Raw genomic sequence first — 55,740 nt, forward strand, 5'->3', positions numbered from 1 at the left:
TCCTTCTTTTGGAAAATATATATAGGTTTGGATGGTATTGCAGTGGAATTTATTAAAAAAGGGGGTGACTGTATTACTGACTGGTTGGTAAGGTTATTTAATGTATGTATGACTCATGGTGAGGTGCCTGAGGATTGGCGGAATGCGTGCATAGTGCCATTGTACAAAGGCAAAGGGGATAAGAGTGAGTGCTCAAATTACAGAGGTATAAGTTTGTTGAGTATTCCTGGTAAATTATATGGGAGGGTATTGATTGAGAGGGTGAAGGCATGTACAGAGCATCAGATTGGGGAAGAGCAGTGTGGTTTCAGAAGTGGTAGAGGATGTGTGGATCAGGTGTTTGCTTTGAAGAATGTATGTGAGAAATACTTAGAAAAGCAAATGGATTTGTATGTAGCATTTATGGATCTGGAGAAGGCATATGATAGAGTTGACAGAGATGCTCTGTGGAAGGTATTAAGAATATATGGTGTGGGAGGCAAGTTGTTAGAAGCAGTGAAAAGTTTTTATCGAGGATGTAAGGCATGTGTACGTGTAGGAAGAGAGGAAAGTGATTGGTTCTCAGTGAATGTAGGTTTGCGGCAGGGGTGTGTGATGTCTCCATGGTTGTTTAATTTGTTTATGGATGGGGTTGTTAGGGAGGTAAATACAAGAGTTTTGGAAAGAGGGGCAAGTATGAAGTCTGTTGGGGATGAGAGAGCTTGGGAAGTGAATCAGTTGTTGTTCGCTGATGATACAGCGCTGGTGGCTGATTCATGTGAGAAACTGCAGAAGCTGGTGACTGAGTTTGGTAAAGTGTGTGAAAGAAGAAAGTTAAGAGTAAATGTGAATAAGAGCAAGGTTATTAGGTACAGTAGGGTTGAGGGTCAAGTCAATTGGGAGGTAAGTTTCAATGGAGAAAAACTGGAGGAAGTAAAGTGTTTTAGATATCTGGAAGTGGATCTGGCAGCGGATGGAACCATGGAAGCGGAAGTGGATCACAGGGTGGGGGAGGGGGCGAAAATTCTGGGAGCCTTGAAGAATGTGTGGAAGTCGAGAGCATTATCTCGGAAAGCAAAAATGGGTATGTTTGAAGGAATAGTGGTTCCAACAATGTTGTATGGTTGCGAGGCGTGGGCTATGGATAGAGTTGTGCGCAGGAGGAAGGATGTGCTGGAAATGAGATGTTTGAGGACAATATGTGGTGTGAGGTGGTTTGATCGAGTAAGTAACGTAAGGGTAAGAGAGATGTGTGGAAATAAAAAGAACGTGGTTGAGAGAGCAGAAGAGGGTGTTTTGAAATGGTTTGGGCACATGGAGAGAATGAGTGAGGAAAGATTGACCAAGAGGATATATGTGTCGGAGGTGCAGGGAACGAGGAGAAGTGGGAGACAAAATTGGAGGTGGAAAGATGGAGTGAAAAAGATTTTGTGTGATCGGGACCTGAACATGCAGGAGGGTGAAAGGAGGGCAAGGAATAGAGTGAATTGGATCGATGTGGTATACCGGGGTTGACGTGCTGTCAGTGGGTTGAATCAGGGCATGTGAAGCGTCTGGGGTAAACCATGGAAAGCTGTGTAGGTATGTATATTTGCGTGTGTGGACGTATGTATATACATGTGTATGGGGGTGGGTTGGGCCATTTCTTTCGTCTGTTTCCTTGCGCTACCTCGCAAACGCGGGAGACAGCGGCAAAAAAAAAAAAAAAAAAAAAAAAAAAAATATATATATATATATATATATATATATATATATATATATATATATATATTTACTTATTTGCTCAATATGTGACAGTGGAATGCGAAAAATAACTATTTTGCAAGAACTGTCCCTAAATATTTGGAATAATCAAACAATTCACAGTGAAACACCGTTCGTAATTTGGTTTGAATTTTGGGCGATCTCAAGCAATTGATTACCATTTTGATCCTGGAAAACCGTTTATTTCTCTTTGCAAACGAATGTAATATATCTTTAGAGTACAATTTTGTTTACGAAATATATCATTTATCAGGTTTGGACTTCAGCACTTCACATATTTTTGTTGTGACAGAGACGGCGACATGTTAATTTATCATTTTATAAAGTCTAATGATTGTGCGAATGAAACATATACGCAAGCCCACGAAAGTAAAATCTATAACCATCTACAGAATCATAATCACATGAAATTATGGTAATAATGCTTAATCATCGGAGCGTCAAAGCTGAGCCATGGCAATGAAAGCATTCGCCATGATGAGGACGTACCCACCAGTCTAGTGGTGTCCTTGGGGTCGTGAGAGGGCACAATCCACCTCCCTTGGCAATGAATCTACGTGATTAATAAGAATAGATAGGAAGGACAGACAACGCAACCGTGGCTAAAGCATAATCAAGCGGACTTTAAGATCTTGCTTAGAAAGGTTCGAAAAAGTTATGAAATATACGTTAATACATAGTGCATAGAGCACGGTCCTTAAAGACGCATATGTCATAGATGCCGGTAACAAGAAGCAAGCGATAGATTTAATCACTGAAATATGTAAAGAAATTCACGTACTTTATTAAATATAATATGCGAATACAAAAATTGATTATTTGATATTGAAATCATATAAAACTTTTAAACCGAAAAATAATGTATTAAATCGTCAAATTATCCTACATCACTGTCCGTGCGGAGTGTTGCCATCACACCATAAACAGTGAACCATTTATAACATATGATCGTATCCTGCTATTTCCCTCTATAGACAACATTCTATTCCTCAGCCACAAACTGCGCAGCAAACTGTTAATGTTTGTAACGAGTTTTCATATCTCTGGACATGAAAACAATGGATAATCATAGATGCTGCCTTTATTGCACCTCAAGTCCTGAACTCACTAAGCGCTAAAACAGTACTTTTTCTGACCAAATTGTAAATTTTTGGTGTTATGCCGGTCATCAAACGGAGGCACGCTATTCCTATACTACAAGGAAAAAAGACGATTTACAGTGCTACTTTTCATCTAACCACTAGTCATCAGAAGTTTACTGACTCCTTGAATACATTCATTTTTTTTTATGTCCTTCAGCTGGTTCAGTACCATAGCAGAGGAGTCTGGCTTTCCAAGGGCCCGCTTGGGATAAACTCAACCCACTACGCCCAGTGCTTAGGTTGCTCACCACCGGCGGACCGCCCTAGAGCCCAGGGCTCGCATCTCCTGAGTTGTAGGGAAGTTTAATCTCAAACATCATAACAACGATCTTAAGGAAGAGGAAGGTTGGGGTCGGACGGAGAGAAGAGATGTTGGTTAAAGGTCCTTACTGCGTCCTGGCCCCTCCCCTTGTGTACACCAATGAGATTAATTGCCGCGAGGGTGCCAATTAAGGCCAGGGACATTTAGATAATGATTCCAGACGAAATGCATTAGTATCACTTACAATGGCAACGTCTTCTGTAGAGGTAGTTGGGGGAGGTGAATGAAAAAGTTAGGCTTAACGAATCAATGCACAGTTCAAAGTGAAGAAGCAAGAATCACTTTTATAAACATGGAAGTTCATGACTTACCTTGACACATGGCATGGGCTGAGGACACTCAGGACACAAACACACACACACACACACACAAAAGATGCCCACATGACCTGCCTGAGATTAGACCCCACTAACTCGTCAGCCTGTGACCGTATGTGAAACAATTTAGTTGGCAACTATATGCTCTGGAAGCAGTTCCGTTATTTATGGAAAATGGTTGTAGACTAATGAGAAGATCTTGCCAATGTCCCGTGGTTGTGCTTCAAAAGGGAGTAGGGGTTAGAGAGGTCCAGTGTGCTATTACAGGGAGTATAATATGCGTTGCTTGGGTCCTATGTTTGTACTGGGAGAGGAAGGAGTGGTTGCCGGGGTCGCGCGATTGTGCTTCAAGAGACAGAAAAAAAAAAAGTTGAGGTTCTATGGTATGCTGTGCCGCTACGGGCAGGAAGAGGCTTTATTGGCCCCATGGTTTTGCTGCAGTTACGATGACGCGTTGTAAGGAGGTTCCATGATTGTGTTGTAAGAGGAAGACGGCAGCAAGAAGCTGTGAGGGAATTACTGAGGTCTCATGGTGTTCCTGCAGGAGGAACAGGGCATGGCATTGTGGGTGTTGAGATGTGTGTAGCCGACCGAATGATGAACACAGTTGGTTCGTTATTTGGGCTTGAGACCTATCATCTGTTTAAAATTAAGAAGGCCATCACCTTTCTAGTTACAGTCACCATTCGAATAAGCTTGAACATGTGACTGTCCTTTAGATGCTCAAGATAATTTTCAAACTACATACACTAACATCCTGGCTTAGCCTAGTATAAGAATTATCAGGCCAGCTGACGTTGCACAATACACCCTCACGGGTGCACAGCACCAAGGCCTCCCACACAATCTGGAGTATGCACTTTAAACAACAGACATGGGTTCTGGAGCGACGCAGTAAGTGCGTAGCTACGTAGCGTTTGGAAAACACTAACTTTTTCTGAAGTTGTCTGATACGAGACGGGCAACCGAAAGTCCTAATCAAGGTACCTCATTGGCGTTATACATAGAGGAGGATGAACAGTTGGATTGACTGCGGACCGACCGCCTTTACTAGGCTTCGAACCTATGCAGTCTCGACCCCAGGCGGCTCATGAATGTTAAACGATACAAACAGACATCTTTAATGTCAGTGGCTATGCCACACCATCATACATCACATACATCAAAGATGCTGCCACACTCATAACGCCGAGCATGACGATTAAAAACACGTGACCTTCCCGACCTCTTAAATCCCGGAGACAAATCGGAAATGAGTTTGGCGGTTCCTCACATGAGTTACGCAACATCAAAGTAAGGTCAAGGCCACAGACCTTATCGACAGAAGCTCCGCCTGCTTTAGGTCTTCGCCGATCGATGGCGCCTCCCCTTACCGTCGGCCAGTCAGAGGACATGTTCCCGCTCCCTAGGCTTCTCCAGGAACTGGGTAGCTGTATAACTTCCAAGGGTCCCCCTTTGTGACCTGACCTTCGTATCCCTTATATAATACTAGAGCATAACCGACAGCAAACCAGTCAGGCAGACTTTGGCTCTAGGTACTCAATCTCACTAACTTGAAATCTGCCATGCCACCCTGACTTTCAAAGCTATTGTAAATTCTGCGTCAGTAGCAATCGTCCATGTGACTCGTGACTGTTCACTTCCTTACGATAATCCTACGCGTCCAGAAGCACCTTCCCCTGGGCTACATTCACCTCTTTGCATTACTCAGTAAAGCACTGTACAGTCGTTGTTACCCGTGTTTCCGTACTGCTTCTCTCTCTCTCTCTCTCTCTCTGAATAAATAAATAAATGAATAAATGAAGCATGATTCAAAACATCGCCAAATGTCATCTCATTCGTACGCGTACGTTGCCTGCATTATACTGCAGCAGTCTGGCGTTATGCTTGCTGTCGCTAGGATAGGTGACTAGTAGGGATTTCCCCATCTTTGGAATGTTCTGAATTTCCCCTAGCGAACGCCACAGGTACGAGAGTTTGGGTGTTATACGAATAACCATTGAGTGAATACCCCCTGGACTGATTGTATTATACAGTACATACCATTTTTTCATTTCAGTAAAACTGTACTGCTTTCCAGTGATGTAAGACACCCTTGAACTATTCATATATCACCTTTCAAATTCACGTTAACATCGATAATCCATAGACCAAAGTCTGATTAGCTATGTAACACTGAAATTTTGTCAACAGAGTGTACACCGTAATATTCGAAAGTTGATCTTTACTTAATCATCTCAGTTATTGGCTCCATTTCTTTGACCATCTAGATACACCTAGGCTATTTCAATTACCGTATTTCACTCTCTTCTGGCGTTAATTTAGACTGCTCGAGTTTCACGTGGTTTTTCCTAACTTTTTTTCTTATAAATCACAGTTTAAAAGAATTAACATTAACATGACAATTTGTTAACCTACAGATGTTAGAAAAGGATTTATTTTTCCTAATATGCATGTACTTAAACAATTCATAAACAACGTTATCTGATATGAACACAAGATTTCTTCGTTACTGTTTGGTGGTTTCGGGTTAAGTAAGACAGAGCGATTGACGGAATTATAAATAAGCTCGTCACGTCGCATTTAAACCAGCAGGAAAACTTGACAACTCCTTCCAGTGTTCACGATAACTTTAACTGTAGTGACCCCATGGTCACCTTACTGACGTCACCAATGACTAGGTGACAGCTGTGTCCTCTTCTGACCTAATACTCCTCGGAAGAATGTGTTTGGTGAGCCATCCTCACATGTGTACCTGCAGTACTAATCCCTCACACCTACACCCGATGTCGGCGGTAGCAGGTCAAAAGCTGCCTCTCTAATTATATAGATGACCTGACGCTTTCCATAAGAAGCGACGCTCATAAGGACTTAACCAAAAGTCCACTAGCATGGAGAAGGAAGGTCAGAGGCTTGCGACACTCGGCTTCAACGTCTCTAATTGCCTTTGGGAATAGCTGCCTCTCACTGACCTGACTTCATCGCCTTTTAGAAAGCCTGGTACCACTGCAGCAAACGAGTCAGGCAGATGGCTCACCACTATTCAACTAGTGTACCACTCCGATACCTGAAGTCTTGGCGATGTAATTCCAAACTCAAGCCGCCTTTAGGGCGTCACCGTTAGCAGAGGTTCCAAATGGACCCTAACGCTTCACCTCCCTGGCAGGTTTCATTGTGGTACCCCATCTCCTACATCCTCCTTTCAGCAGGGGTTGCGTGGGACACTGCCTCCGCCCGTCACGAGCAGCAGCTGTAACAACAAGGGACCTACGGCCACGCCCGCGGCACTCCTGCTGCATCCCTAGCGCCTCTTGAGAAGCCTCCTGCAACCCAACCGACAGTCGCCGCACACTCCAGGAGACTCCTGCTTCCCTAATTTAATTTGGTAGCCGCCGCACACTCCAGGAGCCGCAATACAAGCCACATCCATCTCGCACAGATATCCACATTGACTCGGCACCTCGCACTTCTCCCACGTACGCTTGCCTCATCTGACGCTTGCCATCACCAGCAACACAGGACCCCTGCCAAGCCTGTATTACTCGACCTACCTTACTTTACCACTTCTTCACCATAATCCTGTACCTCTAGTGGTCCATTGCCCTCTGTTATCTCACCTTGTATAACCTATCCAATAAAGCATTGTTGTTGTTGTTTGACGTGATCCCATGTCCTCTCTCATATATACCGCTCCAATGAAGTTAACCTAACCAGAACTCTTGCTAAAGAACATTCAGGCATGGTATTTGTTCCTCCAACGTTTCTTCCCATCAGTTGGGAAAAGTGTAATGCTGCAGTTTGTCAGGATGTTTTTCCATTTGAATACACCACCGAAAAAGACTATATAAGTAATTCATACATTCAGGAGATAATCTAAACAGACAGACTTAAACACCAAGGGACGGCCCTTCTTATGGTCCAAAGAGTAATGTCCCAACCGTTAGAAGGGTTTCCTAATGCCTGAATTTTCGTATTTTTCAAGGGCATACCTCGGACTCCGTTAGAACTCATGATGTTGGGGGAAAGTTTGAAGGGTGGAGAGGTCGCCAGTGAGCGTCGGTCAGTACTGTCAGTGTAATGTGGTAAACTATATCTCACGCAGACTATGAGGTCAGTGCCTCAGGCTCTTAACGTCAAGTGCCGGTTAAGACGTCATCCTCTCAAGGTTGGTGGGTACCGCGGAGAAGCAGTCTAGCAGCCGTAATTGTCTTCATTTACACATCTTACGCTCCGTGCCTAACCAGCAAGTCTACAGGACATTAAAGCATCAGTCGGGGCCCAGGTAATCACAAAGTAAATGCAAAAAGTTTTAAAGTTGTAAGCGCAGAGAACATTGAAACAGCACAACAAACCAACGCGCATATTTTCCCCCTGGGTACATAAGATGGTCCTCAAAGACCCAGACAGGCCGAGATTAGAAAAGAAAGTGGAAACAAAAAACCTACCTTACCAGGAGAGTACATACCCGGATTCTGTCACACTTACCACCCCAACCCGAGGTTATTTCTTTTTTTTACTTTGGCGGCTCCAGTCGCGATCAAATGTTCACAAGGCCGGGCCTTAATTGAAATACTGACATGTTAGTGAAAGGGATAATGAAGAGACAAGGGAATATCTACGAACGTACTTATATCCCTTTCTATGGGAGCATATATCCGGGATCAATTTGCTTACTAGAAATCTCAAAAGGGAATATATCCCCGAAACCTAATAGTACTCCCAGAGAAATAACATGCTCCAGCAACCCACAAACATCACTTCTCTGGGAAGTGTCTCCGAACCCACTAACTCTCCCATCCCCCTTTAAGAACGTCCCCGGAACCACAAACACCCATTATCTCTCCTCACCATCTAACAGGGAGATGACAGTTGGCTGTCAATGGAATAACATTGTAACACAAAACAAATTACAGTTAAACGTTATGAAGCCTTCAGGCAATGAATGAAAAGACAGTTACCTCTCAGGAAGAATAGCTAATAAAATTCAGACGTAGATAAAATTACGCGTAAAAAAAAGGTTATCCATCGAAGTGAGTCAGCTACGGTGTGTACAACGGTCAACTACCAACGGTCAGACACTCTGAACAACTATCAGTAAACAAGTTACCTTCAAAGAGCTGTCAGTATACGCAAAGCATGAATGGTCTTAGAAAGTACCTTGAATGAAGATTTTTTTTCGATTGATTATAACTTGATGTTGCTTGCCTTAGTGAATAGTGACCCTGCTAGTCGACAGACTTCAAAACAATAAACCATTCAACCAAGAGGGAGACAATCAGTTATCAAAATTAAGACAGAAAACCGTCAAATACATTCAAGTTAACTTCCAGTTTCTGTAAATCTCGTATGAAATGATGTAACTTTTTATCCCAGAGCATAAGGTGAAAAACATTTGAGTAGACTTTTGTTAACCTGCAAAGAATACCAACGATAATAATGTCGAGTACCCTGATGATCGATATTAAGAATGATCATACTGCGGATTAGAATAAATAAATACACAAAAAATGCATAGTCTACATTGTCTTTTACACATGTATTAATGAAGAAAAGACAACATTGGATATAAATCGGTTACTAGCACGATTTGCTTGTGACTTTTGACAGTAGAAAAACATGAGTTTCTAATTACTCTAAAAGAAGTCCTTCTATTACACGCAGAAATAACCAGTAAGTTATCAGTAAATTTTACCATCCAGCATCTCTTGTAACCAGAAGCCTATCATAAATATCATCAACGGTCAAGTTACCAGAAACAGACGAAGAAAGGACTCATTTGCTCTCGTCCGCTCAGTAGCTTTCAATTGTAATGCACCGAAACCAGAGACCATTATTCACAGCTAACTCCCACAGACCTTTTCCTGGTTTTCTCCGACCACTTCATGTGCCTTGGTTCAACCCACTAAGAACAAGTCATCCCCTACGTACTACATAGCTCAAATTCGCTCTATCTCATCCATGCCTCTCATCCCACTACATGTTAAGGTCCAAGTAATTCTGGGCCTCTTTACTCATCCTCTCCTAATGTCCAAACAGTCAGGACACCCTCTGTCAGTCCAATGACATTTTTTGTACTCGTTTGCTATTTCCTGTTTTAGTGAGGTAGTACCAGGAATAGACAAAGAACGGCCTTATTCACTCACATTCATTCTCTCGCTGTTATGTGAATGCACTAAAACCATAGCACCCTATCCACCACAACTAGGTCCGACAGAAATTTCTGTGGTTTCCCCTATCTGCTTCAAATACCCTGATTCAGTCCATTAAGAGTATGGCACCCCCTGTATACCTCATTGCTCCATCTCACTATCCCATGCATGCCTTTCACCATCTCTCCTACTCACATATGTATACTTGTGTACATCTCTCTTTTTAAACCGGTCTTTTTTCTGTACACAGCTCCACAAGCTCTTCACCATTTCCAATCATAACACAGAATACCCCATGTGCACAAATTACATGCTCAACTGCCACATTACTTACCTTTGCATTTAAATCACCCATCACTAATACCTGGTCTTGGGTATCAAAGCTGCTGACACACTCATCCAGCTATTCCTAAAACACTTGCCCTCATGATCTTTCTTCTCATGGCCAGGTGCATAAGCATTAATAATTAATCATCGATCTCTCTCCATCTACTTATAGTTTTACCCACATCAATCTAGAATTTACTTTCTTACACTCTATCATACACTACCACAACTCCTGCTTTACCTCTTGTTCTCTCACCAAACCCTGACTTTACTCCCAAGACTATTCTTCCCCTTTACTCTTGAGCTTCTTTTCAATTAGAGCCAGAACATCCGGGTTTCTTTCCTCAAACTTACTACCTCTCTCTCTCTCTATCTCCTCTTTTCTCATCTTGGTTACATCCACACACATTCAGACACCCCAGTCTGAGCCTTCAAGGAGGATGAGCACTCCCTGCTTGACTCCTTCTTCTGTTTCCTCATAAAGAAAGTGAAATACAGGAAAGGAAAGGGGGGTGGGGTTAGCCCTCCCACTTGCACCCCCTTTAATCATCTACACCGCACGGGAAATATGGAGGTAGAAAGAGTGAGTGTAATGAACTTCAGACTAATGAGTAAAAACGAGTGTGAATTATGAGAGGTGGGTTACTCAGTGCTCGGGCACATAGTGACGAAAGGAGTGAGGAAGGTAATGCGCCTTCAGTTCTGATGTGAGAAACCGACTATTATTGATGGGTTATTTGAATTCAAATGGGTTATGTAGCAGTTGAGGATATGTATAACTGAGGTGGTTTAGATACCCCTAGTGAATGACAATTGTGCACATCTTGCGGACTCATTTACTTAAAAAGGACTAGAGATTAGAATAGCTGGTATAATGAAAGATATACACAAGTATGTATGGGTGAGTGGATTAGATGGCATGTGGGCATTACTAACTGATAGCATACTAAAGAGAAACTCATGGATGGAATGTGCCGAGAGAGGTAGCTGGTGGGATATGTGGCCACTACTCGGTGGAGTGAGGGTGAAGATTTGTAGTGGTTTTAGGAAAAGAGGAAATGACATTGGTGGGAAAAGGGTGGAGAGAGAGTACATGAAGCTTGAGCAGTGAACATGGAATGGAAAGTATGAGAGGTGTATGGCACAAGGAAAGTGGAAGGTGGGCATGTGAGAAAAGGTAGGGAGTGTTGGGATGAGAGAGTTAATTTGCTAGTGAAAGAATGGTTGAGGTGTATGGGCATTGCTTGCAAGGAAGGCGTGAGAGTGATTGGTAGATGTACGAGGGGAAGTGGCAGGGGGTCAAGAGGGCTGGAAAAGATGGTAGATGAGAAGTGGGATTTAGGGTTTATCAACAAACTTTCAATTCAAGGAGAAAATTATTTGGATGGAGGTTAAAAGTTTGAGAACAAGAGAACAAATAGAAGCATTAAAGAGGGAGTATATGGGGAAATGGTGATATAGAGGATATAGATATATTCTGTTTATCTTGAGGGAATGTTGAATATTTATTTATTCATTTATTTTACTTTGTCGCTGTCTCCCGCGTTAATGAGGTAGCACAAGGAAATAGACGAAAGAATGGCCCAACCCACCCACATACATATGTATATACATACACGTCCACACACGCAAATTACATACCTATACATCTCAATGTACACATATATATACACACACAGACATATACATATATACACATGTACATAATTCATACTGTCTGCCTTTATTCATTCATTATGTGTTTCATAATAGGGTGGCAGATGTTGGGAGTTTATGATGTGGAGTTATGTGAAGTGAGAGAATCATGGTGAGTGGCTTGGTGAAAAGAAGAGAGGTGTTGAATGCCTTTGCTGGAGTGTATGGGATTGCAGTTGAGTTTTTTTGAGAAGTTTACAGTTTTCTGTTGATTCTCCTATTGTGATACAGCTGGGTGTAGCTGTCACTTAATCTTCCTGTCTGTATAGATCTCTAGGCACCTTTGACAAGCTGCTGTTGCTTGGATAACTTGTATTCCTGTCAATACTTGCCAAAGAACCATCTGTCTGAAAGTTTGATATAATAACTGCCTGGCTGATGGAGTCCCAGATGACCCTTTGAATAGACATGTCAACATCAAACATTGGGGAAAAACTGAAGTTTTTGTCCTTTGATTTCTATAATTTTTAATGTAACAATGCATTATTTGGTTGTTAAAACATTCTCATGACTTGCCTGCCCACATGCAAATCCCTTCAGCATGGTGATTTATCAAGTATGTATGTAGGTATCTACATTTCTGATATTGATACATCCCCCGTCGAGGAGGTGACCACAAGCAAAAACTGTCTCCATATCTGGTGAACTTAAGTGCCATTTCTCAACCTTTAGTGCCTTACTCTTAACAAGCCATTGGTACAGGGCAATGCTCCCATTTCCCATCAACTACTCTTACCAGATGTGTCTAAATAATGTTCCCACTATCTATCTATATCTCTAATGCCTGTTCCCTTCTGGAGTCCCTCAAGGGGATGGCCATGGCAATAGTCTTTTCTACTGGTGAACTCCAGTGCCTCTTCTTAACCTTTAATGCCCCATCCTTAACAGGCCACTGGCAGAGGGCAAGTCTAGCGCAGTCTTTGCAGAGGTTACTATCTAATGTTCCCACAACCTTCTCCCTAGTGCTCCTGCCTAATCTTCCTACCTACTACTTATAACTATTATTTCTTTACTGCTTCTGTTTATTGCTCCTACCATTTTGACAAAAGGCACGGCAGGCACACAGCACTCATCATAAGAAAATCTAGTTACGAAGAATGAGCTGTGCGAGTTAAGTGTTGTGTGACAAGGAGAGATTGTATGTTTATGGAGAGAATGCCCGTTGTCCAAGTATGGGTGAGGCAGAAAGAAAAGACAGCTACCTGGGTCAGAGGAGTGCAACTTGACAACCACCAAAGTGCTGGCTCACTACAAAGTCATCACTTACCCTCTTGATACCTAGGCAGGTAGATTTCATTCATGTTTCACAATAACCAGACAAATTTCATGTTTACATAAACATGACTCTTTATATCATTTAAAACAGAAATGCCTTACATCATATTGAGGCTCACTTGGAATCCATGTGAGTGGCACAATAAAGTTGAGTGAAAGACATCAATATGGTAAGTACAAATGAATACAGTTCACCAGGGTACCTAAACAACTTTCTCAAGTGAAATATTCTGCTTTAACTTCTGAGCTTTGGATATATGTCTGCATATAATCTTCTATCCATTTATCTCTATCTCTGACGTCTATTCCCTTCTGGAACTCCCTTAAGGGGGTGGCCACAGCAATATAGTATCCATAACTAGTGAACTCTAGTGCTGCTTCTTTGCCTTTAGTGCCCTACCCTTAACAGGCCACTAGCAGAGGACAAATCTAGCTCTTGTTTAAAGTTCCTATCTATTACTTTAACCTAATGTTTCTACCTAATGCTCCTGACGAAATGTTCCTACCTACTACTTCTATCTATTGCTCCTACCATTTTACCAAAAGGCAAGGCTAGCACAAAGTGCCCACCACAAAAATAAATCAAGTGTTGTAAAGAATGAACTTTTTCTTTCTTAGCCGAGACGGCACAGGCAGCTAAGGCCCTAATCAACGCCATCCCATTAATGCTATATATATGGGCCAGGAACACATTTATCGATCAACCACTAGGGATGAATGAACAATTAGGTTGACTGTGGACCAACTGCCGCAACCAAGATTTGAACCTATGCGCTTGACCCTAGACAGAATGCCCATAGTCCACGCGCAGGTGAGGCAGAAAGACAGCTACCTGGGTCAGAGGATTGCAACTTGACAACTATGGAAGCGCTGGCTTGCTATGCAGCTGACATTAACCCTCCTGATACCCAAGTGGGTAGTACTGGTAATATACCTCCCTGGTCGCTGGCTGCCCATCAACTACCACTTGCCTACCCACCTACTACTTTCAAGAATACCCATAAACATTAAGTTTACATGGTCTTTTTTATTAAAATACTCTTATGTTCTAGCAGATCAAATGCTTTTCTCCTCACTACCCCAGTTTGTAGTTAAGGTCTTCACTGATATTCCACAAACCGAGAGGATACTGTAAAGTCCATTTTGATAACAGATTGGTATCCAGTTATGACCCTTGTGTATATCCTTAACACACATTAATTACTACCTATTTTCTTCTGATAAAAGGGCCAATATAATTTGAGGGTGTTATGGTTTTTCCATTTAAGAAAAGCTAGTAACTGCAAGAACAAATTAAAGCCTAATATAATGCCATGTCAGTTTAGCATATAAAGTCTACAAAAATACATATTAATCTTTTTCACAGGGTACTTTTTTTTGAAGAAGGCAACATATAAGGTTGGATTCGGTAGCCTGTGGCTTTCCATCTCCATAAGAATTATCCCTAATAAATTTGGATCAAGTCTAAGGGATAGGCTGTAAAATCAGCTACCCAAGACAAATATTGTGTACTTGACATAATCAACATAAATGGGATGGGAGATGCATTGAATCTATAAACCTTTATAAAGTACTCCGTGTCCTTATTCAGGCAATATCAACAACTATTATTCTTTTCAATTTATTTAGGAAAGATTGGAGTACAGTCCTGGTATAAAATTTTGCACTGGAATGAGTCTCACACTAAAAAATAATCTAATCCAATAGGTATACGAAAATGATATAAAAAAATGATCAAAACAGCAGAAAAAACATATTTCATGCAATTGGAATGATTATTACCTATAATTGCCAGGAAAATTATTAGTAAAAGCAAGGTGCTAATACATTATTATATGTTGAAATGCTGTTTGTGATTATTACTAAATTTCATGCTAAGGCACTATTAAGTACTAATAAATAATTTGATTATGAAGGTATATTTCCTTAATATAATAAATAGAAAGTTGACATATATGAAAATCTAACTTGAAATCAGGTTCATTACTTTCATCACTGACAAAGAAAAATAACAAGGTATTTGTAAAAACTGCTCTCTAATGAGAGGTTTTGCACTACTGCTCATCTTTCATCTGCCCTCTTTTGTCTCATCTAAACAATACTCAACAAAGGTTCTCCAGTAGTACTAATACTGCCTTTACGAAACTTATTTATGTCAAGTCATTATCACACTAAATCTATCCTACAGAAAATCATCAATTTTGTGCCAATTATCAGTCTTTATACTGCCTATACTTTAAATGAAATTCTGTCTTGTTTCTAACACTGAATGTCAATTCTTTAAAAGTCAAAAGACTGATTCGAAAGAATTATCAAGAAAATCTTTGATACAAAACATACATTAAATACATTTTTGTTTCTAAATCACTTGGTATCACTCCCAGAGTTCAGTATTTGATTTCATATCTTTCGTAACAGGCCAGCATTTTCAAATGTTCTTTTTTAAAGACAATGAACAAAGATCCTACTACATATCTATAGCTATATTATCACCCTGCATCTGTCCAGTTCTATTCCTTTAAAAGCACTGCAAGCTCTTTGACAATATATAAAACTTTCAACTACTTACAAATATTTTTTCACATCTCTTTCAGTTATGAACCAATGTTTCAGCCATCAAATGCTTTATAAACATGAGTAAATACAATTATCTTCTCATTATAAAATGTAAACTGGATTACTATTAAGAAATTAACAGAAAATTACAAGTTGTCCATGCTAAAACTCAGCATACTAACAACAGTAATTCTAAGTTTTGGCAAACAAGGCACCAGGAGTTTTAAAAATTCCCCTAATCAACATTGAATTTTTTTCAAATAAACACCTGACAGTAAATTCAGTTAATCACTTATGCAGAAATCCAATTCACTGACTCATCACTGGTCCTCTAGATCTTTAGCACCATGCTTCAAGATACGAGTGAATTCCACATAATCAAACATTGAATTCTTTATTGGAGCTTCACGGTACATTTCATCAACCTGTAAGGAGAAAATAAATTAAGTATTCTTGATTTTCATTTTCATTCACTTGACAGAGAAAAGTGAGTGGTTCCACATGAAGGTGGGTCTGTGGCAGGAATGTGTAATTTCAACAAAGGCTGTTTAACCTGTTTATGGATAAGGCGGTGACGGAAGTGATTGCAAGAGGCAGGTCTACAGTTTGTTGGCGTAGGTAGGGCCTGAAACGCGAGTCAGTTGTGTTTGCTGATGACAGCTCTAGCAGTAGATTCAAGTGAGAAATTACAGAAACTTGTTTCTGAGTTTGGGTGAAAGTGAAAGGAGAAAGTTGAGTTGATTTGAATACAAATATGGTTATTAGGTTAAACAGAATCACAGAAGTAATAAGCCATTGGGTGGGTGAGGGGATTAATGTTCTCAATGCTCTGGGGAGTGTGCGGAAAGACAGCTCTTTGTCTGTGAGAGTGAAGATGTTTGATGGTATAGTAGTCCTGATGGTGTTGTATGGATGCAAAGCAAGGGCCAAAGGAAAAAAAAGTATGGAGGAGGGTGAACGAGTTAGATATGAAAAGTCTAAGAAAAATAAGTGGTGTGAGGAGGGTTGATCGAGTAAGTAAAGATGAGGTATGAGAAAGATATGGGAGTAAGAAGCATGTATGAGAGGGTTGAAGAGCAAGTGGTGACACAATTGGCACATATGGAAAGGATGTTTGAGGAGAGGTTAACAAAGATAGTATACATGTCAGAGAAAAAGGGAACAACGACAAAGAGGAAACTAAGGAGGCAATGGAAGGCAGGAGTGGAAGAATGCTTTGAAGGACTGAGGTCTATATATGCAGGATGTGAGGTGTGCATGGGATAAAGCAAATTGAAGTTATGTGGTACACAAAGGGTTACTTGCTAACAATGGGCTGAACTAGGACATCTGAAGTGGCCACAGGAAATCATGGAAAGGACTGTGGGGCTTGTCTGTGGATTGGGGAGCTCTGGTTTAAGTTCATTATACAGGGCAGCTGGAGTGGATGTGAGCAAATGAAGCCATTCTTTGTCTGTTCCAACATTACCTAACAGAGGAAAAGGGTATGTAAATACAGAAAAAAAAAATATAAAGAAATCATACAATGTACAGTAACTTACGGGAGAAGTTCACAGTGATGCATACAGATCAGATTTGGATGAATGTGATAGCAAGCCAGGATGGGCAACTGAGAAGAATAACTTAGGGAATAGTGCATGCACAAATGAAATGCAATACAATTATTTACAAAAACAAGCTTTTAAGTAGAATATTTAATGCTGAAATGTTACAAAGAAATGCAGAGACTGAATGAGGGACCAAGGTCAGTTTACATGTCTAATGAAAAAGTTGAATTAAAAGACTGAAGGCATGTGCATACACTGTTAAAACTATAGATTAATGAAGAGAAAATTCTTACAGATTCCACTACATGAAATAGTCTGTTCGCTTTTGCTCAAGCTTCCATCACAGGACTCTTAATCAGTACAGAAATATATATAAGTCTCCAATCCGAATTCCTTGGGACGAGCAGTGTGCTGATTTAGGATTTTTCCAGATTACTGATATCAATGTATCTATCTAACTATATCTCTGACACTGTTCCAACTGGAACTCCCTCAAGGGGGTGGCCATGGCAATAGTCTCCATAACTAGTGGACTCCACTGCTGCTTCTTAGTCTTTAGTGCCTCACCCTTAACAGGCTACTGGCAGAGAGCAGCTCTAGCACAGTATTTGCAGAGGCTCCTACCTAACAATCCTACTGATTACTACTACTACCTAATGCTCTCAACTACTACCTAATATTTCTACCTAATGCTCCTGCCTAAATGTTCCTATTTACTACTGCCATCTACTGCTCCTACCATTTTGCCAAAAGGCAGGGCTAGCACATAGTGCTCACCCCAAGAAAATCTAGAGTTACAAAGAATGAGCTGTGTGTGTCAAGTGTTGTCATGTGTAATAGTGAGAGACTACCTGTTTGTAGACATAAAGCCAGTAGTCTATGTGTGGGCGAGGCAGAAAAGAAAGACACCTAGGTCAGAGGAGTGCAACTTGACAACCACTGAAGTAGTGGCTCACTATGCAATTGTCATTAACCCTCCTGATACCCATGCAGATAGTACTGGTAACATACCTCTCTGGTCGTTGGCTGCCTACCAACTACTACCTACCAAAATACACTATAAAAAACATTATAAAACATATCCTTTTTTATTTTTATTTTTTTATTATACTTTGTCGCTGTCTCCCGCGTTTGCGAGGTAGCGCAAGGAAACAGACGAAAGAAATGGCCCAAACCCCCCCATACACATGTATATACATACGTCCACACACGCAAATATACATACCTACACAGCTTTCCATGGTTTACCCCAGACGCTTCACATGCCCTGCTTCAATCCACTGACAGCACGTCAACCCCGGTATACCACATCGCTCCAATTCACTCTATTCCTTGCCCTCCTTTCACCCTCCTGCATGTTCAGGCCCCGATCACACAAAATCTTTTTCACTCCATCTTTCCACCTCCAATTTGGTCTCCCTCTTCTCCTTGTTCCCTCCACCTCCGACACATATATCCTCTTGGTCAATCTTTCCTCACTCATCCTCTCCATGTGCCCAAACCACTTCAAAACACCCTCTTCTGCTCTCTCAACCACGCTCTTTTTATTTCCACACATCTCTCTTACCCTTACGTTACTCACTCGATCAAACCACCTCACACCACACATTGTCCTCAAACATCTCATTTCCAGCACATCCATCCTCCTGCGCACAACTCTATCCATAGCCCACGCCTCGCAACCATACAACATTGTTGGAACCACTATTCCTTCAAACATACCCATTTTTGCTTTCCGAGATAATGTTCTCTTTTTATTAACCCAAATTCTCCCTTGTCTCGGCTTCAAATAAGTGTACAGACTAAGATCAAGCTGACAATAACATCGAAAATGAGGTGCTGGGAGCTGGATGCTTGCTGAATGATTATAAGAGTAGAACAAGAGCAACAACCACTGAAAGAAATGAAATAAGCATGGAACTGTACCAGCTCAAATTCAAAATTTACAAATTCAAGCGCCATTTTGGTGGGAGTGTTAAATCATGGGCATTTATATCTTCTATGTTTTAAGACGATGGATGTCTGGATTGGATATAATCTATATGTACCAATATTTTCTGCATTTTAAAACAAAATTTCTTGTTTCTCTTTACAGGACTCATGAAACTTCCACAAATACCTGTATATGGGTTGTTAACCATAAATAAAAAATAATACACACCTATAACAAATGATCAACCTTCTAACAGACCACTGAAATTTAGTTCAAATTTCTTTATGTTTACAATAACCTTGTATCAATCTGCCCATCACTTAAAATGCTTTATTTGAATATGTCAGTCAAGTGAGCGAGCTTGACCCTAGCCTGAGACAGATACCCATTTTACTGGCCAACCCATAGGAGTAGATGAACAGCTGGGTTGACTGTGGACTGCCTGCCATAACCAGGATTCAAACCTATGCACTCAATCCTGGGAGGCCTGTGAATGCATCACGGTCAGGAATACTAACTGGTACACCATGGGTGCTTGTAAAAAATGTTTGCGAGAAATTCTTAGTGAAATGGAAGGATTTCTATGTGGAATTTATGAATGTGGAGAAAGTATATGATAGGGATGTTAAGAGATGCCCTGCAGAATATATGGGGTAGGAAGAAAGCTACTTGAAGTAGAGAAGTTTTTATCTAATGTAAGGCATGTGTGTGCATAGAAAGAGAGGAAAGCTTTCAGGTGAAGGCTGGTCGGCAGCAGGTGTGTGTGATGTCACTATGGCTGTTAAATTTGTTTATGGATGAGGTGGTGTAGGGGATGAATGTAAGGGTCTTGGAGAGAGGGTGGGTGAGGGGGGCCTGAGAAATGAGTTTGCTGTTGTTTGCTGATGACACAGCACTGGTGGCAGGTTCAAGTGAGACAATGCAGAAGAAGGTGTCTTAGTTTGGGAGTGTGTGTGAGAAAGGAAGAAGTTATGAGTAAATGAGAATAACAGCAAGGTTATTAAGATTAGCAGGGCACAAAGAAAGGTTAGTTGGGGTGTATGTTTGAATGGTCAAAATTTGGAGGAAGTAAAGTGTTTTACAATCCTGAGAGTGGACATAGCAGCAAAAGTAAGCAGAAGTGAGCTGTGGGTGGGTGAAGGGAAGGGGGGGGGGGGGGGAGTTTCTTGATGCACTGAGGAATCTGCATAGAGGTCATCATCAGGGGTGTCAAAAATGACCATTTGAAGGTATAATAGTCCTAACGTTGTATATATGCAACACATGGGGTACAGATGATGATGTGTGGATGAGGGTGAATGTGTTTGAAATTATGTTTGAGGACAATATGTGGTGTCAGGTGGTTTGATTAAACAAGCAATAAGGGGGTAAGAGATAGGTATGGTAATAATAGGTGTGGTTGAGAGACCTGAAGAGGGTGTACTGAAATGATTTGGAAATGTGGAGAGAATGAAGGAGAGGTTGACAAAGAGGATAACGGGACACGGAGAAGGGGAAAACCAAATTGGAAAAGGAAGAATGGAGTAAAAATATCATGAGAAGTTGGGGCCTGAACAAAAAAGAAGGTGAAAGAAATGCTCAACATAGGGTGAATTAGAGTATTCTGGTATGCACACGGTGACGTGCTGTCAATGAACTGAACCAGGGAATGCAACGCACCTTGTGGAAATCAGGAAAGGTCTGTGGGACCTGGCCGTGGATAAGGGCTGTGGTTTCAGTGCAACTAGAGAATAGATGTGAGGGAACAAGGCCTCTCTACAGCTGTTCTTGGTACTACCTCACTTATGTGAGAAATAATGAACTAGCATGAAAATAAAAAATCTCAGACAAAATGTTACAGTACCTCCTAATTCCTTATAACAGTAATTTTCCACCAACTTTATGACATCTGGTACTCACAACTATATGCTGTATTATCAATACTCAACCAGTTTTCCCTCTTTCTGCTCTATACTTTCTATAATATGTAAAAGTGACTGCCTACTCTCTCTAATACGTGATGCTAAAGACATTTCTTGCTGATGATATTCATATGGTTTGATTATAAATATCTAAAGACTTAGATATTCATAACTACATTACCCAGCTTAACAAATGGTAAGAATATAGAAAACTTACATCTTCATCTGTGAAACGATCACCCATGGATACAAGGAGTTCTCTTAGGTACTCTTCATTGATGTAACCTTGGTTGTTCTCATCAAAGCATCCAAATGCATTTTTGATTACATCCTCAGGATCTGTTCCCTGTAAATAACATGTGTAGCTCATTAGTCAGAATATATAAGACTGAAAACTTGAGCTATGTGTGTAACTTGAATCCATTTAACAAAATTGAATGTAAAAATGAAAAAAGCAAGTGAAAGAAATGAAACAATATATAAAGGCTAAATGTAAAGCTCATTACCTGAAATATGGAAAATCAGAAAAAAAAAAGTACAACACAATGAAAGAAAGCTACTTACAGACCAGATCCACCATGCAAATTCTAATAACATTTCAGCATGGCTTAATGAAACCAGTAATCTAAAACAAACATGTGGAAGAAAACATTTGCATATGCTAATGCTGACCTAAAATTTGGTATCACATTTAATCAAAAGACTATGTTCAATAGAAGAAGCATCCTGCTCTCAATTTATGCCGACCAGATTTTGCACAACTAAAATGCTAAATGGACCTCAAAAAGAATGTCCATGTTAATATATATACACAATTTAGAATGTTAGGTCACAAGTCAATTTCATGTGAGGGGCTGGAAATCCTCCCCTCCTATTTCACTTTCCAAAAGAGAAAACAGAGAAGGGGGCAAGGTATAGATTTTTCCTTCTAAGGCTTGGTCATCTGTTCCTGATGCTAACTCGCTGATGCAAGAAATGGCAGAAAAAAACTCAGTTCCATGTCTGATCAAGAGCTAAGGATTTACCAAATCAGCAGTGTCAGCTAATACAGATGCTCCTTGACTTATGATGGGGTTATGTTTTGATAAACCCATCATAAGTTGAAAATGATGCAAATTGAAAATACATTTAATACCAATACTGTACATCCAACCTACCAAACATCATAGCTTAGCCTAGCCTACCTTAAATGTTCTCAGAACACTTACATTAGCCTTCAGTTAGACAAAATCATCTAACACAAAGCCTATTTTATAATAGAGTACTGAATATCTCATGTAAGTTATTGAATACTGTACTGAACGTTTTGTAACCATGACGAGATGAAAAACCCAAAATCCAAAAAAGCTGGCAACACAGTACACTATTGAGTATTGGTTGTTTACACTCATGATTGCATAGCTGACAGCTGCAGCTCGCTACCACTATGCAGCATCATAAGGGAGTATCATATCGCTTATTGCTCGCCCGGGAAAAGATCAAAATTCAAAATTAGAAGTATGCTTCCAAACGAATGTGCATAGCTCTCGCACCATCACGAAGTCAAAAAATTATGAGTCGAACCATCATAGGTCGGGGGTCATCAGTAAATATTTTGTGGATGACATTAAATACTCTGTGGATTTCATAAAAAATGAGGATGCCTTAATGCATGTTTTTTAGTATAAAGGTAAATTCTAGGGTGACAGGTCAAATAAAAATAATAGTTTTCCTAACAAAAAGAGAGAGATTACATACCTACCAAGAGCTCTCACAGCATACATCATCACTTTAAAAATACTGAATCATTATTCCCAACTAACACACAAATTTGCATAGCTGTCAACCTGAGTTCACCTGAAACTGTTTTAGCCACTTAAGTAAGCTGTAAAAGGTTTCTTTTCTAATTCCTTATATGAAATTCATTTAGCTTTGCAGAACATCAAAATCATCTAATTTTGCTGGGCTCTCATAAATTGTTTCATGCCTTTCTTCCATGTTCCATGGGTTGTTTAAGATCTAATTAGCTTCTTCCCTGTTATGTTTTACAGAATATTTTCTTTCAATTCTTTTGAGATCAAATTTATTATTAATTTTCATATCAACAATATTACTACAAGTGATGTTACATATACAGGTATATATTGTCTAGACAAGCTTGGTTCATCCTCTGTGTGCTGGTGCCACATAGGTAGTTTTGTGAATTTCTATGACAATAATACTGTCTGGGGTTGCTTTGAACAATAACAATACCAGTTCCCCTTCAGACACTGTTAATCATCAGTAATGACTATTCAATGGAGGAAGTTTGATATCAATTTAAACACAAGGTGTTGGAACAATGAATTCTTATTACAATCATCCACCCCTACATGGGCTAAAGTCTTGAAGAATGAAAAGTGAAACCATCATTGTAATCACGAACTAACCTGAAGACGATCACCAAAGAGAGTGAGGAACATTGTGAAGTTGATGGGTCCTGGAGCCTCATTCATCATTCCATCCAAATAATCATCAGTAGGATTCTTGCCTGAAGAAAATACACATTTATATGGTAGACCACAGTACAAAAATACAATGAACTGGATACTAAACACCATTATACAAGAAAAAGTTAACATGTAATAATATCAAAACCATTCTGTATAGCTCTGTTCCCATACAGTGGGTAGGATGGATTAGTATTTTACAACCTCTTTGTTCACTTAATATCCATAACAATTCTCTAATCCCACAAGCAAGTGACATGCTCAACATTGGAACCAAAATAATTCCTGTAACATGTCCCTATCATTTTGGATGATGGATGTTGAATTTCTGATAAACAACTAGATAAAATTTTACCCACCTAAGGAAGCTAACATGTCATGCAGATCATCTTTGTCAATAAAACCATCACGGTTCTGGTCAATCATGTTGAATGCTTCTTTAAACTCCTGGATCTGGGCCTGGTCAAACATGGCAAAAACATTGCTTGTGGCACGCTGGGCGCGTTTCTTCACAGTCTTCTTTCCAGCCTTCCGGGACGACATTTTGACTGAAAAGTATCAAATATGCTGTATCTCTGAGAAATTGTCATCACAAAAATGTACAAAAATGACTAATAACAACCACTGTGTACTTCAGTCATTTCTTTCCTTACAATTCACCATTGGCTGATTGCTTTAAGTGAACCAAATATAAATTCCTATGAATTTCCTTCTAATGCGATAAAAAAAAAATGATGTAGATGAAGTAGTCAGCAAGATGGTAAAGAGTGGAGGTGAAATGGTTATGAAGTGGATCTGGAAATCATATATGGAAGCATGGGAAAATGATGCATGATACCTAGATGAAGGCAGTAATTGTTCTACTGTTTAAAGGAAAGAGTAGAAATGAATATAAGAATAACACAGGAATGCTTCCTTAGGGTGATTAGCAAGGTAAGCTAGGACAGTAACAGACTGTGTTGGACAGTTTAGTAAACTCCTTGTTGATGAACAACTAAGTGGGCTTAGGAAAGGAAGAGGGTGCAATGATCAAAATTTTGCAATCAGAAAACTAGTGGGGAAAGATTAAATTAAAAGACGATGATACATGCAGGAAATATGGATTCAAGAGGGTCATATAATAAAATCAGTATGGCAGCACTTTAGGAAGACTTCACTCTATACAGTGTGCATGGAAGAAATCTGAATGCCGTCAGCCCCATATTACTACATCCCATCTACATTGGGTGTTCTAGGCAGAATACATGAGGCCCACGTGGGACAGGTTTGAACTAAATGGGCCCTATGAAACAGCTTTTCTTTGCTCTCATTTCCAGAAGTCCCAATCTTCATCCTGATAATCTAAATCTATGATAGGTTATTCATATAACCATTAAACAGCCATCCTGGGTACATCAAGAATAACTACTGGATAAAAGGTTGGAAAGGCACAGCCACAAGACATTATTTAGTGTGTTTGCGAGGGAAAGATTACATGTGGTGCATTGTGTTAAAAATGCTTTGAGAAATGTATTTGTGAACAAATCTATAATTACATTTATGAATGATGATAAAGTAATGTGTAATTGAAATACATACATCATGAGCCAATATCCCTGTTTCATGATAAGAGAAGTGGACCAGGCAGTATGATACAGTGGTTAAATTGATGAAAACTACTATTGACGTTTGTGTAAATAAATCATACATTTCCCTTTTCCATAGCCAGAGGTTGAACCATTATGTGACATTCATTTTTTTCATTTCATTTCAAGCTAGAAGTTTCAGTTTTCTAAATTATTTCTTACATTTTTCATATGTATATATATGTATATGTGTGTAAGTGTGTATATGTGCGTATGTATGTGTATATGTATATATATATGCATATATATGTATATTATCCCTGGGGATAGGGGGTGAAAGAATACTTCCCACGCATTCCTTGCGTGTCGTAGAAGGTGACTAGAGGGGACGGGAGCGGGGGGCCAGAAATCCTCCCCTCCTTGTATTTTTTAACTTTCTAAAATGGGAAACAGAAGAAGGAGTCACGCGGGGAGTGCTCATCTTCCTCGAAGGCTCAGACTGGGGTGTCTAAATGTGTGTGGATGTAACCAAGATGTGAAAAAAGGAGAGATAGGTAGTATGTTTGAGGAAAGGAACCTGGATGTTTTGGCTCTGAGTGAAACGAAGCTCAAGGGTAAAGGGGAAGAGTGGTTTGGGAATGTCTTGGGAGTAAAGTCAGGGGTTAGTGAGAGGACAAGAGCAAGGGAAGGAGTAGCAGTACTCCTGAAACAGGAGTTGTGGGAGTATGTGATAGAATGCAAAAGGGTAAATTCTCGATTGATATGGGTAAAACTGAAAGTTGATGGAGAGAGATGGGTGATTATTGGTGCATATGCACCTGGGCATGAGAAGAAAGATCATGAGAGGCAAGTGTTTTGGGAGCAGCTGAATGAGTGTGTTAGTGGTTTTGATCCAAGAGACTGGGTTATAGTGATGGGTGATTCGAATGCAAAGGTGAGTAATGTGGCAGTTGAGGGAATAATTGGTATACATGGGGTGTTCAGTGTTGTAAATGGAAATGGTGAAGAGCTTGTAGATTTATGTGCTGAAAAAGGACTGGTGATTGGGAATACCTGGTTTAAAAAGCGAGATATACATAAGTATATGTATGTAAGTAGGAGAGATGGCCAGAGAGCGTTATTGGATTACGTGTTAATTGACAGGCGCGCGAAAGAGAGACTTTTGGATGTTAATGTGCCGAGAGGTGCAACTGGAGGGATGTCTGATCATTATCTTGTGGAGACTAAGGTGAAGATTTGTATGGGTTTTCAGAAAAGAAGAGTGAATGTTGGGGTGAAGAGGGTGGTGAGAGTAAGTGAGCTTGGGAAGGAGACTTGTGTGAGGAAGTACCAGGAGAGACTGAGTACAGAATGGAAAAAGGTGAGAACAATGGAAGTAAGGGGAGTGGGGGAGGAATGGGATGTATTTAGGGAATCAGTGATGGCTTGCGCAAAAGATGCTTGTGGCATGAGAAGAGTGGGAGGTGGGTTGATTAGAAAGGGTAGTGAGTGGTGGGATGAAGAAGTAAGATTATTAGTGAAAGAGAAGAGAGAGGCATTTGGACGATTTTTGCAGGGAAAAATGCAATTGAGTAGGAGATGTATAAAAGAAAGAGACAGGAGGTCAAGAGAAAGGTGCAAGAGGTGAAAAAGAGGGGAAATGAGAGTTGGGGTGAGAGAGTATCATTAAATTTTAGGGAAAACAAAAAGATGTTCTGGAAGGAGGTAAATAAAGTGCGTAAGACAAGGGAGCAAATGGGAACTTCAGTGAAGGGCGCAAATGGGGAGGTGATAACAAGTAGTGGTGATGTGAGAAAGAGATGGAGTGAGTATTTTGAAGGTTTGTTGAATGTGTTTGATGATAGATTGGCAGATATAGGGCATTTTGTTCGAGGTGGTGTGCAAAGTGAGAGGGTTAGGGAAAATGATTTGGTAAACAGAGAAGAGGTAGTAAAAGCCTTGCGGAAGATGACAGCCGGGAAGGCAGCAGGTTTGGATGGTATTGCAGTGGAATTTATTAAAAAAGGGGGTGACTGTATTATTGACTGGTTGGTAAGGTTATTTAATGTATGTATGACTCATGGTGGGGTGCCTGAGGATTGGCGGAATGCGTGCATAGTGCCACTGTACAAAGGCAAAGGGGATAAGAGTGAGTGCTCAAATTTCAGAGGTATAAGTTTGTTGAGTATTCCTGGGAAATTATATGGGAGGATATTGATTGAGAGGGTGAAGGCATGTACAGAGCATCAGATTGGGGAAGAGCAGTGTGGTTTCAGAAGTGGTAGAGGATGTGTGGATCAGGTGTTTGCTTTGAAGAATGTATGTGAGAAATATTCAGAAAAGCAAATGGATTTGTATGTAGCATTTATGGATCTGGAGAAGGCATATGATAGAGTTGATAGAGATGCTCTGTGGAAGGTATTAAGAATATATGGTGTGGGAGGCAAGGTGTTAGAAGCAAAGTTTTTATCGAGGATGTAAGGCATGTGTACGTGTAGGAGGAGAGGAAAGTGATTGGTTCTCAGAGAATGTAAGTTTGCGGCAGGGGTGTGTGATGTCTCCATGGTTGTTTAATTTGTTTATGGATGGGGTTGTTAGGGAGGTGAATGCAAGAGTTTTGGAAAGAGGGGCAAGTATGAAGTCTGTTGTGGATGAGAGAGCTTGGGAAGTGAGTCAGTTGTTGTTCGCTGATGATACAGTGCTGGTGGCTGATTCATGTGAGAAACTGCAGAAGCTGGTGACTGAGTTTGGTAAAGTGTGTGAAAGAAGAAAGTTAAGAGTAAATGTGAATAAGAGCAAGGTTATTAGGTACAGTAGGGTTGAGGGTCAAGTCAATTGGGAGGTAAGTTTGAATGGAGAAAAACTGGAGGAAGTAAGGTGTTTTAGATATCTGGGAGTGGATCTGGCAGTGGATGGAACCATGGAAGCCGAAGTGGATCATAGGGTGGGGGAGGGGGCGAAAATCCTGGGAGCCTTGAAGAATGTGTGGAAGTCGAGAACATTATCTCGAAAAGCAAAAATGGGTATGTTTGAAGGAATAGTGGTTCCAACAATTTTGTATGGTTGCAAAGGCGTGGGCTATGGATAGAGTTGTGCGCAGGAGGATGGATGTGCTGGAAATGAGATGTTTGAGGACAATGTGTGGTGTGAGGTGGTTTGATCGAGTAAGTAACGTAAGGGTAAGAGAGATGTGTGGAAATAAAAAGAGCGTGGTTGAGAGAGCAGAAGAGGGTGTTTTGAAATGGTTTGGGCACATGGAGAGAATGAGTGAGGAAAGATTGACCAAGAGGATATATGTGTCGGAGGTGGAGGGAACAAGGAGAAGTGGGAGACCAAATTGGAGGTGGAAAGATGGAGTGAAAAAGATTTTGTGTGATCGGGGCCTGAACATGCAGGAGGGTGAAAGGAGGGCAAGGAATAGAGTGAATTGGATCGATGTGGTATACCGGGGTTGACGTGCTGTCAGTGGATTGAATCAGGGCATGTGAAGCGTCTGGGGTAAACCATGGAAAGCTGTGTAGGTATGTATATTTGCGTGTGTGGACGTGTATGTATATACATGTGTATGGGGGTGGGTTGGGCCATTTCTTTCGTCTGTTTCCTTGGGCTACCTCGCAAACGCGGGAGACAGCGAAAAAAAAAAAAAAATAGTGAATGTGTGGGTGGTCAGAAATGACAAAATGAGGAATGGACTCATTTGGTGGTGCTTTCAATGTTACTTTTTCATTTGAGGCTCGTCATGGACAAAAGTCCACACAAAGGTCAAGCCTTACCTGAAATATAGAGAGAATTATGAAAGGGAGAAAGACAAGACAAGGAAAAGCTTTATGAATTTTGGATGAAATGAAAAATGTCTTCTAAACTGTGCAAGGTCATAGTTATTAGGAAAAACATGGGAAGGTAGAAAGTTCCCAAGTTCTGATGTGTATGGAACAAAACTGGTCATGGTCTGTGTTCCAATAATCAAAATGCAATATTTAAGATCACTTAAATGGTATTAGTTTAGTAAATATAGTGGTTGTAAGATCCTGTGTGTCATATGATGGTGCTTGAATTTCAGTGCAACTCATGTGATATAGTCATTCTAGACCTAACCCTCATGGAGCTCGTATCTTAAAAAAAAAGTGTGTCTTGTGTCTTATGTTCCACAAAGTATGTTGATACAAGCCAGTTGTATATAGGTAAGTACTGACCCAACAGTGAGAACTAATCAGACACCACTACTACTTCCACTCACATGTTCATAAGTGTGGCACTTAAAAGGTGTTGTCAGATACGAAAATATCAAATCAAAGATTCAGGTCAGCAAGATTCTTATCTACAGTCCATTTTTCTTATTACAAAGTATATTGTGACTGCTGAATTATATTGTCAAGTTCTAGTATAATTTTTGTACTTTTGATATACAATACTGTAAATTTTCCTGTATTTCTACAATCTCATAACAGTAATTCTTGGTCCCATTCTCACAATATAACACAGGGTCCATTGTATCTGGTACCTAAATTTTAGCCCCTCTAAAACATGACTCATGTATAAGGTGATCTTTCTACTTTTTCTTTATAATTTAGTCTATTAAGTGAGCCCACAAAACATATCCTAGATGTTTTCAACCAACCACATCCCCCTTCCTGCACAGTACTATTGGTAATACACATCAACAAAGCATCGGAAACTGTCCCCCAACACATCCTCCCATAGGATACTTGACACCACCCTCCATAACAGTGACAAAAAATGGTTGGTCAATTTCTTAGCAAGCCATCATGCCAGAGACATTCACGACGGCTTCACCTTTAAAAGACTAAAACTCTATAATGGAGTTCCCCAAGGAGTTGTTCTTTCTTCAACTCTCTTCAATCTCTCCAACATGATCAATTATCTCAGGCAAACCCCAACAAGAAGGTCCATCTGTCCGCACACAACCTAACAATCCCATTACAACACCCTGACACCAAAGTAACATCAGACATACAGACAGACATGAATCCAGGTTGTACCCTCCAGTCGCCTTGGATGGATAGTTTCTGCAACTGAACAAAACACCGATAATTCTACACATTACATAAGACACATGATACTCAATCCCCACACCAATAACATAAACACAAAAGCAATAAACAAACAAGCTAAATGCCCTCAGAATTCTGACATCAGATTTGAACAAAAAGAATTCCTCAACATCTCATACAAACAATTCATCTGCTCCACATTAAATATGCCTTACCTGCCTAATCTTTCTATCTACCTATATCTCTGATGCCTGTTTCCTCTGGGAACTCCCACAATGAGGTAGCCATGGCAAAAGTCTCCATAACCGGTGAACTCCAGTGCCACTAATCAGGCTAGTCTTCCACCCTCTCAAAAGCAAATTTCACAAAGCTGCAAACCAAACAAACAGTGCACTCTAAACAATTAATCACTGGATACCTAGCAACAGTAAACACTCAACAACTTCAGTACAGAGCCACCTACACATGCTCAGCACCCAATTCTATACAACAGCACTATACCCCTCCAATCAAAACCACTGAAGATAAACAAGCTACCCCAGGTAGAAATAAAAATCTTACCACTGCCTCACACTTCTGTAACCTCTACGCATCCAAACAAATACAAAACTGACAAACACATACACACAAAAAAATCGGTCAAGTACTAAACTGCTGATCTCCCTACTCAAACTCCAATCTCCTTGACATAAACCCATCAAAACCACACTCCCTTGACAAATTGAGTCACAATCTCCTGTTTCAGCCAGATCTGAACATCAACCATCACTAGAACACTACAAACACCATTGCAACACACCAAGACACTTTCATGCCCATAATGCAACTACCATGAAGACAACAAGCACTTACTACTCATCATCAGAACACTTTATGACCAGTGGACATAGCAGCTTCCTATATACACAAGTATATACAGTATATAATACATATTTTTTATCACCCAACTTCTCTTTAAGGTGTTTAAACCCTTTTGTATGCATCTCATAATAACTTGTTTGATTTAAAGAAAAAACTGCTTAAGGAATTATATAGTTTTAAGTAAAAATGTAGTTTAAGAGTACTGATGTCTTTTACATACACCAGAGAAAACAAGGGATTCTACTAAACATCTAAAGTGGAAATCTGTGAACAAAACTGAGATAAAAGATATGCTATTCAGACAAAAGTAAGTTACACAAGAAAAAATAAATCTTTTTCTTTCTGCATATACCATAATTTCCATGTGCCAGAAAAAAGTAAAAAAATGTGTAACAGGTGGGAATGTACTACCTATGTATTGCTTTTGTGGGGGAATATTACCATAACAAGCAGGTTAACAGCTTTCATAATGGATAAAGTATATGTGTGAAAATGGTGGTAGAAGTGAGAGGTTTGATAAAAGTATGGGAGGGGATAAAGATTACGCAACACCATCACTATCTTTAAATATTCTTAGGGGTGGGGTGACTGGTGTAATACTTAATAAACAAAATGGCAACTGCTGAACTTGCAAGCAGGAGCGAGATACTTTAATGAGCCAACTGTATGCAAGAAGAGGATGCTAAAACTGAATGCATAAAAGATTCTATTTTTGGAAATGGAAGGTTGGTCAAATTAAAATTAGTTTGCATGGCAAAGAACTGGAAGTTGCAGATTAATCTAAGCAGATGGAAGTATAGCACAATAAGGATTGTGGTGGGAAAGTTGAAGTACAAAGTTCAGAATCATGCCAGTGAGTACATTAGGGGTGCATTGAAGGCTCTGGCAAATGGAATAAATTCAAACTGTAGTATAAATGACAGTGTCTATGCAGTAGGTTTGGACATATAAAAAATAAAGAGTAGAGGTGGATAATTTGTGCTATGTAATTGGAATTTGGAAGACAAAACAAGGTTGTGAGAAATCTGTGTGCTGTAAGTCACCAGTAAGGTGCATGCACAAGTCTTTTAGGATGGTATGGTCATGTAGACCATATGGCAGAGGACATTGGCCAAAAAGCTATCTTCAGCTGTATGTAAGGAGAGGCAGACCACAGCAGAGACTGAGAGATGTAGTGATAAAACTGATTAAGCATAAGGGGATTTCACATGGTAATATTGGAGACCTGTCAGATGCAATGGAAGCATTTTGTGTATGAAGGTGGTATATATGGTAATATTAATCTCAATTAATGAAACAACAGAGTAAAGTGAAACAGTAAGAAGCATTTTAATGTGTGTAGAAGTCAATGTTTCACTTTTAACACACTGGGCCCAAGCTGAAGATGCATGATATAATACTTAAAAAGCTGTAATTACTTGATCCATCCAGTTAAACTGGGAAAGAAGTAATCATATTTTACAAAGAAAGAAAAGTATACTGCCCTCAAATATATGCAAGGTCATCACCAGTGACCCTTTACTGACATTTATTGGCAGTTTTAAATTATCTACTGACATTTACAGGCAGTTTTAAATTCTCGAGTTGTACAGCAAGGCATTTCAAATTCTAAAGTTGTGCTTCAATCTGATCATAATGCATTAGTCTAGCAATGGTACACTCAAATGGAAACCTCAAGAATTTCATTAAGGCTGGTATGATACTATCATAAAATTAAATAACTCATTACCATTTTTTTTTCTTGCACAATTTTGGTCAATTCAATAAAATCTTAAGACAGAAAGACAGTGAGCAGGTCTATTATATCATTTTAGGTGATCAAGTCTGACAAACTGATTTTTTTTTTCCAAAAGAAGGAACAGAGAATTGGGCCAGGTGAGGGTATTCCCTCAAAGGCCCAGTCCTCTGTTCTTAACGCTACCTCGCTAATGCGGGAAATGGCGAATAGTTTGAAAGAAAGAAAAAGTTAAACTGACTTGGCAAACTATATACTCCATGAACTAGACATACAAAGATATATATGTTATGAGAAACAGTGAAAAATCATGTAGTACCTAAATCTTTTAATTTAAGTATTCCTAATACAGAGCTGAATACAGCATGGAAACTCCAAAACAATGAACACAAACTCTATCGGAAATTCACACTTCTTTAACTCGCTAGTTATGACTTAAAACGGTATAATTGAAGCGAGCAGTACGCATCTGATCCATTGCATGTAAATGGGAATGGAGTAATGATAAGAGAATAAATAGGAGGGCTCCAAGAAAGAAGGCCAAATACAAGAATCACTGTAACATCTGTGTGGAACTCCTGTTTGAAGAGACTCATATGGCATGCATGTATCAAAAATCATGGAAAGGAGCTGCATCACAAAGACTCTTTCATTGTCAGTTGAGAACACAGACCCAGCAGTAACATTAAGACTTCTAGACTCATTTATAAACCACCAGTCTGCAAACATCTAATCCATAAGTCTCACTGATGGATAATTGACATTCATATCACCAGTAATCTATATTTAGAGGAAGCAAGTTCACTAACCCGATACCTATCTCCTGGCCGCTGCTACATGTCAACAACTTCATGTTTATTCTATGCTTCTCTGACAACAAACCTGTCTTACCTTTCACAGCCTTTCACCAGATCCATAATGCATAATTTACTGGTCTTATTAGTGCTTTCACTCACATATAATTACCTATTTTCATTTTTGTTTTTAAGTGTAAATCTAAACCTTCATGGATGGACTTCATTTCAACAGAAAAACTTGCTTTCCATATATCTTCAAAAATTCTTCAATCATAAATCATATCAAGATTCCTTTTATTCCCAGTTCATCAGGGAGAGTAGGTTTCGTGATGCTGGTAACACAATTTTATGGTATATAAGAAGGCAGCATGAAAAGCTTTCAAAATTCTACGCTCAAGAGTTAATCTAATAAGACTGACAGCAATGCATAGGCAAATACTGATCAATCTCAAATGGGTTTGTGTATGAGTGGTTTAAACATCACATTGAAGGTGTACTGTATCTGACACACTGCTGTGGGAAAAGGTCAACAATTTCTTTAGGAATTAAAAATCTGTGGCCTTGTGACTACAGCTGGATGGCTGCATAAATTCAAGCTGTCATGGCATTTGCTCCCTCAAAACAAGTGGTGTACATATAGATGATATGTTTTCTAACTTAAAGATTATATCATTACTTCAGAAAGGACTTACACTGCAAATGAGACTAAACTCTTCTACCACTTCTTTCAAAGAGCCACAGTTGCTAAATAAGATGAATGTCAAGTGTTTGGCATTAAGAAATAAGCAAGAAAGAGTGACTATGCTTGTGTGTGCAGTTGCAGCTGGCACACACAAGAGCAATTTGATTTTGGTGAGCAAGAGTGCTCATCCTTGTGCCCTAAGAGGAGTAATGTTGCCCAGGATTTATATCAGTAGCAAACAAGATTGGTTGCAGAGGCTCATTACCACTCCTGGATAACGGTGCATATTCTACTGCAGCTGCATTGGCTACAAATATTTCATAGACATTTCTTCCCCCAAACTGTGCTTCACAGATCCAGAACATGGATAAAGGAATAATTTGCAACATCAAGTGCATTTACAGGAGCAAGTAAATTCATGCACAACTTGGTTAATTCTGACTAATTTTCTGATGTGCTTGACCCATCCAAGAAAGATCACAATATCAAGAATTGCTTCTGTCTACATCAGCAAGTGACAGTCAACAGTGAAAAGGCATGGCTATGTTCTGGCCACTTTCAGTGTTCTGTGACCTTAAGAACAATGAACACTATGGGGACTTCAAAATTTCAAGTCAGAAAACATAAGCAGCAAATTGCTGTAGCAACCTAAGGGTCTGATATGTAAAGTGATCAAGAACTTGTGTGAAGATGACATTGTAGAATCAATGTGTTGCAATCAATGTGTTGCTAACGTAACCTTCCAGATGACAACATTGCCAGCATAGTTAGGGACCCCACAGAAGACACACAAAAGGTGAAGAACCACAAGAGATGATACCCACCAATCACGGGATAGTATTATTGTACAAAGTATACAACATTCTTAGATTAAGGAGTTCCATTATCCAGCAACAAGAAATTTAGGGAAAACTAAACTTTTTGAAGCAAATCACTCCAATGTTAAAACATGCTTCAAGTGTGTTATAAGCATTCAAAAAGTTTGGCTCTAACCTCTTCACCAAATTCATCATTGTCTCAGCTTGTCTGTGATGACTCTCATACACATCAACACATGCACATCAAATAATGAATGCTTGCCTCAAACTAAGCAGTGCCTGATGGCTTTTACACAACAGCCAACCTGGGAGCGGAAACAATCAAGCATTTTGAAAATAATTACAAAATCGGGGCCTGAACATGCAGGAGGGTGAAAGATGTGCAAGGAATAGAGTGAATTGGAACGATGTGGTATACCGGGGTTGACTTGCTGTCAATGGATTGAACCAGGGCATGTGAAGCGTCTGGGGTAAACCATGGAGAGTTCTGTGGGGCCTGAATGTGGAAAGGGAGCTATGGTTTTGGTGCATTATTACATGACAGCTAGAGACTGAGTGTGAACGAATGGGGCCTTTGTTGTCCTTTCCTAGTGCTACCTTGCACACATAAGGGGGGAGGGGGTTGTTATTTCATGTGTGGCGAGGTGGAGATGGGAATGAATAAAGGCAGACAGTATGAATTATGTACATGAGTATATATGTATATGTCTGTGTGTGTATATATATGTATACATTGAGATGTATAGGTATGTATATTTGCATGTGTGGATGTGTATGTTTATACATGTGTACGTGGGTGGGTTGGGCCATTCTTTCGTCTGTTTCCTTGCACTACCTCGCTAACGCGGGAGACAGCAACAAAGCAAATAAGAAAAAAAAAAAAATATCTATACATATTGCAATTAATATTAAGAATTTGCAATGGTATGCAAAACACCTCAATAAACTTAAAATATGTTCAGACCCCAATCTGAGGCTTGGATTTCTAAGAAATCCAAAAACCCAAAATCTGCATATTGCTTGGTTTCAAGAAATAAATTTCTTTTTATATTCTACCTATACTAATACAGTACTTGTATAAAAAGAAAAAAAATGCTGTTACCAGATTCTGCCTGACTGAGGTTGCACTGCAAATGAAAAGTCACCTTTGTTCAGGCTGAATCATTGGGAGTAAAGTCTCAACAAAGTACTTCCCCCATCGAAGGAGTCTATATTTCCTGCAACTGGAAGTAGCACAGCCTTGGGTTGCAGGGCCCTTTAAAAAGGTCCTGGATAACACCAGGACTCTTCAAAGAAATCAATCCTGGGATAACTATAGAAATGAAATGAAAAATCTTGTATAACCATCATTAATTTTCATATGTAAGTACTTATGCTCTAAATACGTAGTTACACAGAAATGGACAACACCCTCATTAGCACACATTCACCCTCAAACTGTGAGCTATTATGTAAGGAAACACGGCCTAACATGCACAGCCAGGTCCTAGACTATTCTTTGATTTACCTTACCTATTTCCTAAGCCCTGGTTCAGCCCATTACAGCACACTGGTCCCCACAGAACACATTGATTCAACTCATTCTTACCCATGCATGGCTCTAACCTTTCTAAATATTTAGGCCCCACTAACCTAAAAGCCTCCATCACTCCATCCTTCCATCTCCCCAGTCTTCCCCATTTCCCTTTCTCCCTCTATTTCTGATATGTAGATGGATGGGCCATTTCATCTATTTCCTGATGCTACCTCGCCATAATACATAAATAAAGGTTCTCTAAATCAATCTTACCCTTAATATCCTCTCCATACATCCACACCATTTCAGCAGACTTTGGTCTTCTCTCTCAATCAGAGCATATCTACTACCACAACCCTCTCTTACACTGTCAATTCTTACCATAAGAGAAAGACTGCAGGTGCAAAGATGAGAAACTAATATATGACATGAAAATTTTGTTGAAAAAAAAATACATGAAAACCATAAAAACATATATAAAATTAATTCATTAATTAAAAAATTGTACATTAAATATGGATAAATTACCAGTTTGGGTATGTCCTGAAATTGGTTATGAATAATGCAAGATTCTGTTCAACAATGATAGTGCAATGTTTTGAGAATACAATAAATGTTGTGGAATATGACTGGGAGCACTGTTCCTTATAAAATTAAGGTAATGGTGATTGGGACTATTCATATCAGTGAAAGTGAGAGGTTAATTACTGAAAAAGTATATTCAGCAATCACCTGGTACAATATGAACAGAACTGAACCTAACATTCCCCTAACAGCCTTAATTTCTAGAATTAGACAAATGTTACTGAGGAACAGAAGGAATGGCTACTTGTGGAAAGGTTGGGTGATGGGAGAACAGCTATCCAGTCCATCATATGTTCTGACTTTCATTAGCAGTTGATGCAATGCTCAATCATGGGAGTTTTTGGTGTATTTCAACTACAACATTGAAATGTCTCAGCTACATGGGAGGTTATTAAGGTTTTCAAAGGTTCTACTGACTTTTTAAGTATTTCCAACATCTTTTGCATCAACCCCAAATTTTTATGGATATTCACCCTAATTCATATCATAAAATATGAAATAGTGCTCAAAATCATACTTTACTGCTTTCATTCTATTATCTGATAATTACAAAACTATAATTCACAAGAGAATCACTATCTAAACCCTGTTCCCATGTGTACTTAAGATAGTAACCAGCAAAAAAGTCAAAGACAGATGCAGCCACATTTTAATTTACAAGTATCAAAGTTCTGTGGAACTAGAGGATATCATTACAACTGTCAAGTATCTTTTAAGAGAAGATGATATTTTCTCCCCATTCAATTTGTCCAATTAATGATTTTCTTATGTATTCAGTCACCGTTTCCAAGAACAAATGAAGAAATGACATTATTAGCTCACATCTACTTTCTTTCTCACATACATTCTTCAAAACATCCACCTGATCCACAAGCCTCTACCACTTCTGAAACCACACTGCTCTTCCCCAATCTGATGCTATGTACATGCCTTCACCCTCTCAATCAATACCCTCCCAGATGGATCTGTATGTAGCATTTATGGATCTGGAAAAGGCATATGACAGAGTTGATAGAGATGCTCTGTGGATGGTATTAAGAGTATATGGTGTGGGAGGCAAGCTGCTAGAAGCAGTGAAAAGTTTTTATTGAGGATGTAAGGCATGTGTACGAGTAGGAAGAGAGGAAAGTGATTGGTTCTCGGTAAATGTTAGTTTGCGGAAGGAGCGTGATGTCTCCATGGTTGTTTAATCTGTTTATGGATGGGGTTGTTTGGGAGGTGAATGCAAGAGTTTTGGAGAGAGGGGCAAATATGCAGTCTGTTGTGGATGAGAGGGCTTGGGAAGTGAGTCAGTTGTTGTTCGCTGATGATACAGTGCTGGTGGCTGATTCGGGTGAGAAACTGCAGAAGCTGGTGACTGAGTTTGGTAAAGTGTGTGAAAGAAGAAAGCTGAGAGTAAATGTGAATAAGAGCAAGGTTATTAGGTACAGTAGGGTTGAGGGTTAAGTCAATTGGGAGGTAAGTTTGAATGGAGAAAAACTGGAGGAAGTGAAGTGTTTTAGATATCTGGGAGTGGATTTGGCAGCGGATGGAACCATGGAAGCGGAAGTGAGTCACAAGGTGGGGGACGGGGGCGAAGGTTCTGGGAGCATTCAAGAAAGTGTGGAAGGCGAGAACATTATCTCGGAAAGCAAAAATGGGTATGTATGAAGGAATAGTGGTTCTAACAATGTCATATGGTTGCGAGGCGTGGGTTGTGCGGAGGAGGGTGGATGTATTGGAAATGAAATGCTTGAGGACAATTTGTGGTGTGGTGGTTTGATCGAGTAAGTAATGAAAGGGTAAGAGATGAGTGGTAATAAAAAGAGTGTGGATGAGAGAGCATATGGAGAGAATGAGTGAGGAAAGATGGACAAAGAGGATATATGTGTCAGAGGTCGAGGGAACGAGGAGAAGTGGGAGACCAAATTGGAGGTGGAAGGATGAAGTGAAAAAGATTTTGAGTGATCGGGGCCTGAACATGCACGAGTGTGGCGTGCAAGGAATGGAGTGAATTGGAACGATGTGGTGTACCAGGGTGGATGTGCTGTCAATGGATTGAACCTGGGCATGTGAAGCGCCTGGGGTAAACCATCGAAAGTTTTGTGGGGCCTGGATGTGGAAAGGGAGCTGCGGTTTTGGTGCATTATACATGACAGCTAGAGAGTGATGTGAACGAATGTGGCCTTAGTTGTCTTTTCCTAGCGCTGCCTGGCACGCGTGCGGGGGGGGGGGGGGGGGGGGGGGGTTGTCATATGTGTGGCAGGGTGGCGATGGGAATAAAATAAAGGCAGCAAGTATGAATTATGTATATGTCTGTGTATGTATATATATATGTATACGTTGAAATGTATAGGTATGTATATGTGCGTGTGGATGTGTACGTATATACATGTGTATGTGGGTGGGTTGGGCCATTCTTTCATCTGTTTCCTTGGGCTACCTCACTAACGCGAGAGACAGCGACAAAGTATAATAAATACATATACATGAAATATACTTTCTTGCTGTCATGTACAATGCACCAAAACCACAGACCCCAGTGACCTTTCCATGGCTTTCCCTGACAACTTCAAATGCCCTGGTTCAGTCCGCTCATCACATGCTGCGCCCAACACATCACATCAATCTAATTCACTCAAACATGAAATTTCTAACAGATTGTCTACAAACTTGTTCTAACAGATTTTCTACAAAGATAAAAAAAAAAATCCAGATAGAGTAGCAAAACAATGTTTACAAATCAAATGTGATTGAAATATGGTTACGCTTTGTTGCTTTCATTTCTCATCCCACACCACCTCTGAGGACTGCTGCTTGCAAATCTAATTAGATAGTAGGTCACCCTGGGTTAGGGTAAGTCTATTTAGATAAGGTTGCAGAAATATAATCTTTTAATCACTTATTTAGAGATATTTACTTATTTTTCATATCAACAAGCAGCAGCTTTCCTCAACCAACTCCTGATTACAATTTTCTCGTTAAAATTCCTTTCCTTTACATTAAACTATGTTTCACAATAAGGGCAATATTTGGATAAATGCACTGCTTAGCAATGTACTTTACTTATTAGTTAAGGGTACTGCAAAAATTTTTCTGCAATGCTAATGAAGTATCTACAAAATAAAGGGAAATAATAAGGCAACAAAAGTGAGGGGTTTGAATACCTGGGGGTAACATGGATCAAAGTAAAAGTTGGTAATACACTTGGAAAAATCAACAGAAGCTAGGAAAACCTTACCTGATAACCAACTTGTAAAGCATACATATATCATCAAATTGGTCTGCTGTTGGGAATCAAATAGCAGCTCAATCTGTCATCTATATGTTAACATTAGGTGGCATTATATGCTAATCATGCGTGACTGGAATACTTCTACAACAAAATTGACAATTACCATAAATCTCACGTTAGAAAGGTTAGCCGAGATTTCCACTGATTCAGTTGATCTCTTAAATGAACTTGACATTAAACCTATATAAATAACCCTCATTATCAGTCTATTTAACGTTCACTAAAAAACAACAGCTACTCAAAATCATTGTCGCATACTCTGTACGCATTTTTTTTTTACAGACAACACAAGCATGGCACTCCATCATTCAACATATATAAATCAAAAAGATGCCGACCAAAATCAAAATTCAAATAACTTTTCTTTGGGATTTGAGAGAGGATTTGAGACAGTCGCAAATAGTGGCACCTGAAAAGTTTAGTCACTTCGGCAAACCAAAATACGTAAGTACACCACTGAAAAGCTTTGTTCACTGACATACTCCACAATAGTACAAACTAAAGATTAAACTGATTTATCCCTTGCAATGAATACGTTAAGTATCCTAAATCAGCTAAACAATTAATGTTTCGCCTATATATAATCAGGTGGGAAACGAAAAGCAAAATATTCACTGGATAGGAGCAATGAGTGACTGCACTGATTCCAGGTCCGAGGAGGGAGATGGTGAGAGCAACGGTGGAGGGAGAAAGAGTGAGGGTGTGGCATGAGGCACTGAGGCACCCGCTCCAACCCTACCGATGACACATCAACACATGCACACAATACCTTAACACTTCTAAATCTTACGTAGGGAACACGTCTTTATCGGTAGCAGGCTGGAAAATTACTATATAAATGTCCAACTGTCACGAGTCTCACCTGGTTGAGTTGATAAGCGGTGGAGCGAAGTAGTGCCACAGGTCCTGATAAGGTAATGTGTGCAGACGTCGGGTGTTGACTAAGCACTGGCGGCCCTGCTGCTGCTCCCTGCCGGCCGTTCGCTCAACCACCAACCGGACGTCAAGCCCAATCATTTCGCTCAACTCATCTCATTATCACACAATCTGGCATTTTGTAGGGTTATAGCAATTTCACTTGATGTTTCATGTCATTCCTACTAACTTCTCGTGCAATGGGGATGATGAAAAGCCCACCAGTTACTTCAAGAGTGTAAAATACTACCATATTTTAAAATGCCAGAAAAATACAAAGTAAGTGAACGGTATTGAAAATTCTAGGTCAGCAGCATACAGGTAGGGTCTACATGGCAGCCATCAGCATTTTGGGATTAAACATGCGAATGCTAACCACAAAATATAATGTCATTGTCGTCAATTGGTCACTATTAGGAAACTTAGGTCGACAAAAGTTTTGTATCCTTATTGGTAACGATGTAGAGCATATTCACATCACATAAGGTGTTTAACTTTCACTGGAGAGGTTGTGCCAGAGGTTACCTCACCATGACCCCAAGATTCACATGTGACCTCGTCAGACTGATCCGTGCTGAGGTGAACGCTAAAAGTGATGCACATCACATTCATGGCTAAGATGAGAGGTTGTGGATGAACACACGAGCCTGACAGTTATTGCTCGGAATTGTAAGCTAGACCGTGAAGGGAGGGGGCCAATTTAAGGGTGTGAGGCTCCTACGTGGTTTTCTCCCGAGTATCATGAGGTCACACTAGCTGTCTCTTGCTGACTACCTGATGTATTCATACGAGCCCACAAGTAGTGTCATTCGCACTCACAATGCAGATGAGCAGGAGAACAAGGAAAGGAGAAAGATACATTGAAGATAGACCTTAAAGGATCGATTATCAAAGCAGTCACCGCAAAATAAAGATTGAAGGACTAAAAAGGAAGTATACAATTACTTTAAGCCATAAGAATATTTACATACACATCGCAAGTGGGCAGACGTATGATCCCAGAGTGATATGAATAATGAGAAAAACAGGAATCCAGAAATCTAGCTTTCTAATCCATTATTTTTTGTGGTAGGATGTCTGATAAGGACGTGTAGGGAAAACCGGGTGTGTAACAGGGTGACGGGTCGCTGTTATGCTGTGTGGAGCACTCAGGAGTTACTAAGAGCTGACGAGCAGATTAATAACGTACAGGTGTCTGCCAGGTGTATCTGTCTGGTGAGCAGACATATAAAATGTTTCTATAACCATCATACCACGAAAATGTATACGGTGGTTACTTGTTTAATGCAGAAGGCGTGTGAAGTGTATCATCCGCAGGTGTGACGCATTGGTGTATTGCAGGGCAAGAATGTGACTAACAGGTGTGTTGATTTCTCTCACAGCTGCTCTCGAAGAGGCGCCAGTTTAGCCTGACTGAGTACATTACCGAGAAATATAACATCCAAAACTATAAGAAACAACAAAAACATCAAGATTCTTAAATGTAGATTCGAGAGAAAGATTTATGTGGGTACTGATTTCTTTTATTTGTAGTAAGGTAGCTGCCAGTGGCACTGGTACCCACATCCAGATCAGCCTGTGACTCATACCATCAAATAATTCATGGTAATACAGTATATATCAATTTCATCATAACGAATATCTCATTTCTAGCATCATCATAATGATAAATCACTAAGATTTCGGGGAATGATGGTGGGCACCACGTACGGGTACACCACACAGGACAAAGACCAATGGCGTTCGCGGGTAAGGGGTTTAAGGAGAGTAGGACAAGTGCCATTATCACATCACTGGAGAGGCGCAACACCTGGTGTGAAAGCAGACATGCAAGCTGTTAAGTTTTAGATTACAATAAATATTTGCCAACGTCAGGGGCGTACAAATACGATAGGCTTGTGTGATTGGCTAACTGAGGTAACGACCTGATCAAAACGATTAGGCTGGCATGTCGCTGGAAGTTGCCAGATGCTGTATATGTTGCTGCCTCGCCTCGCTGGCAGGACGAGTCGTCCTCACTCATGAATTACTCTCTCAAGTGTTAGACTTTAAACGAGGGTGCCGTTCGTCCCCCCCTCATGCTTAACTTGCAGGCGACAGAAGACACTATTGTACATGCGGTGCTGAGGACATTGCTCACGTGGGCATTGCAGTTACCTGCGTAGATGTATTGCTTTGGGCAACATTGATACGGTCTGGTGGCACTGTTCACTGAATTTTGCCTGAACCTGGCTGGAGCCTACCCACTAGGAAGGTTTCCTGCTTTATTGGAAATGCTGCTACGTCGTTGTTCTCAATAATGTTGCTCCGCGGCCGGGGGCACTGAACCCCAGGTGCTGTTCCTCTTCCCATCTGGGACTGTTGCTACGGAGCCGAGTGTACTACGCCATGCCTACTATTCCTACGGGAAGAGGGAATCATACCATAGGTACTGTTTCTTACAGGGCAAGGGTGCATCATCCGAGTATTGCTGTACGTGCCAGATACACTTCTTTGTGAGCACTGTTGGTACAGATAGAGGACTGCCTCCTGTGTACTGTTGATGCAAGGCGGGGACATTACCCCCTGTGTACTGTTAGTACGGGGCGGGGACACTATCCCCTGTGTACTGTTGGTACGAGGCGGGGACACTATCCCCTGTGTACTGTTGGTACGAGGCGGGGACACTATCCCCTGTGTACTGTTGGTACGAGGCGGGGACACTATCCCCTGTGTACTGTTGGTAAGAGGCGGGGACACTATCCCCTGTGTACTGTTAGTACGGGGAGGGGACACTATCCCCTGTGTACTGTTGGTACGGAGCGGGGACGCTATCCCCTGAGTACTGTTGGTACGGGGCGGGGACACTATCCCCTGAGTACTGTTGGTACGGGGCGGGGACGCTATCCCCTGTGTACTGTTGGTACGGAGCGGGGACGCTATCCCCTGAGTACTGTTGGTACGGAGCGGGGACGCTATCCCCTGTGTACTGTTGGTACGGAGCGGGGACGCTATCCCCTGAGTACTGTTGGTACGGGGCGGGGACACTATCCCCTGTGTACTGTTGGTACGGGGCAGGGACTTTACTCCCTAGGTACTGTTGGTACGGGGCGGGTAAACTAACACCTAATAAGGAACAAGAACGCTACTCTGGGTACCGCAAGTGCTGGGTGGGGACACTGTCCCCGGGTAGTGTCTATGTTCCGGAGCGAAAAATATTACCCACTGCATTTTGTGAAGTGGTGGTGTCACTGCCCCCTGGGTACAGTTGCTATGGGGCAGAAACACTTCTGTATGGGTGTTGTTGGCAAGAGGAGGGGAAACTGCCGTCTACGTAACGTTGGTAATGGGTGGGGACACTACCATCAGGGTAATGGTGGTAAGGGGCGGGGACACTACCATCAGGGTAATGGTGGTAAGGGGCGGGGACACTACCATTAGGGTAATGGTGGTAAGGGGCGGGGACACTACCATCAGGGTAATGGTGGTAAGGGGCGGGGACACTACCATCAGGGTAATGGTGGTAAGGGGCGGGGACACTACCATTAGGGTAATGGTGGTAAGGGGCGGGGACACTACCATTAGGGTAATGGTGGTAAGGGGCGGGGACACTACCATCAGGGTAATGGTGGTAAGGGGCGGGGACACTACCATTAGGGTAATGGTGGTAAGGGGCGGGGGGACACTACCATTAGGGTAATGGTGGTAAGGGGCGGGGACACTACCATCAGGGTAATGGTGGTAAGGGGTGGGGACACTACCATTAGGGTAATGGTGGTAAGGGGCGGGGACACTACCATCAGGGTAATGGTGGTAAGGGGCGGGGACACTACCATCAGGGTAATGGTGGTAAGGGGCGGGGACACTACCATTAGGGTAATGGTGGTAAGGGGCGGGGACACTACCATCAGGGTAATGGTGGTAAGGGGCGGGGACACTACCATTAGGGTAATGGTGGTAAGGGGCGGGGACACTACCATCAGGGTAATGTTGGTAAGGGGCGGGGACACTACCATTAGGGTAATGGTGGTAAGGGGCGGGGACACTACCATTAGGGTAATGGTGGTAAGGGGCGGGGGGACACTACCATCAGGATAAATCTGTGAGGGGCATCAATACTAACATCAATATAATGTTGGTAAGAGGAGGGGACTGTACCTCTTGCGTGTTGCTGGTAACTCACCACCCAACCCCAAGTAGAAATAATAAGCTTACTCAGTAGCCTGTACTCACAATTTCCTCCCATCCTCAAGAATTATAACAAAAGCAAAACATATACGGACTAAAACAACTGCACAGGCGCTAAACAGCCTGCCACTCCAATCCATCAGAAGCCACACTCCCCAGACAAATACGAGTCACACACTCCCCCTTATACTGTGGACGACTGCCACCACTAGTGACAACATTACTGACCTCTTCAACATATCCTAAAACCCTTCATGACCACAATGCAACTACCAGAAAGAAGACATCGAGCATTTAATGCTCAGCTGCCATGCACTGTGCACATAGACGCACCAACACTTTATGATCGGTGGACGTGCTGCAAGAGGGAGCGGAGCGCCAGGAACAGACGAAGAAACGCCACATCCGTTCACATCCATTCTCTAGCTATTATGTTTTGTGTAACGCACCGAAATCACAGCTCCCTATCCACATCCAAGACCTAAAACTTTTCTCTGGTTTACCCAAGAAGCTTTACATGCTCTGGTTCACTCCGCTAATAGCAAGCTGACCCAAGTCTACCACACTGTTCCAATTCACTCTTATCCCGTTCACGCCTTTCACCCTTCTGCGTGTTCAGGCCCAGCTCGTTCAAAATCTGTTTCACCCCATCCTACCATATCCAATTTGGTCACCTTGTTCTCCTGGTTCCTTCCACTTCTGACATATATCCTTTTTGTCAACCTTTCCTCACTCATGAATAGAGTCTGCACCTTATTGTATGAGCCCTCTGAGCACAACGTCGCGATGGGCTCAGAGTTAAGTTTATCTGGATTTTTATTGTAGTGAACAAGTCTTTACGAAATGATATAATGTAGAAGCAAGAACGCTCGAGTCTGTCTTTATTGTTCCTTCTGTAATTAACAAATTTTTGAGAAACAGAAATGTCTTTAAACACTACGACAAAGTGATCGACAGGAGAATAAACGTCTGCCAGAAGATTATTCAGCTTCTTGTTAAAGAATTGAAATATATTTAGGCGTGTCTGCACAAAAAAGAACAAAATTAATCTAAGAATAAATAAACGTTGCTTAGGTGGTGGTAGGTGAGGTTCCTATCCTCAGAATTCTGGGACACGGCAGCCGTCAGAAATTCACGGGCCCCAGCCTATAGTAAGCAGTAGGGAGAGGCACTGTAAAAAGGTAGGCGAGAGGAATTAGGCAGCAGGGAAAGGCACAACCTCCAGATCTTCCCGGACATCAGACATCAGCCTTGCAACTGTCCGATAACCATCACCATGATGAAGACCGCACACAGATACACACACACTGAAAAATACTACTTCAAATCGCATTATCGATAATTACATAATTTTCTGATAGGATAATAAAGATGCGAGAAGCAATGTTATCACGGGTAGAAAGTTGACTGGAAACGAACCAGAAATTTTGCTTCTAGGATCGTAGTGGTGGCGGAGGTGCGGGCGCTGACATTTTTGGTGGCTGGAGTTGTCGGTAGTTACATCTGGTGTGTTGCCAATGATACATATAAGAGGGACAGGATGTGTGTGTGTGTGTTGGGGGGGGGGGATCTTTCCTTACTGTATTACTTTCTAAAACGGGAATGAGTGAAAGGGCCAAATGATACAAGATAAATAGGAATTTGACTACAGGACATGGATGCATCCATTATCACTCGACGAGAGGGAGTACAGTCTCGTCGAATACTACAAGGGAAGTCCATGATTTATCCTGCTTCTGATTGTGGCGCAGCCTCAGGGATGCAGGAGTCACTCAAAAAGAGTCAGGGAGCTGCACATGTATTAATGAAGATATGGAGGACAGTTCAAATCACATCATCTCTCTCACCTTGGGTCTGCGTATCTTTAGAAGTCATTCTTTACAGAAGTCGAAAGCATTTCAGTACAACCTCTTCTGCTTTCTCAACCACATGCTTTTTAGTACCACACATCTCTTGTACCATTTCATTAATCATTCGATCAAACCACCTCACACCACACACTGTCCTCAAATATCTCATTTCCAACACATCCACCCTCCTCCGCACAGCCTAACCTTTGTTGGTCCAAGCCTCGCATGCATATTGTTGGACCACTATTCCTTCAAAAATACCCATTTTGCCCTTCAAGATAATATTCTCTCTTTCCACACATTCTTCAGCGCTACCAGAACCTTCGCCCCTCCGCTGCCATGTCAACTCCCAGATATTTAAAACATTTCACTTCCTTCAATTTTTCTCCATTCAAACTCACGCCCCAACTAATATGTCCTTTAACTCTCCTAAATCTAATAAACCTTGCTTTTATTTACATTTACTTTCAACTTTTTCCTTTCACACTCTTCCAAATCAGTCACTTCTGTGTTTCTCATTCGAATCCGCCACCTGTCCTGTATGATCAACAGACAAAAACTAATTTTCCGGGCCCTTTCTTACCTTCACAGACTGCATAATCGCCCCACTCTCCAAGACTCTTGCATTTACCTCCCTCACCACCCCATCCATAAACAAACTTAATAATCAGTAACATCACAGACCCTTGCCGCAGACCAACCTTCACTTGGAACTATTCACTCCTTTCTCTTCTACTATATACATGCCCTACTCCCTTGATGAAAACTTCTGATTCTAGCAGCTTTCCTCCCTTACCGTACACACACACACGCATATATATATATATATATATATATATATATATATATATATATATATATATATATATATATATATATATATATATGATTTTATTTCTATTATACTTTGACGTTGTTTCCCGCGTTAGCGAGGAAGCGCAAGGAAACAGACGAAAGAGTGGCCCAACACGCACATATACATACCTATACATTTCAACGTATACACACATATGCATACACAGACATATACATATATACATATTCATACTTGCTGCCTTCATCCATTCTCGTCACCACACATGAAATGGCACCCCCAACCCCCCATGCACGCGTGAGGTAGCGCTAGGAAAAAACAAAGGCCACATTCGTTCACACTCAGACTCTGTCATGTGTAATGCACCGATACCACAGCTCCCTTTCCACATCCAGGCCCCACAAAACTTTCCATCGTTTACCCCAGACGCTTCACATGCCCTGGTTTAATCCTTTGTCAGCACGTCGACCCCGATATACCACAACGTTCCAATTCACTCTATTCCTTGGAAGCCTTTCATCCTCCTGTATGTTTAGGCCTTCAGAAACTGTACCATATCGATGTTGTTGTTTGTAAATCATATGATAAAATTGTGTATACAATTTAAACAAATCATCTTTCTTTGAGAAAAAGAATTGTCATTTTCATATCGTTGTTTGATATGAAGTTAAAATCACAGTTTCGGACATCTACTTGTTGTGATAAACATGGTCAGAATGTTCAAAACACCAAAAACCATCAATAAACGAATTCTAACCAAAGCAAACCTAACAAAATTCGAGAAGATATCGTATTCAATAATTCTCTTTACGTTTTTTTAAATTTCCCTGTAGTTTTTATGGCATTTAGCCATGACAGGCGTTATTTTCCTGATGGATCACAGTGACGGAAATTTCGTACTAAAGTAAGGCTACATACAAAGGCAACCAAGAATCACTTCCTCATCTTATGTTGCCGATAGGAATCTTGTTTGCAGTTAAGAAGACAAAACTGTTCTGGATACATGTTGGTCCCCTTGTTTTGCCCAAGACGGAATGCGATACTGTTCAAGACGCAAGACTTCATGCAGTGCTCTGCAAGGGTCCCCAAGGATTACCTAACATCGTGTGTTCGATTTGCGTTGATGGGTCTGCCTGTCCAGTGCCAGTAATGATGAACTGACTAATTAAGCATTTGATACATAAGAAACGAGTTTATCCTTGATGCGGCCATGGAGTTAACTGGATACCGTATTAAATAGATTAAATACGTTTCATGGACGCATGGAACACATATAAAAAAGTACACATCTATGTAAATCTGAATCATGGTCATATAATCTATGATTCTTATATGTGGCAAAGAGCTACATGATTAGGCAAGTAGTAAGCCGAGAGGACATCCCTGCCGGCCATCACCTGCACTGTAACCGACGTTCGTTGTGAGTCATCAGCGTCGCGATGAAAACGGATATTGTTCAAATAACTCCTCAGACCACCTCCAACGCACTCTCCCTGACGTTCTTATATGTGCATTGCTGTGTTTTACAAATCTGTCCGTAACTTGCCACAATAATATAAAGAATATATATATATATATTTTCTTATCTCCATAGCGTTCACTTTGCTATATCAAAGTATCTACGTAATAAAATTTGATAATGTAACCTCATTTGTTGATATTTTGCTGCTGCCTTTCGTACTGCGTTCTGAGGTCGAACTCCAGATGCCTTACAATACAACCTCAATATCCCATTCTAAGCCTTTCAATACAACTTCAATATCCCATTCTGAAGAAAAATCTCTAAGATTTTCTCAAAAACAATAAACAACGTTCTTTTTTTTCACATCGTTAACCTCATGAACATTAAAGGTCACGACTCAACGAGAACTTCGTAAATCAATGCCATAATTATACATACGTACATACTTATAGGAAGATTTTTGGAAGGAGGTTAACAATGTGCGATAAACATGAGAACAAATAAGAACATCGGTGAAGGAGGCAAAAGGGGAAGTGGTAACAGGAAGTGATGAAGTGAGATGGAGCGAGTATTTTGGACTGCTGAATGTGGTAGATGCAGGGTGTTTGGGTCAGAGTGGTGTGCTAACTGGGAGAGTCATGGTGAGTGGTTTGGTGAATAGAGAAGAGGTGGTGAAAGCCTTACGCAAGATGAAATGCCGCAAGGCAGCTGAATATATTGAGAAAAGGGGTGAATGCGTTGTTAATTGATTCAACAGGATTTTCGTTGCATGTATGGGCATTGGTGAGTTGCCTTATGATTAATGGAATGCATGTATAGTGGCACTGTATAAAGGAAAGTTGGATACAAGTAAGTATTCAAACAACAAAGGTATAAGTTTGTTGAGTATACCTGGAAGTTGTATGAGAGGGTATTGATAGGGAGGGTAAAGGCACGTACAGAGGATCAGATTGGGGAGTAGCAGTGTGGTTTCAAAAGTGGTAGAGGATGTGTGGATCAGGTGTTTGCTTTGAAGAATGTGTATGAGAAATATCTAGAGAAACTGATGGACTTGTCTGTGGCACTTATGGATCTAGAGAAAGCATACAATAGGAATGATAGAGATATCTTGGGGAAGGTCTTAAGAATATTCTTTGTGGGAGGAAAGCTGCTTGAAGCAGATTTTTTTTTTTTATGAGGCATGTGTACGCATAGGAAGAGAGTGAATTGTTCCGAGTGAAAGTCACTCTGCGGCAGGGGTGTGTGATGTCACTATGATTAACTTGTTTATGGATGATGTGGTTAGGGAGGCAAATGCAAGACTCTAGGAGAGAGGGACGAGTATGCGTTCTGTAGGTGTTGATAGGGACTGGGAGTAAGTCAGTTTTTGTGTGCTGATGATACAACATTGGTGGCAGATTCGCGTGAGAAACTATAAAAGTTGGTCGTAGAGTTTAAAAGAGTCTGTGAAAGGGAAGAAGTTGAGAGTAAATGTAAATAAAAGCAAGGTTATCATGTCCAGCACGGTTTGGGGACAACTTAGCTGAGGTACGAGTTTAAACGGAGAAAAATTGGAGGAAGCTTAACTATTCTAGAAACCCAGGAGCGGCCATGGCAGCAAATTCCAAAAGGCAATTAGATACGTTGAAGCCGAATGTCGCAAGCTCTGACCTCTCTCTCCAAGCTGTAGGAACTGAAGTTAAGTCCGTGAGAGCGTCGCCTCTCATGGAAATACTCGTGTCACTTATAATCACAGTGGCAGCTTTTAATCTGCTACTTCCTAGCATTAAGTCACGGGGTAATATCACAGGTGCGCCTGTAGGCTGGGCCACCAAACTCATTCCTCTAGGGATCAAGTCAGGTGAGGTCTCCCGCTGTGACCTGCCACCATGTCAGGGCGTCGTGAGTAAGGTGACACTTTGTAGAGTGACCGTGAGTCGCTACTTATCAAAACAACGAAGATAGCGGCCGTCCTAATGTGAACTAGTGTTACGATTTATCTGTTTACGTCTCTGATTACCGTTCGCTCCTGGGACTCCCATCAAGGTAAAAGTCTCCAATTATCTTTGTGCTTACGTGTCTCCCTCGCATACACCATTCCACACCTTCTTCTCCCATTTCCCCTTCATCCAGTACTCTTCCACTCACACACAGACAGACAGATAGTTCGGTTCAATTCGATAAAATCACATGGTTGAAGATGCAAGATCCATAGATGGCATGTTTACAAACAAAATTCAAAAGAGTCATTTGCCATAAAGAACAAGATGGTTTGTAATAAACAACGAACAAAATCAGTACGGTTTATATTGTAAATACGTTCAACAGTTTTTTCTTCTTCGTTGTCAAAGTGTCACAGACCACTCGAGTAAACGAGTCTTATCACAAAGGGAGACACGATCTTTTTAAACGTGTTCCACGTCTGGACGGTGGAGACGATCACTACAGCTGCGTATGTTGTTCACCTGACAGCGTCGAGGAGGTAGGAAGGTCTCTCTGCCTACCGTCATTGAGCTTCTGGATAACTTTTGTCACACCACACGGCAGATCTTCCTAGCTCTCCTCTGTACCCTCTCGATCAACTGAGACTGGTGAGCAGAGCGCCCAGTATGAGACGGTGGGCAGCAGTACCCCACGGCAGGTCGTATGTGAGTTATGTATGTTATGACGAGTTGATTGGATGGAGAATTGTATTTCTTTATGTAGTGAGGTCGGGATGCTCGTGATGTGATGTTACTTGTGTGTTCAGCCCGGGTCAGGTCAGAGATTATGGGGACTTCAAACAGTTTACAAGTTTACCACTGGGTTGCTCTTGTCCCCTATGGTTACACTTAGTAAAACTTTTTACTTTTTGTCAAATGCATAACTTGGTACTTACCGATATTTAGTGACATATTGCTTGCTGACGCCCATGTGTACGGCTCCTGCGTGGTTTTCTCAAGAAGGTGTTAAACTGGCATGTTTCGTTGATGGTGAAGTCATCTACGCGCTTCAGGCGTTGTTGTGTGTGTGTGGTGCGGCTCCAGTGATCATTGCTAAGGAGGCCATAGGCCCACAGAGAGTTCCTTGAGGGGCCCAACAGGAGGTATAGCTTAAACTACTCGTGCGTTGGGAGGGAGGAGGACGTACTCTTTGGCAGTGAGTTTGAAGAAATCCAACAAACCATCTGGCTAGAGAGGACCACAATCCTAGCTCTGTGAGGCGACTTACAACGATGGTGTGATCAATTAGGTCTTGGCCTTTGCTGAAATCATACATAGAGAAAATTTTCCTTGGTCTGTCAAGATCACACAAAATTTCGTGAACGAGGTGCACATGATAGTGGGTCGTGGAGGAGTTCTTTGTCACTATGAGGTCAAACATTATTTCTAGGACGACAAAGCTCTCTAAAACCTTAGAAAAGGTTGGAATCGGGCTCCCCAGTCTGAGATTATCAAGAGAGGAAACTCCGTTTTTTTTTTTTTTTCATGTAGTGGTACTATTGTTGCGTGGTGCCAGATGGTTGGAGTATAGCCATCTCTGATGGATCTGTTGTACAGTTCTGTATGAGGAACACTCACTTCAGCGGTGAACTCGCTGATAAGTCGAATGGGTATTTCGTTAGAGGGTGTTAACATACCTGTCCTGACTTTAGCGACATCCCAAGGATGGAGTAACAAGGTGATCGCTTCTGCTGGTAGGTACGTGGCCAAAGACAGTAACGAGAGGGGCAATGCTATTGAACACTTCAGAGAAGTGAGCATACTATTATTAATCTACAGGTTATTTACGAATAAAACACATCCTTTCCATAGTTAAACGTGCAAAATATTACCAAGAAGTGCATAGGTAGGTGATACATGGCTCAAATTACTGACAAAATAAAAGTGAAGAAATTGGGGAAGGTTTTGTGCAGTAACACAGAAAATTCAGAGGACTAAACATCCTTTTGAAAATATTGTTCATGCTACTTTCATATCTTACAATGCACAACCACAGTATTCAAAGACAAAAGAAAAGCATCATATTGAGAGCGATTAACTATACTAAGAATAACACATACCAATATGTATTCTAACAGTCTCGATTGAGGACAATACTAATACGGTTGTTATCCCTCAAACAGCTATGTTTTCTGTGATATATGCATTATAACCATTTTCTATATTGCTTATGTGTTGTAAAGAGAGACTATAAAATTTCACATTAAAAAAATTCCGGTAAATTGATTTTCTATTTGGACAGCAAAGTAAAGGCAAAAACATTATAGAACAGGTTAATAGAAATGCCTTATATAGAGAATTACGAATATATCGCATGGGAAGAAATCTACTATATACAGAGGAGCTTTAATGAATGATTTGAAGTGGAGATGGGCCTGCGACAAGGATGTGATGTAACCATAGATGTTCATTCCGTTTATAGATGGGGTGGAGGCAAGGTATACGTGAGGTTCTTTGGAGAGCGGGGCTGCAGTATTCTGGTAAATGGGGAGAAATGAGTCAGATGTTGTTTGCAAGTGTGTGTGAAAGGAGGAAACTGTGTTGATGTGAACAAAGACGATAAAGTGGAGCAAGGACTGCAGCAAAAAGGAATAGTTTGATTGTTTGTTTAAATGACAGGAGCCTTGAGGAATTAATGAGCTTTAGATACATGGGAGTGGCCATGCTAGTACATGGAACCACAGAAGTGAACCATAAGGTGAGAGAGATGGGTGCAATGGTGAGTGTGAGGAGGGAAGATACAGTAGTTGTGGCAGTCATGGTTCTAGGGTGCACAAGAATTGAGGAGGGTGGCGTATTAGAAATTAAATGCCTTTAGACAATATGTGGTGATGAGGCGGTTTAAGTAAAGAAAGTGAATGAGAGAGGTATGGTAGCAAGCGTTATGATTAAGGAGAAAGGATCAGGGTGTGTTTAAATGGTTTGGACACAACGAAAGGATGGACATGAAAGACCAATAGGATATGTCAGAAGTTGAGGAAGCAAGCGGATAGAGGTCCTGAGATATCATGACCTGAACAGAGGGGTGACAGGTATATACTGACTAGAATGAATTGGGGAAATGTGGTATACAAGGTGCGACGTGCCGTCATGGAAATGAACCAGGTTTATCATGGAATAGTCTGTGGAGCTTGTATGTGGATGGTGGGCTGTGATTTGGGTGAATAGACGAGGCCGCTGTTAATATGTTCCTAGCTCTACCTTGCTAAGGCAGGAAACAGCTAACAGTTACCATTCTAACACTGTTGCACTGGTGACCCTTTAGTGACAGAGGTCAGATATGGTACACGGTGGTGTTAAATGACAATTTATCCAGCCCTAGGAGGCTCACTGGCATCCTACCAATCCAACAGACTCTTGTACCGCAGCCAAGCTGGGAGCAAACTGCACTGCATCACACCATGGATCTCATCTACCGTCTATGAGGACAATCTTGACCTGACCTACCTACTCCGATCTCCACCAGCACTGGACGTCTAGTCACCTCAAGCACAACCACACCTCAATTACTGAGGTTATGGGGGTAGGGAAGTACTCCCTACATTACCCCCAGAGATTTTCTTGCTAGTTTTCATGGTCTGAATAAGGCTCGCTGTGTGGTGCACAGTAATGGTGTTTACAACTTCCATTCTACCGCGGTTAGGCTGCACGCAAGGCATAACCTCACCGCCACTAGGCTGTACGCAAGGCATAACCTCACGCCACTAGGCTGCACGCAAGGCATAACCTAAGTGTCGGTCGTGCAGTTTTCATGAATGGAATTTAGCTGGTATTGTGCATGCACAGGCACCAGTAGGAAGGGGCTTGGGTCCCTCCCTACATTTCACACACACACACACACACACAAAAAAAAAAAAATGCACACATGGCATACTCGTAATCATAGTTACTTGAATGGAAATGCCAACATTAGCACTGTGGGAATGTTCAGATGTTATCCCTGCGCAGTTTATTTATTGGCTTACCCTGTGATGGGTACCGCTTCTTTGGTCGAGACGCTTAGCATTCTGGTGAACGTATAACAAGAGGTTATCTTGTCTGGGATGGAGTCCTACATGCCACCCTGTTTAAAATCTTTCTTCTCTCCACAATCGTAGATTAATTTCTGTCGCATAAGGGATGGTGCGGACCGAAACCTTAAACTTTTCTCTTCATCTTGAAACCCACGTCGCACATTGTACGAATAAAGAGTGCGCTGATTTGACTTCACCCTAACACTGACAAATTTTGTGGTCCTCGACCAAAAGGGCAACCAATAATTTCTGTTGCAGCCTTTCCCCCTTTTTACTGACTTGATCAACATATTGCTAATTCTAGCACTGATAAAGCCACTCTTTTTGGCAATTTCTTTTTTCCTTTAGTTCAACTTTAG

At 40.9% G+C, this 55,740-nt stretch overlaps 1 protein-coding gene across 2 annotated transcripts; it reads right to left on the reverse strand.

Annotated features, from left to right (window-relative positions):
• Positions 1-14,577: 14,577 nt before the first annotated feature.
• Positions 14,578-41,220, reverse strand: sqh (Myosin regulatory light chain sqh). Of its 2 annotated transcripts, none has more exons than XM_071695613.1 (5): positions 41,062-41,220; positions 23,735-23,923; positions 23,316-23,416; positions 21,125-21,253; positions 14,578-15,951 (listed from the first exon to the last, which is right to left on the reverse strand). In XM_071695613.1, the coding sequence occupies exons 2-5, from the start codon at positions 23,916-23,918 to the stop codon at positions 15,847-15,849; spliced, it is 519 nt and encodes a 172-aa protein (XP_071551714.1). In that variant the 5' UTR covers positions 23,919-23,923; positions 41,062-41,220; the 3' UTR covers positions 14,578-15,846. The 2 variants fall into 2 exon arrangements, with proteins under 2 accessions (XP_071551714.1, XP_071551713.1); XM_071695612.1 differs by lacking the exon at positions 41,062-41,220 and adding an exon at positions 40,815-40,958.
• Positions 41,221-55,740: the final 14,520 nt, after the last annotated feature.

Source organism: Panulirus ornatus, chromosome 58 (genome assembly GCF_036320965.1).
Source record: "Panulirus ornatus isolate Po-2019 chromosome 58, ASM3632096v1, whole genome shotgun sequence".
NCBI lineage: Eukaryota > Metazoa > Arthropoda > Malacostraca > Decapoda > Palinuridae > Panulirus > Panulirus ornatus.

Excerpts from the sequence above, each read along its gene's own strand:
- sqh (XM_071695612.1), bottom strand. The coding sequence starts at position 40,908 with ATGCCACACCCTCACTCTTTCTCCCTCCACCGTTGCTCTCACCATCTC. Across the intron at positions 23,417-23,734 it reads TGACATGTTAGCTTCCTTAG|GCAAGAATCCTACTGATGAT; the intron begins GTGGGTAAAATT and ends TATTTTCTTCAG. Across the intron at positions 21,254-23,315 it reads TCTTTGGTGATCGTCTTCAG|GGAACAGATCCTGAGGATGT; the intron begins GTTAGTTCGTGA and ends TGTTATTTACAG.